Genomic DNA, 62,474 nt, shown 5'->3' with positions numbered 1-62,474 from the left:
GCAAGCCGCAGCTCTTCGAAATTGCTGCATTTTGCTCCCGCGCAGCTCATCCAGACGGGGGTCCTTTTCGAAAAGACTCTGGGAACTTCAAAATCCCCTTATACCTAACAGCAGATAGGAATAAGGGGACTTCGAAGCTGGCGGGGTCCTTTCGAAAAAGAGCCCCGTCTGGACGAGCCACACAGGAGCGAAATGCGGCAATTTCAAAGAGCCGCAGCCAGCGGCATGCTAATAAGGTGCTGAATGTGCATTTCTGCACCTCATTAGTAATGTTTGAAATGGCCATTTCGAAGATTTGTACTAGTGTAGACACGGCCTTCTTGTTTCTTCATATCGCAGTTTTCCAAACCCCTCCCCCTGCCTCCACTGCCATCATTTTTTGTTGCCCTTTTTGAACCTTTTCCAATGCCAAGGTAGCTTTTTTTGAGATGAACAGATGTAAACCGGCTCTATTGCCAAATCTGCAAGGGCTGGCAGGTGCTGTCTTTTTTTTTTTTTAAATGAATTTCGCCGATAGCAATATTGACTTTTAGGCAATTTACATTTTTCCCCCAATTTAAATTTTCAGTTGCACGAAATTATGGCTGTAAAGCCTATTTTTAATGTTTACCTATTTCAGTTTTCATAATGGCAGGAAGTTGCATGGAGGTTAGCCAGTGGGTTGGGGGATGACAATTTTTCAATGCCGGTAAGTGTTGAGATTCAAGAGGTTAATTCTTTGCAAGGATTAAATATGCAAAGTCATATTCTTAAATTAAACTCTAATAAGGTCTCAGGTGGGGTTCCCTCTAATTTTTGAAATCCATGGGCAGAATAAACATTGTTAGGTGCACTAAGGCGTGTGCGGATGTACCCCAGTAACAGAAACATATGCTTCCCACTGTGGGCACTCTGCTAATCAGCTGAGCAGCACCTGAATCTCTCCTGGGTGGCCAGCCAAGCACTCAGCTTACTGAGAACACTGTTTCCAAGCAGCATTTTCCTTCCTTTCCCTACCTGTGAATTCTATTTATTATCGATCAAAATACTGTGGTGTTGGGGAGGGTGTATATACAGTGAATTCGACTTTCACTGACAATCACTGATAAACACCTACTCCTTCCAAGCATGTAGGCTACAAAGAGCTTCACAAAGGAGGAGCAGGATCATGCTCCCATTGGTACAGAGAGGGAAACTGAGGCACAAAGCAGGCACTGAGGTCACACAGAAGGCCTGTTGGTTGCTTCTACTTCCATCTCCATCTGTGGTGTCCTTTTGCCATCAGACATCACGGAATGGTCCCATCAAAGAGCAATGGATCTAGCTCTGCTTTGACGCCCATGTAGCTACTTTGAGAGAATAATGAGTCCTGATATTTTTAGCTTTATGGTGGGGGGAAAAAGAAGCCTTGAAAAAAATGCCTCGTCCTGGTTTTATGGCGTTTGTTCACTTCCTTTATTCATTACATGATGGCATCAAAGTAATGGTAGTCCATCTATCCGATGATGACAAATCTGTGCAGATCATCTGTTCTTGGTCTCATGGGGTGCCCTCTGGTGACTGTATAAGCCAATTCTAGAGGCGTACATTTTGCCGCAGATGGTGCATGGGAAGTTCACAATCAGTGGGCTGTGCATTGCTGATGCTCAGTGATGTCATTCGTGTGCCTCTTGTAGACGCCGGCAGCGGCCTTCCTCAAAGGCAATGCAGATATTTCTGACTGTTGCACGCCACTGTGTTCTGTCACTGGCGGCGTCCCCAAGGTCCCTAGGTTTGATACTGCTGTACTGCAGATTGGCTTTGATGGTATCATTGTAGCATTTCCATGGACGACCTATACGCATCGAATTATTACTCTACTATATATATATTTGAAAGAGTTTGTCTGCCTGCCTGCTTGTTCAAGAACGTCTAGCTGGTAAGATCACTGAATTCTGTAGGCCACGTCTTCTGATCATAACTTAAAGCAAGGTCAGGACTGGGTGTGCCAGGACAATGGGATGGGATTGTTTCTCATAAAGAGACACAACCAACAGGCAGGTGAAAGGGAGGATGTCTGGGGGTACCCCCCCCGCATCAGATTGACCGTAGGCATTATTTAGGAATGGTGGGGAGGGTGCAAAGGTCTCCCCCACCCCTCCATTTTATACAGGAACATTGCTGGCTGTTCCCTTTCATCAGGCAAAGCAGTGACAGATGAGATTGGAATCTGGGCATATCATGCTCCAAGCAACTTTTTCTTTCTTGCTTGTCTTATGCTGCAACCCTTCTGCAAGCATGTACATCTCAGACTCTGTGCTGAGCATGGCTACTTATCTCTCGGCTTTCTGGGCTGAGTAAAATGTCAGGATGAGGGGTGGGGCAGGTGTTTGCCTGGAACACTGTAACATGCAATGAGTTTTCTATTTCAGTAGAATTTCCTCAGAGCCTCAGATCTTGCTCTCAAATGCAAAGGAAAACTCTCCAGGATGGAAAATGAACTCCAGCGTCTCCCAGCCCTGTGGGGTCATTTGTGCTGATGGGGGACAGCGTTTTGTTTTGTTTTTTTGCTGCGATATGTCAAGATGATTGATTCCCCAAAGAAGCGGCCTGTTTTGCAGAGAGCAGAGTTCGTTAGCAATCACCTTCTGAACATTTCTGCCTTCTGGCAACAATGTGTAATCACTAAACCAAAGATGAGCAAACTTTTTATGTTGGGCCCTACTTTTCATCCCTGCAATTAGCAGGGACCCCCCAACCTGTCCAATGGAATCCAGATTGATGGAAATATGGGTTATGTTCATGTGAAACAAAAAAAAAAATTTTTTTTTGGCACATACATGAAGATAAGTTTGTAGAATGTAAAAACTTCATTAATCGGTATAGAAATGAGAATACACCGACATAAAAACAGTAACAGATTTCAACATTTTTAATTAGGGGGATGAACCTGAGATCCAGCAGCCGATCATGCTGTGCCCTCAATGAAATTTCATGCTCCCCGAGAGGGCCTGCCACCCCTTTTGCCCACTCCAAACTGGACAACTGGACAAATTCTATTCCCGGTTTAAATCAGGAGCTGTTGCGCTGACTTCAGATGAATTAATCTGGATTTGCACTGGAGTAAACCAGGGAGGAATTCGGCCCAATCTCTTTATAAAAGGCATTTCTCAGTTGAGAGGGAGACATTGGACCAGTTTGTTACGAGGTACTATGTGTGGTCTATGAACTAGAGGCATTGAGTTGGGATTTGTTTAGGCTTTATCCTTTACTCTGCCCCTCACCAGCTGTGTGACCCTGGGCATTTGCGTCCCATCTCTGTGCCTATGTTTACTCTCTGACCTGTTGTCTTTGCTGTTTATTATGTGTTTGTATAGTTTGGTCAGTCAAAGTGGAGATCCCGCCATCCTATTGTAAGAACTAATGAAGTCATAACGGGGTAACATTTTATACACATGGGCGTAACTAATATTAGCCTTTGGAGCCAGTGATTTTGGTAATGGCCGGATTTAAATGACACTGGAATGGAGTTGATCCTTAATTCCTCTCATCTTCAAGCCACACCATTTAGAGGGAGTGGGATTTAAACTCTGATTGTCAGAATTATAATTAGATGAGGAAACCAATAAATATAGATCTGAGTTTCTTTTAATAGATGTCTGAAGCAACCTGTGACAACATCAATCCATTCTGTAGTTGGCAGAGAGTTATTAGGAAAGCACAAGGAAGAAATCGCAGGTGAACATTTCTAAAATAGCCTTAAAAACATGTGTTTTCTTGCCTCACGGAGCACTCTGACAACACTGTCATATAAAACCCTACATTATGTTATGTAAGTCTGGGATCAAGACTTTTTTATGTTCTCTAAAATATCCACCCTCTGTGTCTGCCACTACATCCAAGTGCTTTAGGCTTTGTTCCAGTAAAACAACCCCACAGAGGCACAACTTGAATTTGAGTTATTTCCACAGTAGCTGTCAAAAAGCTCGGTGGATTAGATCTTTCTGCTCTTGCGCCTGAAGAAATGCAAAAGGGAAAACACACAGCCATAAGTTGTAAGGCTAGAAGAAACACCTGGGATGAATTCACAGACCTTCCTCAAAATTGTCCAGCAAAATTATGTCAAAGCTGGGCAAAATTTTGTGTATTTTCAATTAAATAAACATGTTTATAGAAAATATCTGCTTTCTTTGACTTTTTTTTATTTTTGATCAGAAAAACAAGGATTATTTTTTCTTTTTTAGTTTTCAGCCCAATATTTTTCCACTTTCAGCTGCAATATTTTGGTTTGCAGTTGCTAAAAACTGAAAACTTTGAGTCAAAACAAACAAAAAATGCCTTCAGGTTTTGAGTTATCATTGTCGACAAAAAATTAAACATTTTCCACAACGGAAAAAAAAATCCCATTTTCTTTGTTAGCAATATATCCATCTACTGTGAAAGAAGCAGCAGAAATATTCTGGACTATAATCTCACCTCTTTGGTAAAAATAGACAGTAACACATCATAAATTACAATCCAGTTTTATTGGACACGTAGCAAAAAGTCAAAAGGGAGTAAATCATTATTGTTTGTCATTATCCTTGAAGAAGTATACAAAACTGAAACCTTTTTAAATGATGTGCTCACAAAGAAATAACATGAAGGAAACATGGCAAACCTGGAGCGGACCCATGAAAACAGTTCAGACTAATTTTGGCTAGAACACAATTCCAGAGATTTTTGCTGTGTCATTGCTACTGATGCATAAGCTTAGAAGTGCAGTATAACATAAAATTACCTAGCCCATCTGAGCCAGATTCAAATGCAATTACAAATATGGAGTAACTCGACTGACACCAAGGGACCTGTTCCAGATTTACTTCTTCCCCCTTCTCCAGATATAGTCTTATCTACTGCAGGGGTGGCCAATTTGTGGCTCTTGAGCCTCACGTGGCTCTTTGAGCAATGAAAAGTGGCTCCAGGAGTGCTTCCTTCCCCTCTGTGCACGTGCGCCAGTGCTTGGCAGAAGAAGTGGGTGATGGTGGTGGGACCGGTGATGAGCCCCAAGCAATGGGGTAGAGCTGCGTGGGGCGGGGCTCAGAGTGCATGGCTCTGGGGGAGGGGGCGGGGGATTGGATTAGAGCAGTGGGGCTGGGAGTGCCTGGTTCTGGGAGAGGGGCTGGGAGATTGGGTTAGAGTGGGGACTGGGAGTGTCTGGCTCTCAGTTAGGGAGAGGACATTGAGCCACTTACTTTCTATTTATCTATAGACTTTATATAGATTTATTTTCATATTATCTATCTATCCACATAGATAGATAGACAGATAGATCGATAACATGTGGCTCTTTGTACTATATCCACACTTCTTTTGGCTCTTTTTAGTCTAAGTGGTTGGCCACCGCGATCTTCTGTACATGCTCCTTGAATTTTCCATGCGAGTGTCTTAAGCATTGCACTAGAATTTCCTTCATTCATTCTTAAGATAAAATTAATCAGACATAACATTGCCCTGTTGGAAATGTTAACTGTTCTTCAAGGCATTTTTTGTTTAACACAAACCCATGTTCTCTCCTCCTTTTCGCATTCCTCTTTCAAGATTGTAAGAAGTCCAAGGCAGAGATCTCAGGTGGAATTGTTAAAAGCACTTATGAGAGTTAGGAGTTGGGGCCAGATTTGTAAAGGTATTTAGACACCCAATGAAGTTTTCAAAAGTACCTGATTCCTGAGGCTGTTGGGCCTGTAAATGTTTTTGAAATTCTCACCAGGCACCTACGATCCTCTTTAGGTGCCAAAATCCCTTAAGAATCTGGTGTCTTCCTACTTTGAAAAGTGACTTAGGAACTTAGGAGCTTACATGCCATTGACTTTCAAAAGAGACTTTAGCTCCTAGGCCCAAATCCACTAATGTATTTATTTAGGCCCCTAACTGCCACTAATTTCCATCAAAATTAGGCATCTAAATACTTTTGAGGATCTGGACCCACAATGCTTGTCCTTTTGAAAAGAGCGTTAAGATGTCTAAGGCACTAAGGCACTTTTGAAAGTCTGAGTTAGCAGCTTTTGAAAATCCCACTCCTTGTCTAACATGTGTATCCATACGAACTTTGTCAAAAGCACCTACATCACTTAGAAGCATAATTCTCATGGAAAGACAAGAGGACTTAGGTGCCTAAAACACTCTGGAGGTTTCAAAAATGTTATCCAGACAAAAACAAGAAGTCCTGTGGCATCTGATAGACTAACAGAAATTTTGGAGCATAAGCTTCCATGGGCAAAGACCTGCTTTGTCTTTGCCCATTAAAGCTCATGCTCCAAAATTTCCGTTAGTCTAAACGATGCCAGAGCATTTCTTGTTGTTTTTGAAGATACAGACTAACACGGCTACCTCTCTGATACTTGTTATCCAGACTGACTCATTTGGTACTATAAATATTAAATCATAATAATTGTTCCTTTAGAAACCAAACCCATCCCGGGTTAATTTTATTTTATTCACAATTGACCAAAAATTGAGCTTTTACATCAACAGATTTGATCCTTTGTACCTCTAGCCTTTGAAAACACCTGGCCACAAGTAAACTATGTGGTAAATTTCTTATTTGCCTTTTGGTTTAGTTTTGAAAATGTAACACAATGGGATAAACATTCCTTTCAAGAAAGAAACATGAGGATTAGTGTTTGATATGCCATTGGTAAATCTCTTCAGCATGTCTGCAGCTAACATTTTCAAATGCAGTGATCGAAAGTCAGTTTCACAGTTTTAATTACCTTCTTTAATCTCCATTCATGTTCAGAAGGGCTGCTGTATTTTCAGAAGTGCCAAACGCTCCCAGTGCGGTTGATTGCTACAATAGCTGCAGTTGTTCAGCAACTGTGCCTACTAGGCCAGCTTCTTTCCAAAGCTGAAATATTGATTTTGGAACAGACCATCAATGACTTTCAATGGGAATCCTGCTCCTAAATCCATTGGGCTCTTTTGAAAATTTCATTTGAAAATGTCAGCAAGCTGTCAGGTTGCACCGAATGCAATCAAAGGGCCCTCTTCCCTTACATGGGTACTTAATTTTTAAACATGCACTTAAGTCCCTTTCAGAAAATACTTAAGCGCCTGCTTTACCTGAGCACATGCTCAACAGCTTTCGGGTAGGTCTACACAGCAAAGTTATTTCAAAATAACAGCCATTATTTTTGAAATAACTATCATAACATCTACACAATGCAACTGCTATTTTGAAATAATTTTGAAGTTGGTAAACTTCATTCTATGAAAAATAGCTGCTATTTTGAAATAAGCCATAGTGCACCCAATGGCTCTAGTTCAAAATAAGCTCTATGTATGTAGGCACCGTATTTCAAAATAGCTAAGTGCTATTTTGAAATGCCTTTTTGTATATTGCAGTGTCATTTCAAAATAAGCTGTCCCAGGAGAGCCCTTATATATAATTGGAGCTGCACATCTCCTAGAACTGGAAGGGACCTTGGGAGATCATCTAGTCCAGTCCCCTGCTCTCTTGGCAGGACTAAGTGCTATCCCTGATGTTGATTTGCGCCAATCCCTAAATAGCCTCCTTGAGGATTGCTACCCCTCGCTCTGGTCGTCTGGAAGCTTATTTTAAAATAAGGCTGTTGTGCAGATATACCCTTTGGCTATGTCTACACTAGAGAGTTTGGTAGCCAAAACTGGGGTTTAATCCAAAAAAAAAAAAAAAACCCTCACGGAGCCTCTACACACAAAATGTGCTTTGTCGACAGAAACCAGTGACAAAAAAGGCTGTGGAGATAATCCAGGGGGCCCTTTTGTCGACAGAGCGGATCAGGTCACCAGTCCTCTTTTACGTGTCAACACAATCTGTCGACAGCAGTTTTGTCAGACCATCTCTTCTGACAGTAACTTCTGTAGGCAGATCCTTTGAGTGTCGACGTAGCCTCTCCGAATTAGGAGCCAAGTGCTTAAGAAGTACTTATGCCAGGAGCCAAGTAAGCGTCGCGTCAGTATCATGCATGCTAGAATTCTAAGAGGGGCGGCTGAACTAATGAAATATATGTGGGTTCACTACAGGGGTTCTCCAGGTGGCGTGATGGGTTTTTGCACTGGAAGGTATTCTTGAGTTATATACCTAGGCGTGTTCACAAGGAGCTGTGGAGAACTCCTCCAGCTTAACTTATTATGGTCTTCTTGCTGGAAGAGGTTTTGGAGATGATTTTCACTCCTGAGCTGGTCCCCACTCCCGTGCCTGTTCCACTCCCAGTGCTGAAATTCCCTCCTCCCACACTAAGCCCGCCGCTGCCACCACCTCCGTAACCCAAGCCGCTGCCTCCTCCAAGGCCGAACCCTCCGCTTCCACCTCCGAGAGCGAGACTGCTTCCACCTCCGCAGCCGAATCCTCCTCCGCCTCCTCCTACGCTGAATCCGCCAACTCCCCCTCCTACAGCAGCTCTGCCACCAAGTCCAGCGCTAGAGCTGACCAGAGCTGCAAGAAAACCTCAGGCTTGTCACATGCCCGGTCACATCTGGCAGCATGTTCCCATCAGACAGGGACTCGTAACTGGCCCTACCGAGCTGACCATTGAGTATTGAGCCTGGAAGGTCTGGCACTCAGAGGATGGGCCTCTGCCCCTGCAGTGAAAAGATGAGGCTGCAGTGCCTTGAATATATTTTGAGGTATGCAACTCCCACTAAAATCAGTTGACACAAGTAGGTGTCTAAATGAAGTGGGGCTGACCCTTGGACAGACCTTGGGGTTCCTACATGCCCCCTCTCCGCTACTGCTTTGCCCATACCCATGCTTCACCCCGCACATGCCCCGCCCCCTCCTTCCCTTCCTCGACTTATGTCCCGCCCCTTTCCCTCCCATGCTCCTCCCCCTCCCAGCCCTGCTCTGTCCATGCCCCTCCCTCTCTCCAGTCTTGCTCCACCCAGGGGTGCTGGAACACCTTTTATCCTGGGGGTGCTGACAGCTGTTGTACCAAACTCTAAAACCTGTACACAATGGAGACCACTTCCAGCCAGGGGGTGCTGCAGCACCCCTATTTGCAGCACCAAAGACTTCCCCCCACCAGCTTCTTCACGTGGGGCTTGTGCTGTTCTCAGGCCACCTTGGTTTGGGGGAGGGGTGCAGCTGCCCCAGCCCTCACTGGAAGTGGTGCTGGTGGTGAGTGCAGGAGGGGCAATACTGAGGAGTTGCATGTGACCCCCTGTGCACCCACCATGCATCCCCTATGCCCTGGAACTTGCAAAAACAGGAGACCCTCTAATGGCTTATCTGGACCAGCCACAGAGGGAGCAAATATCTACGTAGACCCATTGGGCCTAGGGTGTATAAGCACAGACACTGCTCCCAATGAGAGAAAGAGAGACATGCCCAGGATACTTACCGTAGCTGACGGAGATGACGCTGTCTCCACTCAGCCTGCGGGGGAAAATTGACAAAAAAGTCAGCTGGACTTAAGTGTACGTTTATACTACCCCTGCTCTTCCCAGCCCATTGGCAGGGTCACAACTATGCAAGCGTCTCCGTGAGACTGAGCTCAGAGAGGTGGTGTTACCGCAAAACCCTGCTGGCTTTATGGGGCTGTTCCAGAGCATCGCCCAGATGACTCCGCGGCATCTGTATCTACCTCAATTGACTCTCGGTGCCTCAGTTTCCCTGTCTGTAGCACAGGGCTAAAGCGACTCCCCTCCCCACATTGAAAAGTGCTTTGAGAGCACGGCCACCACTCATTGTCTTGTGCCCACCTGCTCTCCTCTCCTTCCAGCAACTTCCTGTAGGTGGCGATCTCGATATCCAGGGCCAGCTTGACGTTCATCAGCTCCTGGTACTCCCGCAGCTGGCGGGCCATGTCCTGCTTGACTTTATTCAGGGCCTCCTCCAGATCCACCACCTTCATCCTGGCGTCTTTGATGGCCAGCTCGCCGCGCGCCTCGGAGTCCCCGATCGCCCTCTGCAGATTGGCGCACTGTGGGGGAAAGGGAGTTGGCTTCCCTTTAATGGCTGGTCATTCCTCTCTGTCTTGCAGAATTCCCCAGCCGAGTCGCTGGCTCCGATCTGCCCCTGCTGCTATTAGCACTGGGAATAGGGGCTGGGCAGGACAGGGGGGATTGGCTGGTAGATTTCTGGAGGGATTAATAATAGCAGCTTTTTTCTGCATCCTTATCGTCACCACTAAACCAGGATAGGCTAGTGAGGCACAATATCCAATCAGAGAGTGCCGTGGCTCCAAACCAATCCATGGGAGCTCTGGGAGGCAGGTGCTCATCAAGGCCTCCCGACCAGTGTTCCCTGTAAGGTGGGCACATGGGCGGCCACCCAGGAGAGATTCAGGTGCTTCCTAGCTGATTAGCGGAGCACCCACAGCTGGCAGCCTGTGTTTCTTTTGGTGGTGCACATCTACACAGGCCTTGGTGCATGTAAAAAATTTTATTCCACACGTGGATGGAAAAAAAATTAGAGGGAACACTGGTCCTGACACAGCTCTGCTCCAGGAGGGTGTATCTGGTGCTGTCTTTTGCACCCAGGGATCAGTAAAAAAAGGAAAGAGACCGGGCCCAGTGGCTGCTGGAAGAGAGCTCATAAGAACATCAGTACAACCACACCAAATGTCTGTCTAGCCCAGTGTCCTGTCTTCCAAGAGTGGCCAATGCCAGGTGTCCCAGAGGAATCAACAGAACAGGGAATCAACAAGCGATTCCCTCCCGTCACCCATTCCCAGCTTCTGGGAAACAGTCGCTAGGGACACCACCCCTCCTCATCCTAGCTAATAAGTATCTATGGGCTTGTCCTCCATGAATGTATCTAGCTCTTTTCTGAACCCTGGTAAAGTCCTGGTCCTCACCTCATCCTCTGGTGAGGAGTTCCACAGATTGACTGTGCATTGCATGAAGAAATACTTCCTTTTGTTTGTTTTAAACCTGCTAACTATCATTTAAGCTCCTTCAACCTTCTCTGATCTCTGGAACCCATATGAGGAAAAAGCTCAAAAAACTCCACATTTTAGTTCATTGCTCAATCTATAACTACTGCTGACAGGTCTCAGGCTAGCACCTTTTGAGTTATTGTCCGGCTCAGCAACGTACCCACCAGAGGGCGGAGTCTGCTGAAAGCGCTCCATTGTGACCTGTCGCCACCTACTGACTGCAGCCGGTGAGGCTGCTACCAACTGAGCTAGGGGCGGGGCATGAAATTGAGAGAGAGGAACAGGCGGTTCTGCGTTGGTCTGTCTTCTGTGCTGGGAAGAGCTGCTGCTACCTGGTTCTTTGCATTCTCAATCTCAGCCCGTAACCTCTGGATCATCCGGTTGAGCTCTGAGATTTCTCCCTTGGTGTTCCGCAGGTCATCACCGTGCTTTCCAGCTGTGGCTTGCAGCTCCTCAAACTAAGATTCAGAAACAAAAGCAATAATAATAATAATAATATCAGCAACAACCAACCCTAATACCTAGTTGCCACGTTCCCTGTAAGCTGAGTGCTTGGGCAGCCACCCAAAGGGAGATTCAGAGGCTGCCCAGCTGATTAATAGAGCGCTTATGTGGCACGTGGTCTGGTGGTGCACAGCCACACATACCTGGGTGCATGGAATAAAATTTATTTGGAACGCGGATGGAATAGGTGCTCAGCCATGCGCTGCTCTATGTGCTGTTTAAAAGGAATTAAACACCCATAGAAGCACAGGAAAATCATCCAAGTATGTATAGTTAGAGATCTGCTCACCTTGGTCTGATACCATGACTCCGCCTCAGCGCGGCTCCTGTTAGCTATGTCCTCATACTGAGTTTTGACTTCGTTCACGATGCTGCTAAGGTCCAGATCTCGGCTGTTGTCCATTGTCAGGATGACGGAGGTGTCAGATATCTGGGCGTTCAGTTGGGCCAGTTCCTACAGAAATAAACGACCACCTGAGTCATGTCTACAGCACGAGTGTCCTGATAGCCACCGTCTGCCTTTAAACATGCTGGGCCCGGTCTATGTACATGGGTGCAAATCAGGAGATCGTCTGTGTCAGTGGAGCTGCTCTGGATTGGCACAGTTGTAGCCCATCAGAAAATAGTTTACTGTCTTCAGAAGAACTTTAGATCCAAATTCCAGTGTAAATCTGTCTAAATCCAAAGTGATTCCACACGTGTCCATCCAGAGTGACTCCATGGAAGTCAACGAGGTGACTCCAGATTCACAAGGGAGTAACTGAGGTCAGAATCTGGCCTCTAGCGTTTTGATGGAAGCCATAGAGTAGCGCTGCAAATTGCTCCAGGCATGTGAAGATGGACCATCTATCAGGCTGAGAAGCATAGATCTGAGTAGCTCAGAGTCATGGTACGGACCCTGAAGTAGGACAGTGGTTAGGTACTTAAGAGATCCTACAGATTCCTCTCTTGTGAGACAAAACGTGTGTTTATTTATACTGCAGTCACATGTAGACACTTCAGCCAAGACCAAAGCCCCATTGGCTCAGGCACTTTATAAACACAGAATGAGTTAGACACAGCCCCAAAGAGCCTATGCTAGACTAGACAAAACATCAATGAAGCGACTTGACTCCAAGGTCAGACAGCAGCTAAGCCACAAAAGTGGGAACCCCGCCCACAACTACTGACTGCTAGCCTAATGCCCTATCCATTGGGCAAAAGGAGCTTCTGGGTTGGGCTTGATCACTTCCCATGCGAAGCCCATTGGTCAACAAAGGCCTTATTTAATTTCCTAGCAAAAAGACCCTGAAACCAATGTTCCCTGTTAGCTGAGTGCTTGAGCGGCCACCCAGGAGAGAGTCAAATGCATCCCAGCAGAGCGCCCACAGCTAGGTTTGTATTTCTCTAGGTGGTGCACATTCACACAGGCCTCAGTGCACGTAGAAAAATTTATTCCACACGTGGCTGGGAGAAAAAAAATTGCCCATGGTTGGAACATTGCTTCCAGCCCTTCTCCCACAATTCTAACCAGTACATCAGGGATTCTCAAACTTCAGTACACTGCCCTTCCTTCTGATAATAAAAATTAGTTACTGTGTGACCCTAGGAGGGGGGACTGAAGCTTGAGCCTGTCTGAGTCCGAGGTGCCCCAGGAAGGGAGCCAAGTTGGCAGTCCCAAGGCTCAGCCCCAGGCAGCAGGGCTTGGGCTTCAGCTTTGGCTGTGGTCGGTGGGACCTGGACTTTGGCTCTGGCAAGTCTAATGCCACTCCTGGTGACCCCATTAAAATGGGCTCCCGACTCACAGTCTGAAAAACACTGCGCTAGATCCCACCAAGCCCCTGGCTGAGGTTGGGAATGGAACCCAGGAGTCCTGACTCCCTGCCTCACCCCCCTAACTACTATGACCCACACGCCTTCCAGCTACTCCTTGGCTCTTCTGGGGCACTGAGCAGCCCTCAAGTGTTCCCTGAGCTGCCCCAGGACCACTCCTTGCTGCCAGGTGCCCAGGCTGTCAGGTCCTTGGGCTGGGGCATCCGGGGCGCTGCATGTTTGGTCCATCCCAGCAGGGCCAGATTATGAAAGGGGCTTTAGGGGTTGCAGCCCCCGGGCCTTGGGCTAAAGGGGTCAAGCCCTGCCTGGTGGTGGCTGGGGGTGGGGAGGCGGCTCTGTGCCCTGCCACTCCCCCTTCCTCTGCAGGCTGGAGCTGGATGTCTGTGAGCCAGGGAAGCTCCGCCCCCACACTCACCTGCCGGGCTTCTCCCCTGCCCCTCTCACTGGCCAGGAATTGCAGCCAATGGAAGTGGCAGGGGCGGGGCCTGCAAGCGCAGGGCAGCAAAGACCCACCTTTTCCCACCCCTCCATGAAACGGGAACATTGCGTGAGCTGAATCAATACCATGTCGTAGAGGGTCTTGAGGAAGCTGATCTCATCCATCAAAGCGTCCACCTTGGCCTCCAGCTCTGTCTTGCTCATGTAGGCGGTGTCCACGTCCTGAGGGATGGCACATACCATCACCACGGCAGCCCAGCGGCCTGGGCTGCTGCAGGAAAGAAGCCCTGGGCAAAGCTCCAGCTGCTTGTCTCTGGGTCAAGCTGGGGGGGTTGGTGTAGACACTATGTGCATTGGTTGAGGCCAGGCTTGGCCGCTCTTCCTACATAGCTCAGCGAAGGGGTTCAGAGAGCTCACAGAGGAGGGGACCTTCTGGGCCAAAGACAGGGAGAGTGCAAAGCCCTCGGTGCCCTTTTGGCCCAGCTGGGCTCACCTGGGGGCAGAGCCATCCTTACCCATATGCAGAACATGCAGCTGCATGGGGCCCCCCCGCTTCCACCTTGCCCTGGGGCCCGCTGTGGCTGTCTATTGGCAGAATCTGTGAAAGAGCCAGTCCAGTGGTAACGAACCTATTTAACAGGCACTTGCCAGCCTCGGCCCACCTCAGAATTTACTGTGTTAGTCGACAGGACCTTAGTTTACCGTTTGTTCTAAAAACATTTCACGAATGTGTTGCTGAAGATTATAAAATCCCATCTCTTAAAAAAACATATTCACCCCTGACAAACATGGGTGGCTGCCCAGGAGAGATTCAGGCGCTGTCCAGCGGATGAGCAGCCTGCCCTCGGACCACAGAGTACGTTTCCAATGGTGGTGCACATCCATGCATACCTGGGTGCACATAACAAATTTTATTCTGCCCACGCGTGGACAAAATTAGAGGGAACGCTGCCTCTCTGCCCCGGCCACTGTTGGGATAGGGGCACCAGTTTAATAGTCCTGTGTAGGGCCCCATAAACCCTAAGTATGAGGGGTTGTCTTTTCGGGTCTGCTCACAATTCCTCTGTTAGCCTTCAGCAAAGTTGGCCTTTGCCAGGTCCAGGGCAGCTCTCGTGTGTGTGTCTGGAGGTGGGAATGGGGAAAAGATGCTACCCCCAGCCCTTAGAAGATCTAATGGGACAAGTGAAACTTGTAAGGCCAAGGAGATTTCTCAATGGGATCTGGAGACCAAACTTCCTTAGGCGCCTTTGAAACACCCAGCGTCCATTACTGAAACTACCCCCAAGCGTTTTCAATGTTCTTAGCATTGGGGTCGCTTTCGTCAGGGCTCACCTTCTTGAGCACCACAAAGTCATTCTCGGCAGCACTGCGCCTGTTGATTTCATCTTCGTATCTGCAGAGAGGAAGGGAAGGCGGCACTAGATCTTGTTTGTGGAATAAAGGAGCACAAACAGGTGAGGAAAGAAGGCAAGAATTTCTTGGCTGAGCTCACGGCTGCAAGCATGTCTAAGGTTAACCTGGTGACCTTTCTTCTACATGTCGAACCTCTCTAATCCAGTACCCTTGGGACTTAACCGGTGCAGGACAAGAGAATTTGCTGGAGCAAAGGAGGCCAGTAATGTCTCGCAGCATTACCAACACTTCCTTTGCTTACTGGGCTCTTAGGGTAGATCTACACAGCAAAGTTATTTCGAAATAACTATCCTAGCATCTACACAACACAACCTCTATTTCGAAATCATTTCAAAACAGCAAATGGCTTAATTTGAAATCGGCAAACCTCATTGTACGAGGAATAGCCCCTATTCCAAAACAGCTTTGTTGTTAAGGCAGGGTATAGAACCTATTTCAAAATAAGCCGTAGTATATCCAATAGCTGTATTTCAAAATAGGCTCCGTATGTAGATGCTGCATTTCAAAATAGCTAGGTGCTATTTTGTGTGCAAAGGTGTTTTCTCAAAACAAGCTGTCCTGAAAATAGCTGTTCCAGAAGAGATTATTTCAAAATATGGCTGCTGGATAGGCATACCCTTAGAAGGCATTTAGGGGTAAATTGCAGCTAAATAACATCGCAGGATGCTGAAAGCCAGTAGAATCTAATTGTCTACTCCTAATCAGAAAATCTGAAGAAGGGCATCTCACCATGAAAGTTCATTACCTAATGAATAAGTTAGCCTTTAAGGTGCTACAGGGCTGCTTGTTTTAAGCCCTGTTGCGTGGGACAGTGTGTGGGTTCCAAATATAACATACATAAAATCATTATACCCTAAAAATCAAAACAAAATCAAACAAAACTGTTGAGTTGAAATGAAACATTTCAATGTTACCAAAATGAAATAGAGTCAGAACCGTTCATCCCAGAGCTTTTCCACTGAAAATTCCTTCAACAGCAACACATCCCCATGAAACTTTCTGGCTAGGTCTACACTACAAGCATTGGTCTGCAGAAGTTACTGTTGGAAGAGATGTTCCGACAAAACTTGTCGACAGCTCACATCCACACATAAAAGCAGATTGATCTTTTGATCCACTCTGTTGACAAAGGGCTCCCTGGAGCACCTACATGGCTTTTTTGTCACTAGTTTCTGTCGACAAAACGCATTTTGTGTGTAAATGCGTCACGAGTTTTGTCCACAAAACTCTGGTGTAGACATAGTCTTTGAGTTTGGAAAAATCGCCTTTTACAACAGCAGACTGTCCCATCTCACTTTTTATTTTCCAACTAACACTCATCACAGCAAAACTGCTACCTGGGGACATGCCTTCCAAACTGGACTGGGCAGTCTATAGTTTGGCACAGATCAGGTCAATGTATGTCTGTTGCACTTTCACTTACTTGTTCTTAAAATCCTCAACCAGGTCCTGTATGTTTCCCAGTTCTCCCTCCAGCCGCCCCTGTTCATTTAACTGGCTGCTCAGCTGCTTCCTCAGATTGCTGATATAGGCTTCAAAGAAGGGGTTGAGGTTGTTCTTGTTGGAATTTGATTTCTGACCCTGCTCCTGCAAGAGGGTCCACTTGGTCTCGAGCACCTTGTTCTGCTGCTCCAGAAAGCGCACCTGAAACCCACCAGGCAAAAGTTATTTAATGGAAGATATTGGCAAGCATGCTGGCACCTGAGAACTTGGTCACTGGGAGTGTGTCTACACAACAAAGTTATTTTGGAATATTTATGCTATTTCAAAAGATGTTTTGGAGCATAAGCTTTCATGGGCAAAGACCTGCTTCTTCAGATGAAGAGGCCCATGAAAGCTTATGCTCCAAAATATCTGTTAGTCTATAAGGTGCCACAAGACTTCTTGTTGTTCTTGAAGCTACAGACTAACACGGCGACCTCTCTGATATTTATGCTATTCCAAAGTAACTTTGAAACATCTACCCAGCAAAACCGCTATTTTGAGATAAAATAGTGAGCAGCTTATTTCGAATCCTGTAAACCTCATTCTACGAGGAATAGCGCCTATTCCAAAATAAAAGTTTCCAAATAGGGGCTGTATAGCCAGGGACTGGGGCTATTCCAAAATAAGACGTAATGCTTCCAGGGGCTCTAATCCAAAATAAGATCTATTGTGTGGGGACGCTATTTTGAAATAAGCTATTCTGGAAAATCTTTTAAAATCCTACAACCATCCTAGGCAATTTATTGCAGTAATTAACCACCCGGAGAGTTAGGACATTTTTCTTAATGTCCAACCTAAGCCTCCCTTGCTGCAATTTAAGCTCATTGATCCTTGTTCTAGCCTCAGAAGTTAGGGAGAATAATTTTTCTCTCTCTTCTTCGTAACACCCTTTCAGGCACTTGAAATACATCTGATGAAGTGGGCTCCCGCCCATGAAAGATTATAGCCAAATAAAGTTGTTCATCTTTACGGCAGCACCACGCCCCTTCTTTTTTTTTTCTCAAAGAGCCTGATGTGTAATCTCTGAAATTTACTGCATGAGACATTCCTTAATTAATTTTGGTAGGTGTCCAAATATGAAAACAAGTCTTCCTCATTCCTTTCCATTGATCTGCCTCCTTCCATCCCTCCCATCTCCATTGTTCCTGATCAAACTCTCACCTTGTCAATGAAAGAAGCAAATTTGTTATTGAGACTCTTGATCTGCTCCTTCTCTTCCTTTCGCACCTGTTGGATGCTTGGGTCAATCTCCAGGTTCAACGGCGCAAGGAGACTTTGATTGATGGTCACTTCTTGGATGGTACCCATGCAGGGTACATTGCCAGCACCAATTCCTACCAGACATCTACCCCCACCAAAGCCTCCACTGCTGCCACCAGCTCCTCCACCAAAGCCAAATCCTACCCCCACACCTCCACCCCCAAGACTGAGCCCACCACCAGCTCCACCAAAGCTAGATCCACCACCAAGACCTCCACCACCAAGACCAAAACCTCCACCAGCTCCACCCCCAAATCCACTCCATTGGCTGCTGCCACTGCTGATGGAAATTCTCTTGTTACCACCTAGGTTATAGAGGCTCACGCTGCCAAAATTGCCTCTGCCACCAAGCCTTCCAAGAGCTCCACCACCTCTTGGTGCACTGACTAAACTGAAGCTGGATCTGCAGCTCGTCGGAACCACAGCGGAGACTGTGCTGAAGCCTTTGGTTCCACCGCCAGCTCGGATATTGCAGGATTGCCAGCTCATCACGGCGGGAGAGATCAACCCTTTGCTGCAGGAAAGGTGCAGAGTCAGGAAGTGGTGCCCTCTAGTGAACACCCCACTGAGATCAGGCCCCTTTTATCCTTCCAGGACGTGGGCTTGGTTGCCTGCAGCTGAAGTGATCAGTTAAGTGCCTTAATGGTTTTGACATTCCTGGCAGGCAGGTGTCAGAATGAACTTAAGTGCTCGCTGAAACTCAAAACACACCCACGGCACTGGTACAAGATAGCCTCGCTGATGAACTTCAACCCAGCAAAGGGGTTATCTCCAGCAGCGTGTATGTAACCCACACACCTAGGTGGGGTTCGATGTCCCACTAATGGCACCTAGACCATTTACAAAGAGAAAGAACAGGCCTCCTTTACGACCTTAGTGGAGGAGCAACTAGCTTTCAGCAAAACCTGTAGAGCCTCCTGCACTAAGCTCCAGCGATTCTGAGTTCAAGCCCACCTGTGGGTGTGTACAAGTGGGGGCTTGTCCTGGATTTTGACTGGGTCTCTGAAATTTGGGGTGTTCTTGCTCAGTGAGGGGAACTATGCAACCCACTCACCTATTGGATGTGGTTCACTGTCCCATGTCATGGAACGTAGACCACTTACAGAAGGAAAGAATGAGTATCCTCTACAGCCTTAGTCGTGCTGAAAGTTGAGCCTCTGCACAAGTGTTTGCAGGGCTGACACCTTACTACAAATTGATCTGATTTATCTCATGGACCTGGAGGCACAAAAAGCACTTAGCTCCCTGCTTAAGTCTAATGGAGATACACACTTAAAGTGAAGCACATAGAATACTTAAGTGCTTTGCTCAACTGCTGGTTAGAATCCACGTCAAGTAAAATGAACGAACCCTTGCTAAGGCCACCAAATTTAAGTGTGACCCTAGAAATCCAGCTTCAAGTTTCAGGGCCAGATTCTCAGTGAATGTAAAAGCCCACTGAAGAAATTTTCAGCCAGATTTATGCCATCCTAAATTCTTGCCCAGAATTCATAAACCTAAAGCACGTTGGTTAATTGGGATAATTCATGAAATACAGCAACCAGGAGTGGGTGGGTGCATGTCACATTGCCTTCATGTTGGTTTGATCCCAGTGAAGGAGAATTTCCCTAAAGCTGCTGAACCGGTTCGATTCTGATGTTAAATAGGAAAAAATATAATGAGATTAAGGGAGTAACTGCACCCAATGTAAGTGAGGAAACTCAGAACAGGTTCCCACCCTATCCCTCATTCAGTCTATTGAGCATGAGGAATGCAACTAACTCAAGGGCAGGGGAGAAAAGTGTGACTTAAAATACCATAGAGTTGGGCATGGAGAGGGGATGAATTCTGAAAGAAAAAGAAAGAAAGAAAGACGCTGTTGCAAAAAAACCCAGATGTGTTTCAGGGCTCCATTAACAGGAGTGTTATAAGCAAGATGCAAGAACTAATTTTTTTGCTCTGCTCTGCTCTGCACTGATTAGGCCTCAGCTGGAGTACGGTATCCAGTTTTGGGACCCACATTTTAGGAAAGAAGAGCAACAATCATTAAAGGTCCAGAAGATATGACTGATGAGAGATTAAAAGAAATGGGTTTGTTTAGTTTGGAAAAGAGAAGACTGAGAAGGGACAAGATCTTAGCTTTCAAGTACAGAAAGGTTGTTACAAGGAAGAGGGGGAATAATTATTCTCCTTAACCTTTGATGATAGGACAAGAAGCTTAAATTGCAGCAAGAAAGGTTTAGACTGGACCTCAGGAAAAATTCCCTGTCAGGGTAGTTAATTACTGGAATGAATTGCCTGGAGAGCTTATAGTATTTCTGTCATCGGAGATATTTAAGAACAAGTTAGATAAATATCTAACTGGGATGATCGAGATGGTGCTTGGTCCTGCCATGAGGGCAGGGGACTGGACTTGATGACATCTCAAGGTCCCTTCCCAGTTCTAGTGTTCTGTGATTCTGTGAGCCCCTTCTTTGACTGTTCCTCACTCCGTCCATCTGTGTCTAGAGGCAGCTGTGGAATGGGCCAAATGCTACCCTGGGACACACCTCTGGCAACCTGGATCTGCTCTGTTGGATTCAGTGGAGTGAAACTGGTATAAATCCAAAGTGCCAAAAACCAGAATTTGGCCCTTAGAGTACACTGGGTTGCCATTGCTCATTAACTACAATTCCCTATATAATATGTTGGCTTTTGTGGTTCCCATTCCTAGTGCCAATCTCATGCACTGTAAAGGCAGCTTGGGCATCTCATTCAGGCTTCATGGATCAGATGGTTTCAGGGAGTTTCTAGATACTTAAAAATTAGGGATTGCAACATTCAGCATTGAAATGTTCAAGTCCCTTTGTGGGTCTGGGATTTAGGAAGCTGGGGGAGATTTTCTGAGAGAGAAAAGGGCAGCTAGACAGCTAACTCCCGTTAGCTTTTCATGGGCATCTGAAAATCGACTCCAAAGCTCAGTGAAAGACAGATTTTGTCAGGGGCTCTTGAAAATTGCACCCCCTATTGATAAAGTGTCCCTCCCATCTAGGGGTGTCCTTGTGGCCATGAGAAACCAGTAACATATTCTGAAACCTCCCAGGAGGGGCAAAAACAACCCTTGAGAAACACGTCTTCAATCATGCTTTCATTTATTGGAGAGACAGCAGAAAGTTCAAGGTGCTCAGTAATAAGCGAAGGACAGCCAATGCGATTCCAACTGTTCACAGAAAAAGCGCAAGCCCTTTCCCTCCAATATACACACAGGGATGATCACACAGACATTTAACTGCAGGTGACTCACATCCAAATGCTCATCTTGGGAGTAATTAACATGAGCTTTAGCCAATTTCACTGACTTGAGGCAACAAAGATAATAAGGACAGTGGTTATACAAACAAATCCAACCCAGCTTAAACCTCATCAAAATAAAAAAAGTCAGATTCTTGGTATCATAGGAGAAGCTGAGTCCAGGTCTACCCCAGAACTGAAAGTCGATTTCAGATATGCTGTTCTAGCTACGGCAATTGCATCGCTGGAATCGACATATTGGAAATCGACTTGTTTGACTGTCTTCACTAAGGTGGATGGGAGCTTCTCTCGTGTCAGCCTCCCTTACTCCTCGTGATAGTGAGGAGCACAGGGGTTGACTGTTGACCCCGGACAGATCGTTTTCGCGTGTCTTTACCAGGCACACAAAAATCAAACTCCGGAAGATTGTCCCTTACTGAGTCGATCTTCACGGAAGTGTAGACAAGCCTTAAGTCATAGCTGCAGTCTGATCTGGAAGAGTGAAGGGATGGCTTCCCTATCTGAAATGCTTCACCAGGCACCATGGGACGAGGAAAACTCTGGATCCTAATGCAACGTAACCCCAAGTGTAGCTAATGCAAGAAAACCCAGGGAAGGAGGGCAAAGGAGACTAGTTTAATAGCCAAGATGACTACAGATAGCCTCTGCCTCAATGAACTAAAAATACAGTATAAACCACTAGGACTAAAGCTCACTGACCGTAACCATGCTGAGAGGGACATTCAAAAGAACGTGGTTTCTGATCATACGAATTGCCTTGGACTTAGCTGTTTCTCTAATGCATGGTTACGGTCAGTGACAGATTTTGGGAGGCATGTGGCTGTCAGAAGGCAGGAAATATTTTTCATTCCAGCAACGGGGGCTTTTCGGATTGGGCTTTTATCGGATGATCCTTCTGCTGGAGCTGATGGATACCATGCGCATCCCTGAGCTGTAGGCGCCTCCAGCTCCGCTGCCGCCCATGCCTCCGCTGCTGTGAATTCCACCACTAGAACTGCCAGTGCCACCAGAGCTGTAATGTTCTACTGAAGTATGAGCTCCGCTTGTGCTTCCAGAGCTCCCGACTGCCTCTCCAGAGGAAACTACCTCTCCGGAGCCGCAGACGCCCCCTGCTGAATCTGGCTCCACCCCGGAGCTGCTGCCCCCCACCACGCGACTGGCAATGCCCCCAGAACTGGAGATTTCAGAGTTGAGCACACGCCTGTAGCTGTATCCCCCACTCCCAGCGCTGAACCCTCCCAAGCCATACCCGACGCCACTACCGCCTGCTCCTCCACACGTGTATCCTTGTCCGACAGAGCTAACGGCACTCCTTGTCCCATAACCCCCACCCATCCTGACGATGCCTTCTGCACTTCTGGAGCTGAATCCTTCACCGGTGGCAAATACTCCCATTCCATGGTTGCATCCGCCCTTTATATGTCCGCAAGTACTTCCAAATCCAGCTCTGCAGTCTCCGATGGTATGGCCACCGCTGAGCACAGCTGGGAGAAGAAGAGATAGTCAGACACAAATGGCTGCTTCAGACCTCGTGAAGAAATCTGACATGAGTTCTACAAAAAGGTGGTGAACCTTCTGTTTACTTACCGACATTTGTAGGGTTCCCTGTACATATCCTGTTAAGGAGAGATGAACAGTGTAGGTAAATAAACTCATATTCCTTTAGAAACCTGTACCTAATCAGTGCTCAGGTAAATTTGCAAACATGCTTCTATGATTGAGGAGCCTAAATCCCATTTTCGAAAGTGACCTAGACTAGGATTTTCAAAGGATTTCCAGGTTGCTAGACACCAAAGTATCATTGAAATTCAGTGGGAATGGAATGTCTCAAGTCTTTTAAGCACCTTTGAAAATTCCAGCCACAGGAAATTATGGGTCATTCAAAGTCTAAGAAGCCTACAGCCACACTCCCTTGGAAGATCGACCTGCTCAGAGTTGATCTTCCATGGTTTTGTGGCACTGTCCGGAGTCATAGTCGACCCTGGAACTCCTCACGAGTGGCGAGGATTAATGAAGGTCAGCGCGAGGAACTCTACCATTGACCGTCTTCCGTGTAGACAACCATTGCAGTTGACCGCTGATAAGGCAATTTTAGCTACGCAATTGGCATAACAATAATTGTGTATCAGCAGTCAAATGCTACGTCTAGTATCGACACAGTCTTAAATGACTACCTCACTTTTGAAAATAGGACTTAAGCTCCTGACTCATAGAATCATCAAATACTAGAACTGGAAAAGACTTTGAGACATCATGAAGTCTAGTGCCCTGTACTCACAGCGGGACAAAGCAGATGTTTATCTGAACTGCTCTTAAATGTTTCTAATGATGGAGATTCCACAACCTTCCTAGGCAATTTATTCCAATGCTTAAGCACCTCGACAGGAAGTTTTTTCTAATAGCCAACCTAAGCCTCCCTTGCTGCAACTTAAACTCTGTGCTTCTTGTCCTGTCCTCATAGGTTACAGGGAATAATTTTTATCCCTCCTCCTTGTAACCACATTTTAGGTACTTGGAAGCTGTTATTGTCTGCCTTTTCAGACTTCTCTTTTCCCAACTGAACAAAGCAGTCCTGTAGCGCTTTTAAAACTGACAAAACAATTAATTAGGTGATGGGCTTTCGTGGGACAGACCCACTTTTTCAGAGCTGGAAAATCTGATCTTTAAAGTGTCTTTAAGTTGCCACAGGCCTGCTTTTTTGTTGTTGTTTTGTTTTGTGAAGATACAGACTAACACAACCACCTCTCTGTGCCAGTTCCTTCCATTAGCCCTCATAGCTTGTGCTTTCTAGACCTTTAATCATTTTTGTGGCTCTTTTCTGGATTTTCTCCAATTTCTCCAAAATGTGCTCAAAATATGTTTTCCAGAACTGGCCACAACATCCCAGCTGATGCCTAATCAGCACAGATCAGAGCGTAAGAATTACTTCTTGCATCTTGCTTATGACACTTCATCCATGAATGATGTCTGCTTTTGTTGCAAGTGTGACATTGTGACTCTTATTTAGCTTGAGATCTACTACGATCCCTAGATTGCCTTTTTGCAGCACTCCAGCCTAGAAAATCACTTTCCTTTGATTCTCTGTTTCACTTCACTTAGGTGCGTCTCAAAATTTTACCTCAACATCTTTACAAAATGCATCTTCTGCCACTAGACAACTTCTTCTTCCTTAAATCCATTAATGTCCTGAATGTGGATGTTGCAATATTATTCATTCTCTTTCTTATTTATTATATCACCTTTGTTCCAGCTCAACATTTTACATTTGAAGTGTTGCAAAGCCATAATACCTGTTAAGCCCTTACCTGGTTTCCTCTCCCTCCAGCAGCATTCTGTATGTAGCTATCTCAATATCCAAGGCCAGCTTGACGTTGAGCAGCTCGTGGTAATCCCGCAGCATGCATGCCAGTTTATCCTTGGCCTTCTGCAAAGCGTTCTGCAAGTCAATATGCTTCTCCCTGGCATCTTTGAGGGAGAGGTCGCCACGCTGTTCAGCATCAGCAATGGCTGTTTGTAGACAGGCAATCTGGAGATGGAGGGGCAGGGGGAAAAGAAAGGGTCACTGTGCATCGCTTCACCAGAGTTAAGATCACACTGCAAACTTCTGCTTTGAATACTCATTGGAATATTGAAATATGTCCATTTCAGATGGGCTTCCACCATCTGTCTTCTTTAGCCCACAGCAGATTCTTATGAGATCAAGTGTTGAGCCTCTTTAGTCCAGCATCCTTGGGACTTGAGCAGTTCCGAACCAGAGAATGTGCCAAACCACAGGAGGTCAATATTGTCTAGCAGCATTACCAACACTTCCCCTGCTTACTGAGCTCTTACAAGACAATTAGATTAAATTGGAGCTACAGAACAGCACAGAATACTGAGAGCCAGAATTGGTAACTGTAAGTAAACTTCATGGGACCATAGGAAACTTGGCTACAGTCATGAGAAAAGGACATCCAGCTATCTGAAATCATGATGAACCACAGCTGTTGCCAGACCAGAGAGTGCCAGACAAGAGAGGTTCAACCTGGAGCAATGTATGCCAGCATTAAATTTGCAAACGTGCGTATTCGTGCAACGCTGATTTTCAGTTCACATTCTGGGAGCATTAGCACCAGAAACCTGAAGATGCTAAGCAAGCTGACTGCCTGAACTATTGTGTCCCTGATTCCCAGGTAGGACCCTTGGTGGACCTCTGCCATTCCAATAATAAACAGCACCAAGGGTCTTATATGACCTATCACAAGCAAGTGGCAAAGCTCAGGTTTCAAATACCTCACAGAGCAGGTGAGTATATACTAGACATATTGCTACTGGATTTTAGAACTTGGTACATGGGTTGGATCTTCTGTTCGCATCAACGGATTTAACTCCTCTAAAGTCAATGGAGCTTTGCTGATCTCTGCCAGCGCACAAATGGCCACATATAAACTCAGCAAAGCTGAAATTCCCTTCCGTGCCAATCTGCAGGGAATATTCTGAATTGTCACTTAACTAGCCCGTAGATCTTGTGCTGCTCGTCTGAATAGCTGCAACTTTTACACCAAGGCAAGAGCAATTTAAACCACACACCTACTGGGTGTGGTTGACTGTCCCATGTAGCGGCCCCTAGACCACGTCCAGGGAGAAAGAATGAGTTTCCTTTGCAGCTGGTATTGAGCTCAACCTAGAGACTCACGTGCTAAGCTCCAGAGGTCCCAGGTGCCGTTCTGCCTGAGGACAGTTACGTAATCGATACAGGAGCAAGCAAACAGACAAACAAATCTGCCCTACCTCTTTCTTCACTTTATCGGTGTCTCCCTGCAGTTTGTGGATCACATGTTTCAGCTCGGTTATTTCACCCTGGATATTTTTCAGGTCATCGCAGAATCTGCCTCTGTTGGTGCTTAGTTCTTCCAGCTGATATCCAAAAACAAGGTAATTGCTATCAGTTCATATCATCCCGTCCAAGACAGGCAGCAGTCATTTTGATTCTCCTAGAAACCTCTGCTCATGGGGAAATACAGAGCTGCGGTATCTGTGTGCGTAAGTCAAGGCATCATAGAGATGGGACTGTACATTCTTGGAGACAACGGCACTGTTTTTGTTATGTGTTTGTATAATGGATTCTTGATCCATAACTGGGACTTCATAAAAATGCTTAAGGGTAGATCAATAAGTTGGGGAAAAGCATCCTAATTATCAGTCACTGCTTTGAAATAAAATGATAGATGCTGTGGGTCATTTGTCATGAATATTCCAACTCTAGCTATTTGAGCAGATCATAGATGAGGTTACTAAACAAGCATCACATCTTCAGAGATGTGTCACTGCAGCTGAAAAGAGGCAGCATGGGTTTTTTCAGCCTGTCTCATACGTTCAGGAGAACAAAATCCTCCCATGCTCATGATTTTGTAAAAGTTACAGAATGACAAAATTATGGTTTCATCTCCATACACTATTCCTTTGCCATTACTCACTCTGGTTTGGTAGAAAGTCTCAGCTTCTCCCTTGCTCCGCTGAGCGATCTCCTCATAACAACATTTAACGCTCTGGATAATGCCGCTGAGATCTAGATCTCGGCTGTTGTCCATTTCCAAAACAATGGCCGTATCGCAGAGTTGGCCATCCAGCTGAGCTCGTTCCTGCAAGTAGCATAAAGTCTCAGTTAGATATTAGAGTTACAGCCCCTTCTCATACAGATTCCCACACCTGCTATCCCACGTCCTGTCAAGAATCATGAACCTAATTTATTTGGTCGAATTCTCAACCTGTAAGTAAAGCCCCCAAAGAAAAGAGTAACCGAGAAGTAAGGCTTGAGTTATCCCATGAGCTGGTCTGTTTCCAGCTACTCTAGGGTGTGAGGAGTGGTGAATGGAACCTATTTGTCACCATGGCTACGTCTACACGTGAAGCCAACATCGAAATAGTTATTTCGATGTAGCAACATCGAAATAGGCTATTTCGATGAATAACATCTACACGTCCTCCAGGGCTGGCAACGTCGATGTTCAACTTCGACGTTGTGCGGCACCACATCGAAATAGGCGCTGCGAGGGTACGTCTACACGCCAAAGTAGCACACATCGAAATAAGGGTGCCAGGCACAGCTGCAGACAGGGTCACAGGGCGGACTCAACAGCAAGCCGTTCCCTTAAAGGGCCCCTCCCAGACACAGTTGCACTAAACAACACAAGATCCACAGAGCCGACAACTGGTTGCAGACCCTGTGCCTGCAGCATGGATCCCCAGCTGCCGCAGCAGCAGCCAGAAGCCCTGGGCTAAGGGCTGCTGCCCACGGTGACCATAGAGCCCCGCAGGGGCTCGAGAGAGAGCATCTCAACCCCCCAGCTGATGGCTGCCATGGAGGACCAGGCAATTTCGACGTTGCGGGACGTGGATCGTCTACACGGTCCCTACTTCGACGTTGAACGTCAAAGTAGGGCGCTATTCCGATCCCCTCATGGGGTTAGCGACTTCGACGTCTCGCCGCCTAACGTCGAAGTTAACTTCGAAGTAGCGTGCACGTGTAGACACAGCTCATGTGACCTTCTGGTGAAAGATGTAAAGAATTACTATACAATATTTCCATTATAAAGTACCATATATTTTGCCCTTCTTTAAACTATGAAAGTTTTGGGGCAGAGACATCAGGCCAGAAACTCTACTGTTGCTCACCTCGTGTCATCATAGTTTTGGAAGTTAATGGAAACTGGGTATAAATGAGTACTGTACCCTTACGATTCAAGCTCACAGTGCATAAGGGTAAACAAAAGCACAACATCCATGTCTGGGACTAGATGTACATATCCAGACAAAGATTTTTTTTTCTGATGAAAAATTGAGTTCGTAGCTAAACAAACATTTTTAGCAGAAAGTAGCTGTTTTCCCTGCACATCTGCTAGAACATGGAAAATCTGAAAGTTTTTAATTTTCTCCAAGAAATTTTCAGTTTGATTGTTTGGGCCCCAAAATATTTAGCTGTCTGGTTTTCACTACGTCAATGAAAAGTTAAAATAGTCCATGCAAAAATAAATCTGATTTCCTAAACAAATGTAAGCAAGACCATCCGTCCTTTTGTCTTCAGGCTTGTCTGAACATGTGTAGAATTTCTGGTACAGTATAAAAATTCATATTCATAAACAAATGTCATGTAGAAAGAGTTCTGTATAATGTTGTCTAGGTGCGCCCACAGGGTTAGAAATTTTATCAAGAAAATGATTTTGCCTGCATTGTAACAACCCTTAGCGTGGCTTCGGGAAAGTCATTGGTGAATACTGCACTGTGGCCAATCTCCATGTGCCTTGAAAGGGAAGAATAACAACCTCTATCTGTTAGTCTATAAGGTGCCACAGGACTTCCTGTTGTTTACCTCTATAAAGATGCATTTCAGGAAATCAAAGTGCTGCCTCAGCTGCAACAGCTTGGCCTCCAGCTCTTCCTTGGTCATAAAGACACAGTCCACATCCTGAAAAGCAAGCACAGGCCAACTGGAAACGGTATTGATTCAAACACTAAAAAACACAGTGGCCATAGCAAAGCCCACAGTCTTTGTTAGTCTTTAAAGTGCTACTTGACTGCTTTTTTTTGGTTTGATAGTATATAGACTGGCAGTTTTGATAGTATATAGACTAGGCTCCCTCTCTGTTAGTCTTCTTCCAATCAGGCTTTTGAAGCAGGAAGTTTCAGATGTGAGGTTCCTCGCGCCCCCCTGGTGTCTTGAAGAGGAAGACTAAATATCTTGCAAATCCATGGCAGGACAATGTTGGTGTTTTTTTTTTTAAAACAAAAACAAAAACAAAAAAAAAAACCCACAGTTTTGGCCCAGTCACATGAAAACCACTTTACATCGAGGTAGCCCCATCAAGGGAACTTACACTGAGTGCAAATGTAATTCACTGCTGCCTCATGGCCCTTTGACACTTTCAGAGTTGTGTGAGTGTCTGTGAAGTAGCTAAGAACTAGTCTCTGTCTGCTTTCTGTTTCCATGTATTTGAGAGCCTCAAGGGATGCCACCGTGGGTAGTTATGGTACCCGATGAGGTGACATCCAAGCCCCTGCAGCTCTTTGGGCAACATGTTGATTGCTCAGGCATCCACCACTGTGGGAGACTACCTAGTGGAGTTCTGATCTAGCTGGCCTGTTTTCTTTTCCCAGTCATGCCAGGATGTGAGGCAGAACAAGGTGAGAGGGAAGCTGCCTGCTCTGAATTTAAGGTAGCAAAGATTCCTCTTCAAGGGAATCGTTGTTGGCCATGTAAGGCCAGAGTCCACCAGTTCTATCACATGGAATCATAGAAATGTAGGGCTGGAAAGATCCCCAGAAGATAATTTAATATTTCATCCTACTGTACTGAGATGGAGTAAAGAATACCTAAACGTGATTTAATACAACCCAATAGTGATGAACAATTGTCCAAAAGGAACACTAAAAATATGACGTTCAATCTGCTGATTCCAAAGTGGAAGCAACTAAGAACTTGGTAGTTTTCTCTTGATGCTTGTGAGATGCTTCTTTTTCACCCTACCTCCAAGGGTTCTCCAAAAAAACTAAAACAAATGGGGGAAAGGTGAGGAGCAAAGCTCAGTGGAGACCATTAGGACAAGATTTGCCCATCCATTTCCTCAAGTATAGTGATTTCAAAAGCTTTTCATTCAGGGTATGTCTTCACCCTGTCAAGGTCGATCTTCCAGAGTTTGATTTTGCATGCCTAGTAGGGATGCTTGAAATTGAACTCTCTGTATTCGATAGTTGACCCTTGCACTCCTCAATCTCATGAGGAGTAAGGGACATTGATGGAAGAGTTTCTCCTATCAACCTCCCTCTGTGAAGACAGCAAGATAAGTCGCTTGTAAATAAGTCAATTCTAGCTATACAATTGCCGTAGCTAGAATTGTGTCTATACAATTGACTGTAATGCCTAGTGTAAACCTGGCCTCAGTATGTTATTAACCCCTGTTGCAGATCAGGCACTCAGCTGATATAAATTGGCATAACCCCACTGAAATGCAACCATTTCCAGCAGCTGAGAATATGGTCTAGCATGGAGTTTAAAGTGAAATTCCCACAACTGCTAATTGTTTTGTTCTTTGCTTCCATCACCGGACTTACCTTCTTGAGCACCACAAACTCATTCTCTGCATGCGTGCGTTTGTTGATTTCTTCTTCATACCTGTGAGAAGAAAGGCAAGTCAACGTTAGTTGCTTAGATGACAGAGACCAACAAAGACAGGAAGAGTGACAGGAACAAAGCTTTTCCCTATTTGATTTGTACCCAGTTAATTTTTTATATTATTGTTTCTGACAAAAATACTGATCCTGCCATACTGTATTCCCCCACTTTCACAATAATCTAACTTCGCTAATTTTGGCGGAGTCACATTTATGTCAAACCACAGCTACACAGAGCTGAATCAGGCCCAGCATTTACACACAGAAAACTGTATGACTCTGCAAGGTGGTCTCCCACATTTTCATGGGTTTGAACTTCTCTTGGTTTTCCTGCTTCCACGCAAGTGTTTCCTGCAAGGCTCATATAAGTTTCAGTTGGAGCGTTTATGTTGGATTTCCAAAGGCTTTACCTTTGTAATCCTTTCTGAAAATCCCAGCTTTAAAGAAGGCATAAATCTGAGGCAGAATTTTACCCTTTCCCTCTGCACAGGTTTGATTTTCACCTATAGCGACCAAGAGGCAAAGACTAAAAAACATCCCCAAAATGTTGTAGCCTCGGTATTCCGTATTGGTGTTTAAACAGTGAGCAGCTAAAGTTGAGACAACTAACTGGTGAGATCTTTGAGACAGTGATTATCCTTTTAAGAACAAAAGAACAGCCACGGTGGGTCAGACCAAAGGTCTATCCAGCCCAGTGTCCTGTCTTTCAACAGTGGCCAATGCCAGGTGCCTCAGAGAGAATGAACAAAACAGATCAAATGATCCATCCCCTGTTGCCCGTACCCAACTTCTGTGTTTGGACTTTACAGTGTATTGGTCTGTGGTTGGGGCTTGGAGGTGGTTCCAGCACAATAAAATAATTAATAATTAATAATCATACAGGTTGAATCTCCCTAGTCCGGCACCCTCGGGACATGACCAGTGCCAAATCAGAGAATTTGCCTAACTACGGGAAGTCAATATTGTCTAGCGGCATTACCAACACTTCCACTGTTCACTGGTGTCTCGGAAAACATTTAGGGTTATGCGCTCAAAAAAAAAAAAGAGCTAAATAACAGAACAGAAAGCCATGATTGGTGGCTGTACACACACTTTATGAGACCGTGGGAAATTTGGTCACACCCATGCTAAGCAGACACTGGCTAACTAAAATCATGCCAGCTCATGGATGTTGCCAGACCAGAGAGGTTGAACTTGTAATAATAATGCCTGGGAAATAGGATGAATGATGCGACAACAAGCAGGAAGGCGTCCTGGGGAAATGACATTGGCTAGGTTTTTACAGGATTGGCAGCAGCAGTGAAAGTTCAAGTTCAGAATGGCTTCAAGAATCCAGTGAAAGATCTGAAGAAGAGGTGAATGTCGATGAGCTTGTTGATCTGCTATTAGAAGAATAGACAATGAATGCAGATATAAGACAGGAAAGGAGGGCTTGGAATTTATATTTTCTTGGCCAAAACATGTGTGAGTACCTCTCCTTGGTCACTTTTAGTTTGTGCTATGGTACTTTAGCCTTAGTATACCACTTTCAGCCACTTCACTGTCTCACTTACTTGCTTTTATACTCATGGACCATGTCCTGGACACCCTTCTCTTCATCCTCCAGCCTCGCCCTGTCATGTAACAAGCATTCCATCTGTTTCTTCAGCTGGCAGATGTAATTCTCAAAAATAGGAGCAAGGTCTCTCCTGGCTGGTACAGCATGCTTCTGCAAGAGCTCCCATTTGGTGGCCAGCACCTTGTTCTGTTGCTCAAGGCAGCGGACCTGAAAGCCAAATTTGCAATATTGGTTTAACCCTTATGAAGCCTCCATCAAAGATGTTATTTTACTTTGCCGCTGCTCCTTATTTAGCAACCTTCCTTAAGAAGATAAGAACCACTCTACTGGCCATCATCAGCTGATCCATCCTCTCTTGCCCGTTTCCAGCCCTGACAAACAGAGGCAAGGGACACCATCCCTGCCAATAGCCATTGATGGATCTATCCTCTATGAATTTACCTAGCTCATTTTGAACCCTATTATAATCTTGGACTTCACTACATCCACTGGCAAGGAGTCCACGGGTTGACTGTGTGTTGTGTGAAGAAGCACTCCCTTTTGTTTATTTTAAGCCTGTTACCTATTAATTTAATTTGGTGACCCTTAGTTCTTGTGTTCTGGGAAGGAATAAATAACTCTTCTTAATTCACTTTTTCCATGCCAGTCATGATTGTATAGTCTTCTATCATATTCACTCTTAGTCATCTTTTTTACACACTGAAAAGTCCCACTTTTATTAACCTCTCTTTAGATGGCAGCAGTTCCATACCCCTAATCATTGTCCTTATCTACCTTTTTTCCATTGCCAAGGTATCTTTTTCTGAGATGAGCCAACCACATCCTGCACACAGGATTATGACCACCCAGAAACGCGTTAAATTAGAGCAGGTCCACCTCAGTGCCTTTGCCCCTGTAGTGAAGACACTTCTGCAGTGCTAGGAGACCTTTTCCTGACAGCACCTGCATGAGATGTGGTAACTATATCAACAAGAGACACTCCCGTACCAGCATAAAAAGGGAAGTGTTAACACTCCTGGTGTACTGATGTAGGCCTCATAAACCAAACAAGCAGTCATGTAGCACTTTAAAGACTAACCTAATAATTTATTTGGTGATGAGCTTTCATGGGGCAGACCCACTTCTTCAGACCTGGAAACAGTGCTGAAAGTGAAGCTCTGAGGAAGATGTGCTCCGCGAAATGTAATAAATTATTTTGTTAGTCTTTAAAGTGCTACATGACTGCTGTTTGGTTTGTGACGATACAGACTAACACGGCGACCTCTCTGCAACTGACATAGGCCTCTTAGCATCGACACAACCTGAGAGAGGGCGTGCTTTTTATTCACACTGCTTAGATACTTATAGTAACAAAGAGGAAGCCGTGCTAGTCTATACACTATCAAAACAAAAAGCAGTCAAGTAGCACTTTAAAGACGAGCAAAATGGTTTATTAGGTGAGCTTTCATGGTTATGGTTAATGACTCTTTAAACAAAGCTCTGTAGAGAAAAGCACTCTCTGTAAAACATGCAACAGCTCAGCCTTTTCACAGCTTCATGGATTTGAAGCCCAAAGTGAGCCACTGGAACAGTCTGCCCTTCTGTAAAACACAGGCTATAGAATTTCAGCCACTCACTCCTACTTGCTTCTGACTATGATTTATCTTCTTAGTCTCGATTTAAAGACACCCCAATTTGGAGACTCCACTGCTTCCTATGATAGCTTGCTCCAATGGCTAACTCCCCTCACTGGTAAAAATCTGTGCCTTGTTTCTCACTTCAGTTTGCCTGGCAGCATCTGATGTTCTCTGCTAGATTATTTTCTCTCAGGGAAGATGCTCATAAACCATGGTAAAGTCACCTCTCGATTTCCCATGAGAGGAACAAGGAAGCTCCTCTTTTACTTTACTGAGTCATTCAAAGAGTGCGCCTCAAAACACCCCACAGGAGAGAAGCCTTGACGTTGCTGATGGTCATAGTGCAAAAGGAAAGAAGCTGAACACCACAACAACCTAAGAATGCTTCATCATACGCCACATAAAAGGCAGAAATCCCTTTTTGCTGTCGTTGTTCCTTTTCAGATTACTTTAATGAAGCTGATTTTAGTCTTACCCATAATAATGAATATGATATTTGCAACGTAGCCAACCTCAAAATAATGACACTAAATTAACTTTAAGAGAGTGAGATTCGCAGACGTTCAAAAAGAACTGCTTTAGTTTAGTTAAATCCCTAGGTATTTCTGCATATGATAGCACATGAGAATACAAGAATGGCCATCGTGGATCAGACTCAAGGTCCATGTAGACCAGTATGCTGTTTTTCAACAGTGGCCAATGCCAGGTGCCCCAGCGGCAATGAACAAGACAGGTAATCATCAAGTGCTCCATCCTCTGCTGCCAATATCCAGCTCCTGACAAACAGAGGCTAGGGACACCATCCCTGACCATCCTGGCTACTAGCCATTCATGGACCTGTCCTCCATGAATTAATCTAGCTCTTTTTTGACCCTTCATATAGGCTTGGACTTCAAACATCCTCTGTCAAGGAATGCCACAGTTTGACTGTGAATTGTGGGAAGATGTACTTCCTTTTGTTGATTTTAAATCTGCTGCCTTGATTTCATTTGGTGACCACCAGGTCTTGAGTTATGGGAAGGAATAAATAACTCTTCTTTACTTACTTGACCACACCAGTCATGCTTTTATATACCTCTGCCCTATCCCTCCATAGTCACCACTTTTTCAAACTGAAATAGGCTCTTCCCTACTTGTGCTATTTAAGAACACAAAAGTCTTCCTATGTCTGTGAAGACTATTGGTACATGGCTCATTAGAAACCATTCAAATACTGGGCTTTCATAAAAATTGTCCTATTCTATCTTTGGATTTTATACTGCTACCTGTCACTTTTGAGTCTGAGAAGCATTTGATGTATCATTTTTTTTTTAATATTAGTTCTCTCTTAGTGGGTTGCCATTAAGAGCCATAGAATTCTTGCACTGGAAGGGACCTCAAGAGGTCACCAAGAGATGCAATAACTTCCTGGATATTCTTCTGTCAAGGAAGGAAAGGAATATCAAGTAAATTAAGCTATCAAACTAGCTTCAACTTCTCCTCCATCTCACAGGTCAAGCTAAACATACCAAAGATGAACACCTCTGGGAAAACTTGGGTCTCCAATATGAAGAGAAGTGTCCAATAGGAAGAGAAGTCTTATCTCTTGTCTTTTAGTACCGGGGAAAAGAATGGCACTTTGTACTCTCACCTTGTCAATGAAGCAGGCGAATTGATCGTTGAGACACTTTATCTGCTCCTTCTCGTGTGCTCGTATTTTATGTTCTTCTGGGTCAACCCCCACAGACAGAGGCTTCAACAATTCCGGGTGGATGCACACTCCTTGGATACCATCACTTCTATGGATGCCACCGCTACTTGCGTGTCTGACACCGTAATGTACACTACTCCCGAAATGGTAGGGAGAATAACCGCCAAAGCCGCAGGAACCTCTATAGCCTCCGCTGCCGTAGCCGACGCAGCTACCATAACCTGCACCGCCAATACCAAAACCTCCACTGCTGCCATAGCCCATGCTGCAGCTGTACCCCCCGCCACCACCATATGCACCACAGTGTCCAGCACCATAGCCTCCACCGTAGGAAATTCTTTGACTTCTCCCCAGCTCATAAAGACTTGTGCTGCCAAAGCCACCACTTTCTCTTCTTCCAGCAGGCCAGGCCATGGAGCCAGAGCTGGCTCGCCCTCCGCCGAGGCTGCAAATAGCAGAAGCCGAGGAGAAGCATTTTCTTGCACCAACAGACCCTGAGGAGAAGCACATTCGATTCATGGTGGCTTGTTGGAAGCGAGAGTGAAGCCGGATCAGCAAAGCAGTGGTGCAAGAGAAGAGAGTGAAGGAAAGAGCTTTCCTTTGAATGGACCATAAGTAACTTCTCCTTATATATGCTTCAGGAGCTGCATGGGCTGCATAAAATTAACCTAGATGTTGTGGGTTTGGTTTGCCTGGCAGCAAGAAATGGCTTCCAAGAAGCGAAACAGAGCAAACACTCTATTAAGTACAAAATAAAGTGAAATTAAAATATATGCTTTGCTTGCAAGCTTCACTTGCAGGACTTACATTTTTAATTAATTAATCTGCTTCCTTAATGTCTAATTATAGTTTAGCCAAACAAACCAAGAGACTCTTCATGGCTTTATTTACAGCTGATTTCACCACCATTTTATTTTTTTAATTATATAAGAGAACATACCACGGAATGTTCTTGTTATGTAGTTTTATAGTTCTTGGGAGTCCTGATCATGGACCACAACTCTATTGTGTTAGATCCTCTACCAACACAAGGCCTATGTTACTGATCCATTTTCTTCATGTTCTACCAATAGGCACAGACCAATGATCAAGTCATGTGCGAAAAATTCATCAGCCTGCACAGCAAAGTGCGTAAAGCCAACCTACGTATATGGATGGCAGTTGTCAGGACCAGATTGTCTCTTTCTATTCTCAATACCCATGTGTAATTGGGCTGGAACATCCCTAGGCATCAAGCAAGTAATTTCTGGAGAAGTTCAATAAACAAAATGGAACGAAGTGTTTTCAAATTTAAGATGGCATTTGAAACTAATTTTTTCCTTACTCTTCTGTGTGTGTCACACCCATTTGACATTAACTTATTGTACTTCCTGTAATGAGAGGGTTTGTCTCATTCAATTAAAATCCTTAAAGGGACTTTGAATTTTCTTCACATTTTGATGGGTGTGTGTAGGTAACAAAGATATGTTATTAAAAAAAAAAAACACGTTCAGAATATTTATGCATCCTATCTAGATAACGTAATTATTTTTCCCGGTCCTGCAGATCTTGTTGTACCAACTATCAACCAGGTGAAACTAACTTCAAAAGTGTTGTATGTAATTATAATCAAGGGAATTCCTAAGTAGCTGAAGTTCACGTCAGTAACTTGAAAGGGAAAAATTCAGAAACACCTTTGTTTTTCTACTACAGTTTTAGCCTAATTGTTGCAGAGGGCTTTTAAGTGTGGACTATGAAAACAGATTGAGTGCAGTTGGTGGGAATGGTACTACCCTTGTTTTGAAACTAAGGTCAGGTCCATACTATCGCAGAAGATCAACTGGTTAAGGGTTGAGCTTCTGTGGTTTTGTTTCACGCATGTGCGAAACAGCACTTTCCAGGGTCAAAGTCGACCCCAGAACTCCGCTCAAGTGGTGAGGATTAAAGAAGGTTGATGGGATAAATGCTCCAACTGACCTTCTTCCATATAGACAGACACTGAAATTGACTGCTTATAAGTCAATTTTAGCTATGCACTTGGAGTAGCTAAAATTCCATATTGGTGGTCGACTTCTATATCTAGTATAGACGTAGCCTAAAACATCTTTTATCGCTAACCAGCTCTGTACCAGACCATCAACCTAGACCCAAAGTGATTAAAAGACTTCCTTTAGAAAACAATTCCCTACCTTCTTGGATCTCTGCTCGTGCGACTTATATCTAGGCTGGGCAGAATCGACTTTTTTTCATCATTTCAACAAATAACATCAATGCTTATTTTTACATGGTTTCTGAGATTTTTATCAATTGAAATTTCAACTCTTACGTGAACATATAGATTTCAAGCACTTTAATGCATTTAAATTTTCAGAGTTGTGGAACAGTAAGAGGAGAGTAGGACAACGGTGGGGTCAGATACTCATTATTTAATAATCAGCAGATACAGATTCAAAACTTTAAAGCTTTATAACCACAAAAATACATACTGTCAATACTACTTGGTATATTTTAACATGGGGAATACCTTAAGTCAAACTCAGGTAAGTTCTGAAATATAACTTTTCCTTAGTTGATTAGCTGTGTATTTCCATTATTGATGGAAACATTTTCCTTGGCGTATTTGAGTGCACACAGTGAAATCAATGTTTATGAACATTGGCCAGTAAAAATGGAATTCTTCCAAGCCTAGCTCTAGATTGAGGAAGGCAAGTTCTCAGCCCCACTCCTTCCGTCTGAGGCCTTGCCCCTTCTGGGAGTCCCAGAGCCAGCTCCCTTGCAGGACCATGCGAAATCTCTCATCCCTCTAAGTGTAGCCCTTGCAGCTTTTCTTCCATTCTGAGCTGAAATTGTCCAACATGTGGATCAACCTTTGCTACCTTCCTCATGCACTAACTCTGATTTCAAATTGCCCTGCTGGCACAGCTGAAACATCTGAAGCTAGCGCTTTGTTTTTTAACTGCTTTGTCATAAAACTCAGCTTGTCATCACGTGATCAAAGCCCTGAGAAGTGCATAAAATATTTACTCCTTTGAAGTTTATGTAAGCGCCTTTTTAAAAAGACGCACATTAGTAGTGTTTTTATCTGTGTGTTTATCCTCCAGATCGAGTAAAATTCCAAAGCCACATTTTTCTTTAATGTACTATCTCATTTGCCTGCGTGTGTTTTCTGTCCTTGCTGACTTGCATCTCTTTCAAGAAGTAAAGTAAGATTTTTTTTCCCCCTCATTGAAGACCTGTAAATGCCAGGCTTTTAGGCTGGCCTTGATTCAGCAAAGCTTCTAAGCATATACTTAAGGCCACCCTTATTCAGCAAAGCACGCAAGAACACGCTAACCTTAGACTGCATACTTGACTCACAGTGAGTTCTAGAGGCGCTAGCATTGTGAAGTATGGACTCCATGAGTTGCTTAAAGCCAGGCAACTGACTGAAGGGCCTTGCTGAACTGTAGCCTAATTTCAGTTACCACTGAGGGCTAATCTGCATTAGTACAGCTGCATCCCAGAGTGTGAGACCATGTCTGGCTCTCTCAGGCAGCTGTGATGCTTAAGAAGTGGTTCTGTCCTGCTCCCCATCTGGCCCCCTTGCTCGGGTGTCAGGGAGAGTGACCAAACATGGCATGGGGGAGGCAGGGAGGGCCACTGATGTGGGGACGGCAAAGAAGGCAGTTGCCCCAGAGTCTGGCGAACTGAGTCCGGTTCTGGGCCTTCCCTTTTAGGAAAGATGTGGAGAAATTGGAAGGGGTCCAGAGAAGAACAACTAAAATGATTACCGGTCTAGGCAATATGACCTATAAAGGACGATTGAAAGAACTGTGTGTGTTTAGTCTGGAAAAGAGAAGGCTGAGAGGGGACATGCCAGCAGCTTTCAGGTACCTAGAAGGGTGTTACAAGGAAGGAGAAAAAAGAAAACTTATTCTCCTTAGCCTTTGAGGACAGGACAAGAAGCAATGGGCTCAAAGTGCAGCGAGAGGTTTAGACTGGACATCAGCAAAAATTTCCTAACTTCCACGGTGGTTAAAACAAAAAAGCAGTCCACTAGCACTTTAAAAACTAACAAAATAATTAATTAGGCGATGAGCTTTCGTGGGACAGACCCGCTTCTTCAGACCATAGCCGTACCTGAACGGACTCAATATTTGGTATGCCTATGGTCTGAAGAAGCGGGTCTGTCCCACGAAAGCTCACCACCTAATTATTTTGTTAGTCTTTAAAGTGCTAGTGGACTGCTTTTTTGTTTTGATAGTATGTTGACTAGCACGGCTTTCTCTCCGTTACCATGGTGGTTAATTCCTGGAATAAATTGCACCGGGTAGTTGTAGAATCCCCATCACTAGAGATATGTAATAGCTTATACATATATAACAGAAATGATCTAGATGGTGCTTGGTCCTGCCATGAGGCTGGGATGACCTCGAGTTCCCTTCCAGTCCTAGTAGTCTATGATTCAGCCACCATTGCTAGCACGGCAGCAGCAGCCTGCTCAGCCGTAGGGCAAGATGATTGTCTTGGGCCCCACATTTTCAGGGCTCTGTGCTCCAATGGGCAGCAGATGCTGTAGTCCACGGGCCAGGCCCCATGGGGCCAGCTCTGGCAGCAGTGGCTGGAGCCTCAGACCCTTTAAATCACTGCATTAGCCCCCTGTGGTATGGTCTGGGTGGCAATGAGGGCTGTCTGGGGGAGGTGCTACTGTCCCTAGCCCCGCCCCTTTTTGCCCCATCTCCCGCCTCTTGAGAGAAACTTCTGAGAAAGTTATAGCTAAATACAAGGTGGAACACATCGTTAAACATAAGGAGTTAATATATGTTGCAAGAAACCATTTAAACCAAGCGGGCAGTTAACTCCTCTGTGGTCATAGGTCACGCCTTTAAAGCTAAGCCGGGGAGCTTAAATTCATAACCCTGTTAGGCATGGACTCAATAGAGACACTGTACAAGCTATAACCCGCTCACTTTCCCTTCTCTCACAACTGCAGACAGGTTAATTGACCACTTCGTTACAAATGGTCTCTTGCAACATGTGAATTCCTAATATTTAATCATATGGTCCACCTTGCATTTAGTGGTGACAAGCTGACTACATTTCCCAGCCCTGAAGAAGAGCTCTGTGGCATTTGAATGTTTGTCCATTTCACAATCAGAACGTGAGCCACTAAAAAAATAACCTACAAGCAGACACTGAGGGATTTGGGCTTGTTTAGTTTGCAGAAGAGAAGACTGAGGGGTGATTTGATAGCAGCCTTCAACTTCCTGAAGGGGGGCTCTAAAGAGGATGGAGAGAGGCTGTTCTCAGTAGAAACAGATGGCAGAACAAGGAGCCATGGTCTCAAGTTACAGTAGGAGGAGGTCTAGGTTGGATATTAAGAAAAATTATTCCACTAGGAGATGGTAAAGCATTAGAATACGTTACCACAAGAGGTGATGGAATCTCCATCCCTAGAGCGTTTGAAGTTCTGGCTTGACAAAGTCCTGGCTGGGATGATTTAGTTGGGTTTGGTCCTGCTTTGGGCAGGGGGCTGGCCTTGACCACCTCCTGAGGTCTCTTCCAGCTGGAGGATTCTATGAATCTAAGAAAAAATAGGGCCTCAAACACCTTGTTCCTCTCATATAAATAACTGATCAGTTTGAAATAAAGATGAAGAAACACAGAATTTATAGTTACCCTCATCCCCAAATAATGTTAAGGATATGATGAAAGTAAATACACCTTGTTAAACCACAGAAGAGTGCATTCTTTTCAGGTTCTTATGCTATGGCCATCACCATGGTATCAGAGTACCTGTTCCTGACCAGCATTCCCTGTAAGCTGAGCACTTGGGCAGCCAGTCAGGAGAGATTCAGGTGCCACCCAGCTAATTAGCAGGGCACCCACAGCTGACCGCAGCCAGCAGGTGTGTTTCTATTGGTGGTGCACATGCCTTGGTGCACATAACAAAATTTATTCTGCCTATGGATGGAAAAAATGGGAATGAACATCATGAAGAGTATCTAAAAAGCTATGTTGCAGGAAAAGGATACATTGAGAAAGACAGTTCCTTGGGGTGACACCGTGAAACTACTTCTTACATGTGTTTGAGATGCTTGATTGAGAGTAATCCAGAGTTTTCAAGGGCTGGGTTTGCCTGTTAGCCATTAATGTCTTTCAATTAAAAAAAAGTGATAATAAATATCAAACACTTTGGAATTAATTAAAAATATTTTGTTTCCAGGAAGATACTTTGCTTTTAATGTATCCAGCTCATGCTCATTATAAGTCAGACTATTTATCCCATAGGTCTATTTATGAACTGAGTGTTGGGGGGGTGTTTTTTATTTTTTTTTAAGCAACTCTTCAGTTTTATACTGCAAGGGCCTACTCTGCAGAATTACAGTTGAAATATCCAAACAAAAAAGCAGTCCAATAGCACTTTAACAAAATAATTTATTAGGTGATGAGCTTTCGTGGGACAGACCCACTTCTTCAGATCATAGCCATACCAGAACAGACTCAATTTTAAGGCACAGAGAAGAAAAATAGTAAATCAAGGTTGATAAATCAGAAAAATATTATCAGGGTGAGCAAATCAGAGAGCAGAGGGGCAGAAGGGGCGGGTGGGAGTCAAAATTAGATAAAGCAAATCATGTAAAACAGCCCCTATAATGAGCTAGAAAATTGCCATCCCGGTTTAAACCATGTGTTAATGTGCCATAGTTTGAACCGGGATGACAATTTTCTAGCTCATTATAGGGGCTCTTTTACATACTTTGCTTTATCTAATTCTAACTCCCCTCTTCCCCAGCTTCTGCCCCTCTGCTCTCTGATTTGCTCACCTTGACAATATTTTTCAAATTTGTCAACCTTGATTACTATTTTTGGTTCTCTGTGCCTTAAATATTGAGTCTGCTCTGGTACGGCTATGGTCTGAAGAAGTGGGTCTGTCCCACGAAAGCTCATCACCTAATAAATTATTTTGTTAGTCTTTAAAGTGCTAGTGGACTGCTTTTTTGTTTTGATAGTATATAGACTAGCACAGCTCCCTCTCGGTTACTACTGAAAGATCCAGTTTCAGAAATAGTCCTTCCTTGGCACACTAATAGACTGACCTCATTTCTGGTTCATCATCATAGAATCACAGAATAATAGAACAGGAAGGGACATAGAGAGGTCATCAAGTCCAGTCCTCTTCCCTCATGGCAGGACCAAGTCCTGTCTAGATCACCTAAAGCCTCTCCAGCACATCACTGACAATCTGCAACCTGTACTGAAACATGATCCCTCACTCTCAGAGGCCTTGAGAGACAGGCCTGTCCTGTCCTACAAACAGCTACCCAACCTCAAGAAAACACTCACTAGCAACCACACACCACATCACAGAAACACTAATCCAGGAACCTCTCTCTGCAACAAACCCCCTTGCCAACTCTGTCCATATATCTATACTAGCGACACCCTCACTGGACCTGACCACACCATCAGGGGCTCATACACCTGCACATCCACAAATGTGATATATGCCATTGTGTGCCAGCAATGCCCCTCTGCCACGCACATGGGACAAAGCAAACAAACCACCTCTGCGCCGAAGGATGAATGGACATAAATCTGACATCAGGAATTGGATACACACAAACCTGTCGAGGAACCCTTTAACCTCCCTGGACATTCAATAATAGATTTAAAAGCAGCCATTCTTCTACAAATGGACTTTACCACAAGATTACAACAGGAGACATCTGAATTGTAATTAATTGGCAAATGCAACACATTTAAATTAGGCCTTAACAGAGATCTCAATTGTCTTATAGATTAGTAGGGCAATTTCCCCACCTTTGATATTCACACACATTCTGCTTGACTTTTTGCTTCATCTACTCGTCCTACTGGTGACAGGTAACCCCCTTTTTTCCCCTCCTTCCTTTAGCCCTTTCCCCACCTCCGCTATATAAACCCTGGATTCTAATTGTCTACTCCAATCATCTGAGGAAGTGGGTCTTATCCACCAAAGCTCATGGCCTAATAAATTTGTTAGTCTTTAAGGTGCTACAGGACTGCTTGTAATTTGTGAGGCTACAGACTAACATGGCTCCCCCTCTGTGGCTGTTATCCCTGATAGATGTTCATCTAACCTGCTCTTAAATTTTTCTAATGATCATAGAATCCTAGGGCTAGAAGGGACCTCAGGAGGTCATCGAGTCCAGCCTCCTGCTTCAAGCAGGATCAACCCCAATTAAGTCATCTAGCCAGGACTTTGTCAAGCTGGGACTTAAAAACCTCTAGGGATGGAGAACCTTCCACCTCTTTAAGCAACACATTCCAAAACTTCCTTTGACAATTTATTCCAGTGTTTAACCCTCCTGACAGTTGAGAAGATTTCCCTAAAACCAAAAGCCGTGAAGTAGCACTTCAAAGACTAACGAAATAATTTATTAGGTGATGAGCTTTCGTGAGGCAGACCCACTTCTTCAGATTTTCCAGCTCTGAAGAAGTGGGTCTACCCCACAAAAGCTCATTACCTAATAAATTATTTTGTTAGTTTGTAAAGTGACACACGACTTCTTTTTGGTTCTGAAAAGTTACAGACTAACACAGCTACCTCTGTGAAGACTTTCCTAATGTCCAACCTAAACCTCCCTTGCTGCAATTTAAGCCCATTACTTCTTGCCCTATTATCAGAAGTTAAGAAGAACACTTTTCCTCCCTCCCCGCTTGCAACACTTCTTTAGGTACTTGAAAACAGTTATGTTCTCTCTCCCCCTTCTGATCTATGTTACTAATTATGAATAAAAAATTAAGTAATGAACTGAAAATGATTGATATCAAAATAAGACAGTGTGGAAAAGTGTCAAACATAATGGTTTCAATTAACTTCCACCAAAAACAGTTTTAGGCTTGTCCATTCTCAAAAATTTTCAGATTTTTCATTTTGCAGCTGCATTTGGGACTAGAAATTTGTTTGGCATCTTTAAATTTTTGCTGGTCAAAAAACCTGGCTCCCCTCCCACCTGGCTGTAATTTGTAGGTCCTGCTCAGCTAATGAGATGTTCTCCACTGTCTTAGATCTTTTGATACAAGGTTAATGAATGGTTTGAAACATGCTCCATAAAGTTTCCTTGCATGTGTTATCACACCTTTAAGAGCTAATTCACTCATCAGTAATGATAGGGGGAAAGTGCTGGCATTTTTTTTTCCTGCTTGGTTTGCTGTAATCATTGCCCAATTCCTTTGAGTGTTGACTTTGAAACCAGATTGAGGTCAGTAGTTAAAATGGTACCACCCGTTGTTTTGAAACAGAAGCATCTTCTGACTTTTTTCTGGAACAAACACTGGTTCACCACATCATCCAAGGGCTTGCCTACATGGTTCTGCCATGCTGTGTGCTATGCACTTGCTAGCATACACTAAAAGTTCTCTAGTGCACTGTACTAACTTAGGGCATGTCTATACTTACTGGGAGATCGACCTGCCAAGGTTGATCTTCTGGGGTTTGATTTTGCATGCTTAGTGGGGACGCATGAAATAAAATTATCAGGGCTCAACAGTCAATCCTTGAACTCATTATTGTGGGGAGGAAGAGTTTCTCCCATTGACCTGGATGGCGGTCGGTTTCAAACACAGTGCCACAAAGCACAGTTCTGGGACCGGTGTTGTTCAACATCTTTATTGATGACCTGGATGAGGGACTGGATTGAACCCTTAGCAAGTTTGCGGATGACACAAAACTAGGGGGAGAGGTAGCTATGTTGGAGGGTAGAGAGACAATCCAGGGTGACCGAGATAAATTGGAGGACTGGGCCAAAAGAAATCTGATGTGGTTTAACAAGGAAACATGTACAGTCCTGCACCTGGGACAGAAGAATCCCAAGTATTGTTATAGGCTAGGGACCGACTGGCCCAGCAGCAGTACGACGGAAAGGGACCTAGGGGTTATGGTGGATGAAAGGCTGAATATGAGTAAACAGTGTGCCCTTGTAGCCAAGAAAGCTAACAGCATACTAGGGTGCATTAGGAGGAGTATTTCGAGCAGATCTAGAGAAGTGGTTGTTCCCCTCTATTTGGCACTGGTGAGGCCACATCTGGAATATTGTGTCCAGTTTTGGGTCCTCCAGCATGAAAAGGATGTGGATATGCTGGAGTAGGTTCAGCGGAGGGCAACAAAAATGGTCAAGATGTAACTGATGTATCTAAGAATGACTCATCTGGCCATCCTCAAGAGAGGTGGAATCATAGAATCCTAGGGTTGGAAGGGACCTCAAAAGGCCCTCTAGTCCAGCCCCCTGCTTCAAGCAGGATCAACCCCCGCTAAGTCATCCCAGCCGGGACCTTGACAAGCCAAGACTTAAAACCTTGAGGAATGGAGTATCCACCACCTCTCTAGGCAATGCATTCCAATGCTTCACCACCTTCCTGGTCAAGTAGTTTTTCCTAATATCTAACCTACATCTTTCCCTCTTCAACTTCAGACCATTGCTCCTTGTTCTGCCATCTGACACCACTGAGAACAGTTTCTCACCCTCCTCTTTCGAGCTCCCCTTCAGGAAGTTGAAGGCTGCTACTAAATCAACCCAAGTCTTCTCATCTGCAAACTAAACAAGCCCAAATCCCTCAGCCTATCCTCATAGGTCTTGTGCTCCAGACCCTCGATCATTCATTTATTCACTTATTAAGTCAGAGATGACTTCCCTTGTCAAGCATGGAAAGAGTTGGAATTTCTCCTGAGCAGCCACCCAAGTGCACAGCTTACAGGGAACACTGTCCTTATTCCACTGTAACGTGGCAGATGTTTCTACTTCATTGGCTCATGTCCATGGTTTTCATGCTGTGTGGATCCCTGAAGGTCCGCAGAATCTAAGAGGGTCACAAAAGATTGAAAACCGCTTTGTTGTGGTAATGGCAATCTTGGGTCCACAGACTACGTCTAAGATTTCCAAAAGAGTCTGCATCTCCATGTGACTTTTTTTTTTTTTTTTTTTTTTTAGGTTTCCACATGTGAAAAAAATAAGTTAAACACAATTGGCGTACGTAACACCTGCCTCACTTTAGGACACTCCTAACTCCTAGCCAAACCGGGAACCACCAACCCTGAGTTTCGGCTTCTGGTTGCAGTCAGGAATGTAGGACTATCTACGTGCCGCCAGCTGTTGGAGAGTCTTCTGGAATTTCAGTTTCATTACTTGGGCTATGTTTACATTAGACATAGACGTTGACCACAAAACGCTCGATTTTATTTACACCAATTGCATAGCTAAAATGAGCATATCTAGGCTTGGCTAACCTGACTATCTTAACGGGGGAAGGCTGTTATGAGCAGGTCGACCTTCCGTGGTAGAGTAGATGAAGCTTTGGAGAAACAAGGTTGATGAGGTAATGCCTTCTTATTGGACCAACATCTGTTGGTAAGAGAGAGAGAGAGAGAGAGAGAGACAGACAAGCATAAGTTGGTCCAATAAAAGACATTACCTTCACTGCCTTGTCTTTCTAATATCCTGAGCCTGACACAGCTACAACACTGCTTATCTCATGACTTCTACAGTCTGTGGAAATCATATGACAGCCCTGGAAATCTGCTTAAAGCCCCACTGGAGCTCTGCTTTGAGGTTCATTTAAGTAATGAACAAAAAGCTTCCGTGGGATTTATGTGATGTAGTACCTTTGTGCTGGCCTTCTGAACAAATTATCCAGGAACCAGTAAAGCTATTCTGACATTTTCTCTGCAGAATAATTCTTGGGCTGCATATGAGTTGAATTGGAACATTAGACTATGCGATTAGTAATGTATGTGCACAAATTAGGTGAATGTACATTACATTAGATGCATGTCCTAAATTAATGATACAAACTGGTACAGACTGAACTTCTCTAGTCTGCCACTCTTTGGTCCAGCAACATCCAGGGTCCGGCATGATTTTAGTTAGCTAGATGTCCATTTATCATGGGTGTGGCCAAGTTTGCTGCAGTCCCATCGAGTTCGTTTACAGCCACCAGTCCTAGTTCTCAGTGTTCTGGGCTGTTATTTCGCTGCAGTTTACCCTTCAATGTCTTCTCAGAGCCCAGTAAGTAGTGGATGTGTTGGTAATGCTGATAGACAATATTGACCTCCCATGGTGTGGCAAATTCTCTTGTTAGGCACCGGTCAGGTCCAGATGATGCTGAGCTAGAGAGCTTCCATGTGTATTGCTCATGTACATAAGTGAATTATCCTCACTACATAATTTGCAGCATGGTTGTCACATGACCTGTTCAGTGGTAATATGAAATATGGCGTGTTGCCCACAATTTGAACCATACAATTGCAAATTCCTAGGCAATTTCCTAATCCATTTGTTTTCCTCTTCCTTTATCCTTCCCTGACTTCCACTCTAAGAGTAGGGCTGGGTCTGACACTCCCATCAGCAACCACCTAATCTCCTGGTAAAGAATGTGGAAGGAGCCCCACGAAAATTGCCCCAAAGCTGTTATGCGCATCACAGAGTAATTGGCCTCTTTAAGAGAAACGGTCCTACGTTGTCTATGTCAAAGTAGCTGCCTCCCAGATGTTCCTGAGGACCATCACCTGATGCTACCAAAAAGAAAGAGGCAGCTGCAAAGGAAGGGGCATTAGGAAAACTTTCACCAGGGCCTCTCTGCGAATAGAGGGGAGGTTATCCACCAAAGAAGGCTCATGCTAGAGCCCATGATGAGCAGGGGTGAAGAGGAGCCGTGCAGTGTCTATATGGACACTGGCTTAAGTGCCACAACTCTCATGGAGATGGAATGATGTTAATGTACCAGGTGATTTACACTGGCGAGAACATCATTGTAGAAAAGACACCAAAGGAGCTAGATTGAAGTAAGCTTCCTTACATTGATCTGATTCTATAGTGTAGACCAGGCCTAAGGTTTTGTACTATAGTGTGGTGTGTCACTTTTCCTCAACAGTAGGATGCAGAAGGAAGTTCATTGTGAGGGTGCAGAATCTGTTACTGTCATGGGTGACATATCATATGAGTCTTGATGTTGGGCTCCTAATATTTCCTTGATCTTTATGGTGTGAGTTGGGGACATAGGATTGTAGGAATGGAAGAAACCTTCTGGGCCATCAAGTCCAGGCACATTCCCAGTTTTATTCCCCTTTAAACAAAGTTTTTATTTATATAATCAACAGTTATAATCTGGAAAATGGCATCATGAATCAGAAGTTCACAGGGGTCTTCAACTCAGACAGGTCAATGGTAGCGTTGACAATCTACTTTTGTTAGAGTTCTCTGGTATGCAGTCACGTAGGACAGTGGTTTTCAACCAGTGTGCCATAACACACAGTGTGCCACAATAACTGTCCAAGTGTGCTGTGAAATTTCCTCAGTTTCCTCTCAACGTGGCTCTTGGGGAGAAATTGATGACCTTGCACCAGCTGGGGCTCAAGTAGAAAGGCTGCCTGAGTCCCAGATGGGGTTAATCGATTTCCCCCTCACCACAGCTCTGCAAAGAGCCAGTGCTGACGGAAACTGATCCCTCACCAGCTGGAGCTCAGGCAGCAGGGTTGGTTTTGCAGAGCTGCTGTGAGGAGAAATGCTGACCCTACCAGAGCCCATTCGAGCTGGGAGGCAGCTGACCCATCCTGAAGTCACATCACGTCTCTGTGGTTGAATTTGCAAGTTGCCAGAGATTTGGGGTGGTTTTTTTTATTGTAGTTTTTATCCACTGAGACATGCAATCCATTGTCCCTTAATCCCAGTGTAAGGCTGACAGACCAAGGTCCTTGGCAGGAGGGAGTGAGCCTGCGACCTTAGGGATGAAAGCCACGTGCCTCTACCACATGAGCTAAAAACCACCTGGCTGTCAGCACAGGCTGTAGGACAGACTTCACTCTCCCTTCTCTCTCAGTGGCTCTGGCTCACACTTGTATTTCTCCCTTTGGCCCGTGTTGAAATTCTGAATTGCAATTTACTAAACATTCCAAAATGATGATGATGTAGCTGGACTAAACATCAGCTGATTTATGCTTACATAAATTCCATCAGCAATAGGCTTTTAATGCTGATAAATTTCAGAGCAGTAGCCACGTTAGTCTGCTTCAGCAAAAACAGCCCACAAAAGCTTGAGCCCGAATACATTTGTTAGTCATTAAGGTGCCACAGGCCTCCTTGCTGTTAACTCTGGTCAAGTGCGTCTTGGAGGGGGAAGCAGTATAAAAATCTAAATGGAGTAGAGTAGCTTAGATCCTGCTTGAATTTAAAGAGTTCCATTCCCCATCATGTTGTCTGATATGCATTGAAGCCTTAGCTGCCCCTTCATTGAAGGAATGAAGAGATTCCTTCCATCCCTTACATTCTACTGAAGAGATGTCCCTCAAAACAGGGGATGGCCAATAACTTTTGATGGGGGTGGGCACTCCAAGAGTTTCCTCTTCTATGGAGGAAGTGCAGGGCCTGGGATGGTTGGGCGCAGAAGGGAGCTTGGGGTAGGGGATTTTGGTAAGGTCTCCCACAACAGTCTTGTCCATAAGTTAAGGAAATATGGATTGGATCCCTGGACCATAAGATGGACAGAAAGCTGGCTTGATGGTCTGGCCCAACGGGTAGTGGTCAATGGTTCAATATCTGGACAGTGGTTGGTTTCAAGCGGCGTGTTGCAAGGCTCAGTTCTGGGGCTGGTGTTATTCAACATCTTTATTAATGACCTGGACAAGGGACTGGATTGAACCCTCAGCAAGTTTGCAGATGACACAAAACTAGGGGGAGAGGTAGATACGTTGGAAGGTAGAGAAAGAATCCAGAGTGACCTGGAGAAATTGGAGGACTGAGCCAAAAGAAATCTGATGTGGTTCAACAAGGAAACGTGTAGAGTCCTGCACCTGGGGCGGAAGAATCCCAAGCATTGTTATAGGCTGGGGACTGACTGGCTTAGCAGCAGTACGATGGAAAGGGACCTAGGGGTTATGGTGGATGAACGGCTGGATATGAGTAAACAGTGAGCCCTTGTAGCCAAGAAGGCTAACGGCATATTAGGGTGAATTAGGAGGAGCATTTTGAGCAAATCTAGAGTAGTTGTTATTCCCCTCTATTCGGCACTGGTGAGGCCACATCTTGAATATTGTGTCCAGTTTTGGGCCCCCCAGTATAGAAAGGAGCAGGTTCAGCGGAAGGCAACAAAAATGATTAAGGAGCTGGAGCACAAGACCTATGAGGAGAGGCTGAGGGATTTGGGCTTGTTTAGTTTTCAGAAGAGAAGACTTAGGGGTGATTTAATAGCAGCCTTCACCTTCCTGAAGGGGAGCTCTAAAGAGGAGGGTGAGAAAATGTTCTCAGTGGTGTCAGATGGCAGAACCAGGAGTAATGGTTTGAAGTTGAAGAGGGAGAGGTGCAGGTTAGATATTAGGAAAAACTACTTCACCAGGAGGGTAGTGAAGCACTGGAATGCATTGCCTAGAGAGGTGGAGGATTCTCCATCCCTTGAGGTTTTTAAGTCCCAGCTTGACGAGGTCCTGGCTGGGATGACTTAGTGAGGGTTGATCCTGCTTGAAGCAGGGGGCTGGACTGGATGACCTCCTGAGGTCCCTTCCAGCCCTAGGATTCTGTGATTAGGGTACAGCGGGGGATGTGAAGTCTGAGAAGGAGTTTGAATGAAAGAGGGGGTTGTGACCTGGGACAAGCAATCAGAAATGGGGTCAGGGAGTGCAGGAGAGGACTCTGACCTGGGAGAGGGTTCTGGGAAAGTGGGGGCAGGGTCCGGAAGGGAATTGTGACCTGGGTGCAGAGGGTTTGGGTGGTGACCTGGGGCAGGGAGTTGAGCAATGGCAGACTCTGGATGGGAGGTGCTTACCTAGACGGCTCCCGGTCAGCAGCCCAGGGGGAGCCCAAGACAGGCGCCCTGTCCCCCACAGCCCTAGGCCGTGCAAAAGGGCTGCAGGTTCCCTCCATGTGCCTTTCAGCGCAGAGAAAGGGAGAGACTTTGAGCACCGTCACCACCCCCAGCCCAATCATCACAGCTCCCATTGGCCAGAAGCTGGCCAATGGGAGCTGTGATGACTGGGCTGGGGACATGGACGGTGTGCGGTCTCCCTCCCCTGCAAGAGATGTGAAGGGCCTTGAGGAAGCCACCAGCCTTTTTGAGCAGCCTTGGGTTGCAGAAAGAGCCTGCCTTGGGGTCCCAGCAAGGAGGGCCAAATCCTGCCCGCCGCTGTTTACAACAATGTGAAGTGGCCCTTCATTGATATACAGTATGGGGATGAGACATTCCTGGTCTTGTAATTCCACAAAACATTGATGAAAAACTAAGTGACAAAACATGGGTTGTCTATGTAGTTTATTGAAGGCAAAATGGGAAGAACCTTTGACAATCAGTAAACGCTAAGACAGCATTACTAGGATTTAGACAAATACAACTGGGCATCAGCCTGAAACATACCGTGCACCAAGAGCTCCCAGAAACTTCATTTGGAGGCACAGGTGCTCAATAAAGTTGGGGGTGGGGGGGGAACGGTAATGAGAAAATTGGACCAAAGAACGCATTTTTCAGGACATGAAGGCTGCGTCGACATGGCAAAGTTATACCAAAATAACAGCAAAAGCAACGAGGGGTCCTGGGGCACCTTATAGACTAATAGAAGTGTATGAGCATAAGCTTTCGTGGGCAAAGACCCACTTCAGCAGATGCAGACGACGAAGTGGGTCTTTGCCCATGAAAGCTTATGCTCATACATTTCCGTTAGTCGAAAAGGTGCCACAGGACCCCTTGTTGCTTTTGCAGATCCAGACTAACATGGCTACCCCTCTGATATGAAACAACAGCAGTTATTGTCGTAAAAAACTTTGGTGGCCCCCCCGAAACGACACACACGCTATTGCAAAATAAAATCAAAATACCAACTGCGTTATTTCAATTCCAATAAACCTCATTCCACGAGGAATAACGCCTATTTCAAAATAGGCTCTAGTAAGACATGGAATAGCGCTATTTTGAAATAAGACATGATGGGCTCCAATGGCTTTATTTCAAAATAGCGCTATGGACCTGGAAGTGCTATTTTGAGATAGCCGGGTGTGATTTCAAAATGCATTTTGTGCATGGATATGTGATTTTGAAATACAGTATTTCAAAATAACCATTCTGAAATATCTTATTTCACAATAACACTGCCATGCAGACATAGCCCATCAGTATATATGAATTCAGTTGAATTTGGCAAATAGTTTCAGCTGAAAAAAAAACAACAACCTTCAAGTAAATGTTTCAGATAAACAGACATAGTTCACTTAGGAAAAAATCTAAAACAATTAATTCAGAAGTGTCATTTTGATTCCACCTTCTGTCTCAAAAAACATCAGTAGGATTCAATCTAGAAAACATTGTTTAAATTTGACATGCAAAACCTTTCATTATAACCTGCAAGAAATTTTTTTCAATTTTTCATTTTGGCAAGGAAAAAAATCGGTTATCGGAAACCATTTTTTTTTTATTTTTCACCTCTGCTACCAAACGGACAAAGAGTAATTATTCAACCCAGTTCGAAGTGCAAAAGCTTCTAAAAAATCAAACCCATGAAAAACACAACCTGCCAAGGCAAATAAGGATGACCCATACTCAACTTCAAGCCAGCTCCATTAAAATATGCTTTGTTTATCTGTACACAAAATGTGCTTCAGAAATTGAAATTTCCTTAATTGACATTTCTACGTTGGAAAATGCATCATTAAACAGCTCTAAAAACAAAGTTCTCCAATTCACTGAGAGAGAGAAATGCTCTTACATCTGGGAATATTTAAATCACTGCTCTAATTTCTGAATCACTTTAAGGCTGCGTCTACACGTGCACGCTACTTCGAAGTAGCGGCAGTAACTTCGAAATAGCGCCCGTCACGTCTACACGTGTTGGGCGCTATTTCGAAGTTGAAATCGACGTTAGGCGGCGAGACGTCGAAGTCGCTAACCCCATGAGCGGATGGGAATAGCGCCCTACTTCGACGTTCAACATCGAAGTAGGGACGTGTAGACGATCCGCGTCCCGCAACATCGAAATAGCGGGGTCCTCCATGGCGGCCATCAGCTGGGGGGTTGAGAGATACTCTCTCTCCAGCCCTTGCGGGGCTCTGTGGTCACCGTGGGCAGCAGCCCTTAGCCCAGGGCTTCTGGCTGCTGCTGCTGCAGCTGGGGGTCCGTGCTGCATATACAGGGTCTGCAACTAGTTGTTGGCTCTGTGTATCTTGCACTGTTTAATGAAAGTGTGTCTGGGAGGGGCCCTTTAAGGGAGCGGCTTGCTGTTGAGTCCGCCCCGTGACCCTGTCTGCAGCTGTGCCTGGCTCCCTTATTTCGATGTGTGCTACTTTGCCGTGTAGACGTTCCCTCGTTGTGCCTATTTCGATGTTGGGCTGAGCAACGTCGAAGTTGAACATCGACGTTGCCAGCCCTGGAGGACGTGTAGACGTTATTCATCGAAATAGCCTATTTCGATGTCGCAACATCGAAATAAGCTATTTCGAAGTTGGGTGCACGTGTAGACGTAGCCTATATGTGCTGTCAGAAGAGCTTGTTTCCATTTAGAAATAGCATGATTCATAAAGCTGCCAGAAAACCCAGCGAGAGGGCAATGCAATTAACAGGCCCATGGGAGGGCTGTCCAGCAGCTCAGAAAATGCCTAAAGGCAGCGACTCACTGAAATCCAAAGACATGATGAGCTGAAGGAAATAATAGTGCTGTAAACACCCGTTGGTAAGGCTTTGAAGGGATGCACAGTCAGAACGAGGAGACTATTAAACCTGTGACTTCCATGACCCAGCTCGCTCAGCCTGATGAATGCTTCTCGGCAGTCGGGGATTTTGCAATGTGGGGGCAGAGAATTCTTTTCATGTCATTTTGGAACGGGTGGCTCTGTGCTTACTCTTTGCATGGGGCAACTCCTGGCTGTGCCACCAGCATCTTACAGAGTACTACCCTCCTATGGAACTATGCAGGTTTCTTTCACTACACAACTTCCTGGAACAACCTTGTTAGATGCCCCAGTTCCAGAATTACCTACGGCTCCAGTGCTGGGTGCTCCAGCTGGAGAGCTGCCTAAATATTGGATGATAAATCCCCCAGTTTCAATGGTGCACACGCCACTTCCAAGCTGTCCGCTACTGGCAACACACTGTCCATCTGGGCAGCAAGCCATGCCTCCAGAGGCTTGTCCTGTGCCTCCAGAGCTGGTTACAACTTTGGAACTGTAATTGCTATCTCCAGAGACAATCCCTCCAGGTGGACACCAGTTCATACCTCCCAGGAGGGGGTGGCTACATGCAGAGCTGACCACCCCTCTGGATAGGCAACCACCACTTCTGGAGCTGAACCCTCCTGGTAGACAGCTGTCGGCACCTTCGGGGATGCATGGTCTACCTGAAATGCTGACTACACTTCTAGGGCAGACCCCTAAACTTCTGGAACTGAAACCCCCACTTGCAGAGCTGCATTTGCTATACCCGGAGCTGTAACCTCTACTTAAAGAGCCGTAACCACATCCACCTCCAGCGCCAGGCACTGCACCACCGTCGCCAGCTACGTGCGATGAGTTGGTGACCACAGCTGCAAGAAAACACAGATCCAGTAAGTTGACCTGAAAATTGGCCAGATCACGGGAAAAAAAAAATCTCCAAAACCTGGAGGATTCCAGTTGTAAATCCTCGGATTACTTACATACACTCACGGGGGTCCCTGAACATATCCTGTTGGGGAAACAAGAGAAAGATGAGCAATTTATCCCATCAGCAGCCAGGAACATCCTGAGCATTTACTCCAACAACTTCGGGGAACTTGATGTTCATTTTATTGTCTTCTCAGCCTAACAACCAATGAACCAGCATTCCCTCAAAGCCAGCTGCCCAGGGGAGATTCAGGTACCATCCTGCTGATTAGGAGAGCACCCACAGTTGGCAGAACAAAATTTGTTCCTCCCATGGAAGGAGAAAATTAGAGGGAATCCTGAAACCAACCCACTCTATCCTTAAGTGTCTCTCTCGTCCTCTCCATCGCATCCTGTTCAGGGTGGAGGCTCTCACTCGTAAGATCATCTTGTTCAATGGAGCCTCAGAGCTGTTCTGGGTTTCCTAAGCAATCCCCACCTCCATCACAGGAAACTCAGAGAGTTCCAGAGTCCCGCTTTTAAACTCACCGGCTTTCTTCTCCTTCCAGCAGTTTCTTGTAGGTCGTGATCTCGATATCCAGGGCCAGCTTGACATTCAGGAGCTCCTGGTAGTTACGGAGCATTCCTGCCAGCTCGTCCTTGGCTTTCTGGAGAGCATTCTGCAGCTCCACGTGTTTACCACGGGCATCTTTCAGGGCACAGTCCCCGCGCTGCTCTGCATCACAAATGGCTGTTTGCAGACAGGCGATCTGTCGTGGGAGAAAACAGAATGCGTTGCTGACCCATCGGGGTGTGTTTGCCAGCGTTCCCTCTCAGAGGAGCACACAGGCAGCTGCCCAGGAGAGATTCCCGTGTCGCCCAGCTGATTAGCAGAGCCCCCCCACAATGGGCAGCCTGTGTTTATACTGGTGGTGTACATCTGCCCATGCGTCAGTGCACATAAAATTTATTCTGCCCATGGATGGAAAACCTAAGCCTGGTCTGTACCAGAGTTCCAAATCCAGCCTCTGGATTTGCATCCCAGGTGTCAGCTCCAAATCAGAAGAACGGTGACCTGGCTGAGGAAAGCCTAGCATATTGGGAGCTGTATTCCTTCTTCCATGGCCTTCTTTCAAGGCTTTGAGAGGGACCGTAACAAGGTCTTGCCTGTTACAGGACTGATGACATGGCTTAGTTATATGGCACAATTTTGGCCCCTCCCTCAAAGACGTGAAGTATTGGCCACTACCGAAGACTAGAGACCAAGCTTGGTGGCGTAGCCGGTACGTCGTGGTCACTAACAGGAGCATCACTGCTTGAGCACCTCTTAGTGGCTGGATGTGGTACCTCAGTCCATTTCTCACTCACAACACCTCCTTCAGGAGGCCAGCCAACCTTGGTGGTACTGCACTTACGTAACCTTCCAAATGAGTCATCAATAAACCCTTTCCAGGGTATCTGAATCACAGAATCATAGAACAATAGAGCTGGAAGAGACCTAAAAAAGCCATCAAGTCCACCCCCTGCTGTAAGCAGGACCAAACCCATCAGATCGAGGCAAGACTTAAACACCTCCAGGGATGGAGACTCCACTACTTCCCTGGGTAGGCCATTTCAATGCTTCACCACCTTCGTAGTGAAAAAGTTTTTCCTAATGTTCAACCTGGACCTTCCCAACCGCAACTTGAGACCATTGTTCCATGTTCTGCCATTGGTGACCACTGTGAACAGCCTCTCTCCAGCCTCTTTGCAACCTCCCTTCAGTAAGTTGAAGGTTGTTATCAAGTTCCCCCTCAGTCTTCTCTTCTGCAGACTAAACAGTCTCAATTCCCTCAACCTTTCTTCATAAGTCTTATGCTCCAGCCCCCTAATTATTTTGGTCGCCCTCCACTGGACCCTCTCCAGTGTGTCCACATCCTTCCTATAATTGGGGGCCCAAAACTGGACACAATACTCCAGATGCGGCCTCACCAAAGCCGAATAAAGAGGAACAATCACTTCTTTGGACCTACTGGCTATGCTCCTCTTGATGCAACCTAATATGCCATTAGCCTTCTTGGCTACAATGGCACACTGTTGACTCATATCCAGCTTCTCGTCCACTACAACTCCCAGGTCCTTTGCTGCAAAACTACTACCGAGCCAGTCAGACCCCAGCCTGTAACAAAGCTTGGGATTCTTCTGGCCCAAGTGCAGGACTCTGCACTTGTCCTTATTGAACCTCATCAGATTTCTTGCAGCGCAGGCTTCCAATTTGTCTAAGTTAGTCTGGACCCTGTACTCCAGGATAATCCAGCGTATCTACCTCTCCTGCTAGTTTAGCGTCATCCGCAAACTTGCTGAGGGTGCAATCTAACCCCTCATCCAGGTCATTGATAAATATGTTGAACAGAATAGGACCCAGAACCGAACCTTGGGGCACTCCACTAGAAACGGACCGCCATCCCAATATCAAGCCGTTGATCACTACCCACTGGGCCTGACCTTCTAGCCAGCTTTCTATCCATCTTACCATCCATTTATCCAATCAACATTCCTTTAACTTGCTGACAAGAATATTGTGGGAGACCGTGTCAAAAGCTTTGCTAAAGTAGAGATAAATCACATCCATTGATTTTGCCCTATCCACAGAGCCAGTTATCTCATCGTAGAAACTAATCAGATTGGTCAAGCATGACTTGGTCTTCATGAATCCATGCTGACGATTCCTGATCAGTCTCCCCTCCTCCAAGTGCCTCAAAATGACTTCCTTGCGGAGCTCCTCCATGATTTTTCCAGGGACTGATGTAAGACTGACCAGCCTATAGTTTCCTGGATCATCCTTCTTCCCTTTTTTAAAGATGGGCACTACATTTGCCTTTTTCCAGTCATCTGGCATCTCTCCCGATCTCCACAACTTTTGAAAGATAACAGCCAAGGGCTCATCAACAACATATGCCAACTCCCTCAGAGTTCTAGGATGAGTTAGGTCCAGGCCTATCGATTTATGTACAGATAAACAACCTATCTGCCTTTACTATGGCCTATAATCCGGCCTCTGGGCCCCTTTAATTACAGCCCTATCCTCTTTGTGGGGTTGAGAACATTTTGCCTGTAGCCAGCAGGGGAACCTGGGTCTGTCCGCTACCCTGGGGTCCCACCCAGGGGCCCTCTACACAGCAGCCAGATGCTGCTTACCTCAGCCCTTCACTGCATTTTCTTTTGAGCCATCACCTACTGGCACTTTTTCCTAAAGTAGTTCTTCTTTTGTAATCCCTACCTATAAATTCATCCAGATGTAACTTCAGAGGTGCTGAGACCACAGACAAGGGAGAGTGAAATCTCTGCTCTACAACCTTAGCTGAGAGCCATCTGGCTTTTAGCTCACATTATAGAGCAGGGGCGGGCAATAACTTTCACAGAGGGGCTACTTCACGAATTTTGGTACTCATCGTGAACTGGCTCTGGGCCCCCTGGAAGGGGCGGGGCCTTGGGCAGAACAATTGGGGCGGTGGCTTCAGTCAGAGACAAAGAGTGTGTGAGTATGAAAGAGAAACACTTTGACTAGCGAGTTTTGCCAACAAAACGGGTGGAATGTCCACACACGAAATGCGGTTTGTTGACGGTACATCACTTCTGCTGACAACCTTCTGCCTCTCCCAGACGACGAAGAGTGCCTTTTGGGGACGCTCTGGGGGGGGCATGCTCTCAACAGACAGGGCATCCTGAACAACGAGCAGCCATGTCTGCTGTGCTTCCAGACACCTGTTTTGTCGCAAGCAGAGCCAGGCAGTCCAGCCACTCTGTCAACAGAGCGGAGCTCTCTTCTGATTGGGTTTTGCATGTGGCTGCACTCTGTTGACAGACATTTTGTCAGGAAATCTCTTCTGATGGTGTTGGCTGCAGATGGAGCAAGGGGCAGCTGAACACATGCTGCTGGCTGTAAGTACGCATGCTCACCTCATCAGCTGAACAGGCTGGAGAGAAATGCTTAGTGGGCTGGATCTGGGGCTGGTTTTGCCCACCCCTGCTATAAAGACACATGGTGTTAGCCCCTAAGGTTGCGTGTTCATTTCCTCCTGCCAACGACCCAGCCTCTCAGCCTTACACAGAGAGAACCTCTGGCTAATTGTTGAGTTCCTTTGTCCAGAGAGCAGCCCCTTCCCTCACTCATCCAATCTCAGCTTGGAACTGACCTATGCAGGCCCCCTCACAATTTTTATATGCACCCACTGGGCTCTAACTGGCCAGACATATTTGTTTTTTCAAGAGAATGACAAGGTCTGTTTTGCAATTCCTCTCACTACATCTCCCAGATGCTAAAATGGGGCAGATGAGGTAACCCAAAGGAAAAATGAAGATGAGGAAGAAAAAGGCGACTTTGAGGAGACCAGAATTGAGAAAGAAAAGGCTTGCTTGTTGCAAGACTACTGATCTCACTGACACTCCATTCAATAACTGCCTCCGTAAAACCCTCCGGATCCGCTAACCGTACACCATCAACAACCAAGACCTGTGGCAACTGACTCACCAGCTTCCTGCCGAAGAAGAAACCAGAAAGAGAAGATGGTGGTGGATGGGACAGACCCTTTAGAAAAGCAACCACCAACATCACAAGGCAAGCCTGAAGTTGGAACCCACAAGAAAAAAGGAAAAGAGGGCACCCAAGAAACACCCAGCGTAGAGACGTGACAGCGGACACTAAAAAGGTAGGACTCGCCTGGTCAGAACTAGAAAAGATCATCCAGGACAGGGAAAGCTGGCTAAGGGTTGTCAATGGCCTATGCTCCAAGATGTACAAGTGGAAGAGGCTTACGACTACTACATTAACACTCGTCATCCCTAATTTTCAAAGGTTGGTAGGAAGCAATAAGAAGGGAGAGAACCTGGTTCTCCTTTACACTCCAGCCCTATCTCTGGCAACGTAAAGAGCTCTTCAAAAGAAGATCAATGTAATTTACACCCACTCTATGGCCTTTGGAAGAGTGGTGTAAAAACATAATTGAAAACAGGGCCCAAAATCACTTTTCCTTCTATTCTGTGCCATTTCCCTTTCCCCATTATCCCTACTTTCCTTGACCCAGAGAGGCTATGACAGTTCTCAAAATCCTGAAATCAACAAGTTGCAGAAGTGAAATGACGTCTCATAAAATGCCCAAGACTGCTTATGCCGAATAAATCTGTCAGTTTTTAAGATGCCACAGGACTCCTCGTTATTAATGTAGATCCTGTTTGCAGCATTGTTGTAGGGTTGCCAATTTTGGTAAGATATATTCCAGGTGGTTTCGTGTCATGGCATCATCTTTAATTAAAGATTAATCTGTAATTCCTAGGCTCTCCAGGATAATCCTAGAGGGTTGGCAGCCCTGTCTTCAATAATACCATATGTATTTGTTCATAAGATGACTTTTTTGGGTTACAAAAAGTGAATCAAAGAGTGAGGGTCGGCTTATGAACAGGTCGGTAAATATTGCCTGGAAGCACGTCAGGATAAGCTGCTGGCGCGCCCGGGTGTTTTGACACTTCAGGTAAATAGGCACCGTTCCCACAATTCCCAGCAGCTGTGATTCCTTGTTCCCAGCCAACGAGAGCAGCAGGAAGCAGCATGGGCTGACGGACATGCTGGGCACCACCATTTGGCCAGGAACAGTGAATTGCAGACACTGGGAGCTGCAGGGCTCTGTGACCACTGATGCTTCAGGTAAACAAAATATCCTGGTGTGCCAGCAGCTTTCTGGGATGGGCTGGGATACAAAGATTGCCAAGCACTGCACTACGGGCTCAGTTTATGAATGACTAAGGGCAATTATCCATTTTTGACTATTCACCTTTTGGAGGGAGGGCTTATAAACAAACAGGCTAATGATCAATTACAGGTCGCACCCTCTACAATTGGCACTCTCTGGTCAGGCGGAATCTCTCGTCAGCCAAGACCAGGGATGTTCCTGGACCAGAGAGCTGTGGCAGGAGGGCAACCAGCTGGTAATCCTGGGGGGGGCAGCGAGGCCAGGGCCAGAGGCAACATTCCCCGTCAGCTCCATGGGACACTGGCACCAGAGTGCCAGCTTCCCCCAGCTGCCCCACAAGGCCAGAAAGCTGGAGATGGGGTCAAGGCTAAGGAGCTATTTGCAGTGACAAGCCAGTCAAAGAGATGGGTAGCCAGAGACCTGGGGGGGGGGGGCATTAACCTCCCCAGTCCAGAAAAATCCCTCATTCAGGACCACTGATGACCTGAGGGTGCCGGACCAGGCAGGTGCAACCTGCATACACAGTATTTCAAATTGTGCAGTCGTGTCGCACTTTAGAGACTAAAAAAACAAAGTGCTACGGGACTGGTGGTTTGTTTTGTTACAATACAGACTAACAGCCACCACTCTGTTACTATTCAAATTGTGTGTGTGTGTGTGTGTGTGTGTTTAATATTTGGCCTTGCGCATTCCAGCCATCTCTAGAGCGCTGCATGGATACAACATTTGTATTCACCTCCACATCTGCAAATGTGATCTGTGGGTGTGGATAGCTGCTGATAGAAAGCAGGTATCTGTGAATCTGCAGGGCTCTAACCATCTCAGCTGACTCCTGGTTCATGCTACAGACCCTATAGCATCATTCAGAACCAGGGCTTAATTCCCAGCCATGTTATATATATATATATATATATATATATATACACACACACACACACACACAATTGGACAAACACATCTCCTAGAAGTGGAAGGGACCTTGGGAGGTCATCTTGTCCAGTCCCCTGCCCTCTTGGCAGGACCAATCATCATTTCTGACATCTATTTGCCCCAATCCTTAAATGGCCCCCTTGAGGATTGAACTCACAACCACAAGTACAGCAGATGACTGCTCAAACCACTCAGCTATTCTTCCCTGTCCCCAAAATTGAGGTCATCTAGTCTCATGCCCTCTTGGAAGGACCAAATCCCATCACTGAGGTCTATTTGCCTTAATCCCTAAATGGCCTCCTTCAGGATTGAACTCCTAACCCTCAGTTTAATAGGCCAATGCACAAACCACTGAGCTATCCCCCCACCCTTTGCTATCTTCAAAGATATCTTTCCTACTAAATACACCAAACCCAGCCCATCCAACGGGAAAGCAAAACATCAAAATCACTCCAACCTGTTTCTTTACATGCTCCGTCTCCGCCTGCAGCTTCTGGATCAGCCGGGTTAGTTCTGCGATCTCACGTTTGTTTCTGTCCAGATCTTCACAGTATCTGACCCTTTCATCCTGCAGCTCCTGGAACTGATATCCCAAAACAAGTGGGTTGTTAATTGAAGCTGCCTCATGTGACAGCCTCTATGGTACTGGTGTCATTTACTACGCACCCTGGTTTGGTACAAAGCATTGACTTCTTCTTTGCTCCTCTGAGCATTCTCTTTATACCAGCCTTCGACGTTCTTGATGATGCAGTCCGTGTCCAGGTCTCTGCTGTTGTCCATCTTCACAACAACTGCAGTGTCACACAACTGGCCATCCATCTGAGCTTTCTCCTGCAATGGCATTAAAGTCTTAGGTATTCTTCCCTCCCTTGTCTACGCTCCCATGGGGCTGACTCAAGGACAAAGGGGCACTCTCCACAGAGCTAGTTCTGATTCTGCAAGCAAAGACCCCTATAAAGGGCTTTTCCTGCCAGAAATAGAGTTCTTTCCTCTTAGGAGTAGGGCAGGCCACTCAGGTAGGGAGAACGTGTCAAATTTCTGTTGGCTTTGAGGAGGAAGAGACAGGTCTCCTTGTTCCCACGCATATTGTTTTGTCGCTAGATGGCTCCAAGGTAAAGATTCATGCATTCCAGTGCAGTCTTATATAGGCTTCAGAGTTGCACGTTTAGAGGTGGACTAGTAAATGTTTCTTAGGCTACATCTACACTAGGCAAAGAAAGTCAACCACAGATATGCAATTGCG

At 45.4% G+C, this 62,474-nt stretch overlaps 3 protein-coding genes across 3 annotated transcripts in view; all 3 read right to left on the bottom strand.

The window, feature by feature from the left end:
- Positions 1-8,099: 8,099 nt before the first annotated feature.
- On the bottom strand, positions 8,100-18,257 carry LOC142003480 (keratin, type II cytoskeletal cochleal-like). Its single transcript, XM_074980455.1, has 10 exons — positions 17,981-18,257; positions 17,670-17,950; positions 16,447-16,667; positions 14,943-15,003; positions 13,737-13,832; positions 11,650-11,814; positions 11,189-11,314; positions 9,679-9,899; positions 9,318-9,352; positions 8,100-8,413 (listed from the first exon to the last, which is right to left on the bottom strand). Exons 1-10 carry the CDS (start codon positions 18,255-18,257, stop codon positions 8,100-8,102), a joined length of 1,797 nt encoding a protein of 598 aa, XP_074836556.1.
- A 3,660-nt stretch (positions 18,258-21,917) lies between these two features.
- Positions 21,918-35,568, bottom strand: LOC142003478 (keratin, type II cytoskeletal 71-like). Its single transcript, XM_074980453.1, has 9 exons — positions 34,990-35,568; positions 31,739-31,950; positions 30,126-30,186; positions 28,387-28,482; positions 26,495-26,659; positions 25,809-25,934; positions 24,344-24,564; positions 22,626-22,654; positions 21,918-22,522 (listed from the first exon to the last, which is right to left on the bottom strand). The coding sequence occupies exons 1-9, from the start codon at positions 35,566-35,568 to the stop codon at positions 21,918-21,920; spliced, it is 2,094 nt and encodes a 697-aa protein (XP_074836554.1).
- Positions 35,569-53,915: 18,347 nt separating this feature from the next.
- LOC142003479 (keratin, type II cytoskeletal 73-like) overlaps positions 53,916-62,474 on the bottom strand; it is a 13,846-nt gene continuing 5,287 nt past the window's right edge. The window contains exons 5-9 of the mRNA XM_074980454.1: positions 61,898-62,062; positions 61,689-61,814; positions 55,125-55,345; positions 54,650-54,678; positions 53,916-54,538 (exon numbers count right to left, since the gene is read on the bottom strand). Coding sequence (XP_074836555.1) covers positions 53,916-54,538; positions 54,650-54,678; positions 55,125-55,345; positions 61,689-61,814; positions 61,898-62,062 — 1,164 coding nt within the window. The remainder of the gene's footprint in view (positions 54,539-54,649; positions 54,679-55,124; positions 55,346-61,688; positions 61,815-61,897; positions 62,063-62,474) is intronic.

The sequence above is a fragment of the Carettochelys insculpta genome, chromosome 29 (genome assembly GCF_033958435.1).
Source record: "Carettochelys insculpta isolate YL-2023 chromosome 29, ASM3395843v1, whole genome shotgun sequence".
Lineage (NCBI taxonomy): Eukaryota > Metazoa > Chordata > Testudines > Carettochelyidae > Carettochelys > Carettochelys insculpta.
Note: the sequence above shows the minus strand (reverse complement) of the source record. Positions and strands in the feature narration are given on the sequence as shown.

Excerpts from the sequence above, each read along its gene's own strand:
- LOC142003480 (XM_074980455.1), bottom strand. The coding sequence starts at position 18,257 with ATGAGCTGGCAATCCTGCAATATCCGAGCTGGCGGTGGAACCAAAGGC. Across the intron at positions 11,315-11,649 it reads AGTCATGGTATCAGACCAAG|TTTGAGGAGCTGCAAGCCAC; the intron begins GTGAGCAGATCT and ends TCTGAATCTTAG. Across the intron at positions 9,900-11,188 it reads TTGAGAATGCAAAGAACCAG|TGCGCCAATCTGCAGAGGGC; the intron begins GTAGCAGCAGCT and ends TTTCCCCCACAG.
- LOC142003478 (XM_074980453.1), bottom strand. The coding sequence starts at position 35,568 with ATGAATCGAATGTGCTTCTCCTCAGGGTCTGTTGGTGCAAGAAAATGC. Across the intron at positions 28,483-30,125 it reads AGTTTGTGGTGCTCAAGAAG|GATGTGGACTGTGTCTTTAT; the intron begins GTAAGTCCGGTG and ends CTTGCTTTTCAG. Across the intron at positions 22,655-24,343 it reads CTGGAGGGAGAGGAAACCAG|GATATGTACAGGGAACCCTA; the intron begins GTAAGGGCTTAA and ends TCTCCTTAACAG.